We start from the raw sequence: 60,948 nt of genomic DNA, 5'->3' as shown, positions 1-60,948 counted from the left end.
TGAAATGAATCATCACCCAGACTCATAAGTTAAGATCTGAAAAGCACTCTGAGATTTGAAAGGATCTTGCCCAAGACATAAGTGAAACCCATTCAAAGTGGATCCGAATCCGTTTCCTCTCCTATCACTCACATGGCACAGGCACACTTCCTATATTTTTTCCTAAAATCGTGCTTATAAAATTTACTGCATTAATCGTGTATTACCTGTTCTCTTACAAACTTCCTAAACATGTGCAAACAATATATTTGCCCTCTTTTCTTCCCAGTCCTGTCCCTCCTAAAGAGTAGTCACAAATATTAAAACCAATAGCGTAGGGGCTGGGGCGGGCGGGAGTGGTGTTGGAGAAGGCAAAGAATTAATCACTCCCAAAATATGTCCTAAAATTGGGATTTGCTAGGGACCATCTCAGAAAGGCATTTCGCAGCTGGCTATTGCCTGAGAGAACATCCACCTCAGATTAATGAAATTAATAAGACAAAATCTGCTGTACTTACGTGGCTACTCTTTCATGCAACAGCCATCAGCAAAATGGCTTTCTACGATGGTCTCTACCAAATACGGCACCAACATGTAGGGGTGGCAACAGTTCGGTTTCGGTGCGGTTTGACCCCCAAACCAAACCAAATCGAAACCAAACTGAAATTTGAATTTTTGGTTCGGTTTCGGTTTGGTTCGGCCAATTTCGCCACCCCTTACTCATAATCATTGGAAATCGGGGGCAACGGTTTGGTTTCGGTTCGGTTTGAAATTTGAATCGGTTTGGTAGAACCAAATCGAAACCAAACCGAAATTTGAATCGGTTTGGTAAACCGAATTTTCGGTTCGGTTTCGGGGGTTGCATTGCCACCCCTACCAACATGGCAAGAACTCATTGAATCTATCGTTTCGGCGCCAACATGGGCCAGGATTTTTTCGCCCCCTAAGGATAATGCGCCCCACCGTTTGTGGGCAGACTAACGCTTTCTGAGTCAAAATCACGTTAAGAGTGGGGCGCATTATCCTGCAAGGGAGCGAAAAAATCATCGTCCCACCAAAAATCTCATTTCCCAGATAGGCGCGGGTCCACCCCATTTCAACGCAAGCCCGCGTGCCACGAAAAAAGGCAAAAGTGAAAAAACTGCGCCAAATTACAGAAAGACCAAAAAGTGTAAAAACAAAACACCATTCTCTCTCAAACCCTTCTTTTTCTCTCTTTCCTTTTCTCTTCCTCCAAAAAATAGTAGGCTACAGCCCTCAACCACTGCATGGAACCTCTACCACCTCCGAGCGCCCAACTCGTCTACGACGACTCAGTCGACTCATCCCCCCAATACCGCAACACCGAGTCATGGGACGAACAGCTCGGACTCAGCAGCGCTGCTCCTGCTAAATTACGCCTTATGTGTAGTTACGGAGGCCACATATTCCCCCGCCCCACCGATAAATCCCTCTGTTATCTCGGTGGCGAAACCCGAATCGTAGTCGTAGATCGAAACTTCTCCCTCTCTTCTCTCTCCTCAAAACTCTCTCAAACCCTCTTAAATAATCAACCCTTCTCTCTCAAATACCAACTCCCAAATGAAGATCTAGACTCTTTAATCTCAGTCACCACTGATGAAGATCTCGAAAACATGATTGAAGAATATGATAGGATTTCTTCATCTTCAGTGAAACCCTCTAGACTTCGTCTCTTTCTTTTCCCATCAAATGTTAATTCTTCTGCTTCTTCTATTGGATCTCTTTTGGAGGATTCTAAATCTGAGAGCTGGTTTGTTAACGCGCTTAATGGTGCTGGAATTCGTGGACTTTCTGGATCTGGGAATGGGAATTCGTCTTCTAATACCATCAATTGTTTGCTTGGATTAGAGGAAGAAACCCTAGAAACCCTGCCCGATTCTGGGTCTCAGAAGCCCCGAGTTGAGGTTCACTCGGTTCCTGACTCGCCGATTGTTGGGAACACTTCGTCTTTTGGATCGACCTCTTCGGCTTCTTTCTTATCCAATCTACCTCCGATTAGGGTTCATGCTGATGAGGCTAGGGTTGGGTTTGAAGACCATTTTTCGTTGATGAGTGTCACGGCCAAGCTGGAAAACCCTAACCCTAACCCTAACCCTATCCCTGCTGTTGTAGTTGAAAACCCTAACCCTAATCTTAATAGGGTTTTGTCGGAAAATGAGAGATCTGAGCATTCATTGCCTGGAGCTATTCGGAAACCGCCACAACCACCGCCACAATCGAAAGTCGATGTACCAGCGACTGATTCAGTTGCCAGGTACCCAAAATGTCATTCAATTTTTCTTTTTTCTTTTTTAGATTCTGTTTGTGTTTATGTTGAGAATTGTGAAATAACTGATTAGTTCAAAAGCTTGAGCTATTAGAGATGGGGTGTTTTTTAATTATTTAGACTCTAACACTGCCCCTCACGGACTGTTTGGATACAAGGAGTTGGTAATTCAGGATTGTAAAATCCTTATGATCCTGGATTTTATAAGCTAAAACTCGGATTGTACATTTTCAGGATTGTAAGATCAAGGTTTAACACTTTAACTTATAAAATCCAGATTTTAGCATAAAAATCTTGGTTTTTCCTTGTAAAATCCAGGATTTGTAGATTTTGCTAATCCTGGATCATCAGGGTTGGCTGTAATCGTGGATTTTTAATATCAATGAGTTGTTGGGTTTTAAACTCAGGACCTGCTGTGGGGCAATAGCTGAGGTACCACGTGAAACAACCAATTACTCCAAAAGCTTAATCTGTTAGAGATGATGTTGTTTAATTATTTAGACTTCAACAAGAATTTCACGGAAGACTAATCAAATTTGGTTCGAATTCTTACAGAGATAATCTTTCTACTGTGGTTTCTCGTCAAAAACCCGTGTTTTATCAAGACCTAGTTCCCATTCCTACTGGAAACAGGACTTCGCCCACTGCTGCTACTGTCAATCTTGTTTCGGATCCTAAAAGGGACACCTCTGATCCGAATTACCGAATCCCAGTACAAGTTCAGGACCAGAGTTACATGGTAGCCCTACAATCAGATCATCAGCAGTTCCTTCCCTCAAACCCACATTACATTCCCCAACAAGCCACTGGACCAGTCCCGATTTCTTACTACCAGATGCATCCAATGCAGCATCCACAACAATACCAGCAACAGCCATTACTCGATCAGCAGTATCCAATGTATTTCATCCCTGTTAGACAAAACCCACAATACAATATCTCCCTTCAATCGAATTTGAGTGATGCTTCTTCTATCCCCACTGTAAAACCAACCCCTATCGCGAATCCTCCACCTTACAAAGACCCTTCACCAATCTATCCCGCAAGGTCAGCAGCTCCTGCTCCCCCAAAACCCGAATTGGCGGCAAATATGTACAGAACAGCTGCTGTTACTGCTGGTCAGCCACTGGCAAATCCGCAGCTCATACAATATTCCGAGCAGAATCAGCAATACATGGGCTATCACCCACTGCCCCATCCATCTCAATCTGCGGCCGCATCTGGGAATTTTGCCTATGAATTCATGGATCCCTTGCACGCACAACAGATATACTATACTCAGCCAATGTCGTCCACCATGGCTCCTCAATATCAAACCATAAGCTCAGCAGCAGCGATGGCCTCGGAGAATTTGATGCAGCCCCCACTTGATAATAAACAGAACAGAACCTAACAACCACTGTGAGTTGTTGGGTTTTGGCATGTTCGTTCTTAGCAAACAATTTTGGGGGAGTTTATTTGATATTACTTTACATTGTCTTGCTTGTGGTCATTTATGTATTGGTTTGTCTGTCTCTGTGATAGAAATGTGATAGAAATAAGCAACTGGGTCTTCTTCTTCCTTGTCATTGTCACTGTTCTCATGAGAAGAAGGGACTGTCTGAGATCATAGTTATACTTCTGATAGAAAATGTTGTGTGGCTTATTTGTTATATTGAATAAATATACAGCAATATTTGAACCCAATGTTTAGGTTTTTGTGCATCTTCTCTGAGAATGTAAGAGTGCCTGAAAATTCCCAATGTTTTGGGTGTTACTTCATCTTATGGGAATGCAAGAGAGCCTCAAAAATCATTGCAAGTTAATATTAAGCCGTGAAATTTTTTCTAAAGTTTCACTTACTCCACATTTACTTACATGGACCTTGATATTGTTTATTGGTTTGCTTTTCTTTGATAGAAATGAGGAATCCTCCTGCCTCCATTTGAATCAGATTTTCTGTCTTTGTTGTCTGTTTAAATGTATGAGAGAGCTTTTCAGGAAGTTGTAGAAATGGGTTGATGATGCTAAAGTGAAACCACCACATGGGAGATTGGTCATTAGATTCTCGTTTCTTTCTTACCCTTGTCTGAGTCAGCATCGTGTAATACATGGCCCATGTGTTGCTACATGTAAAGACAGCTGCTGACATGAGTCTTCTGGTCCTAACCCGGAGGATTTTCTTTTTACCCTTTTCTACCTTTTCATTTATGTACTTGTCTAGTTTAGTAGAAAAGGGAAGGTGATGAGATTTACAGAGTTTCCAGGCATTTCTCATATCAAGAGCTTCTTCCAGTGTCATTTCCTATGTTATTTTGTGATTAAGGCTTTAATGTTCTTGATCATATCCTAGGATAACAGGTTTATTGCTGGAAAATGGGTTTTCTAGGCAAAGAAATCAATTTCTCTTCTCATTTCCTTGATTATTTTTCTAGGAAAGATATCGGTTGATTAGTTATTCATAGCACCCTACAAACAGGTTGTTGGGGAAGGTGGGTCTTGTTTCGTATGCAAGTGACCCCCCTCTGATATCCCAATGAGAGGGGTCACTTGCATACGAAAAAATCATGTCTAAAAAAAAACTGTGTTTTGTTGTCGAAAAAATGGAAAACGGGCTCATTTGTTTGTTTCCACAAGGCCGGGAGCCATTGCAGCCCACAAAGGAAAAGGTTTTGGGTGAAAACAGGTCAGGGTCATCAACCTCCAAAGAGGATTACTGAAACTTTTCACCACAACTTATCAAATTATTGATGGTACTCGATAATAATTCATTTGCCATGAAACCTGTTGCTCATCTCCAAATCCATCTGCCATCATAGCCCATTTGCCATGAAACCCCTGCTCATCTCCAAATCCATTTGCCATGAAACCCCTTCTCATCTTCATTTTCCATGAAACACCCTGCTCATATCCAAAACCATCCATTTGCCATGAAACCCCTTTCATCTCCATCCTTCTATGTGGATGACAATGTCATCACTGGAAGTAATATGGAAGGTATTCAAAGACTAAAGATTTTCCTTCAGAAAGAATTCTACACCAAGGATCTTGGCCGCCGTAGATACTTCCTTGGAGTTGAGGTAGGCTATTCACGAGGTTGATTGTCCTTGTCTCAGAGGAAATATGTGCTGGATATACTAGAAGAGACACAGTCTTTGGGAGTAAAGCCGACTGAGATTCCTATGGATCCTAATGTGAAGCTTTATCTTGATCAAGGGGATTTGTTAGAAGATCCAGGCAGGTACAAGAGGCTAGTTGGTAAACTTATCTACTTGACAGTGACTCATCCAGAGATTTCCTTCATAGTTGGGGTTGTGAGCTCTCCACGTACCTCTTGGATAGTAGCTACCCAAATTGTTATATACTTGAAGAGGGCTCCTAGCTAGTAAAGGTTATTCTTTAAGCGACATAACCACATGAATATTGAAGGGTTCACTGATACGGACTGGGCTGGATCTTCTGCAGATAGACGATCGACTACATGATATTGCACCTTTGTTCGAGAGAACCTGGTGTTATAGTGAAGCAAGAAGCAGGATGTGGTAGGTAGCTCAAGTGCAGAGGCTGAGTATCGAGTTGTGGCACATACCTGTGGGGAGTTAACCTGGTTGAGGTCGTTTATGTTTGAAATTGGTATTCTCTCTTCATCTCCATCCTTACTATTTTGTGCTAACAAAGCTGTTGGCCACATTGCCCAAAGCCTGTTTTCCAGGAACGGACTAAATACACTGAGCTGGACATTTTTCATCTGAAGATACAAAGTGGGGGGATATGTACGGTTTTTACTAGATTAGCAAATCAGGTAGTTGATGTGTTTACCAAACCTCTTGGAAAGGCAAAGTTGATATATATACACTCCAGCTTAAGAGGGAGTGTTAAGAAGTGGTGTAATTAGTGTACTCAATTAGATGTATTCTTGACATTTCACATGTAACCCCAGTAATGCATATTTAATACAATTTATGAGGTGGAGAGTGATCTTCTCCTCTGTCTCTCTTCCACTTCCTTTCTTTTCTCTACTCTTCTCTTTCTCTACTACTTCTCTTCATTTTTTTAAATTAGAGGGGTCTTCAATTTATGATAATATCTCTTTAAATTAACCAAGATCATATCATTTCCGTCTAAATCATGGAAAGAGAAAAATTTCCCACAAAGATTGTTCCGTCAAAAATGTTTTTCTTGTAATCCAAACAATCCTACCAAGATTTTTACAAAAAAAAATGAATTGGAATCAACCCGAACACGGTCAGATAGAGGGGGCAAATGCGAAGGGTATCTCCTCTAAGCACTATTTTGGACATTTAAAATAATATATTTTTAATGTAAAATGATAATTCCACACTCCTTTCTAATATTTTATACCCTTTTGTTTGTCTTTTCCTAAAAAGTGACAGCATTCTCTCTCTTTTCTTTGGTTTCTCTCCTTGGAAATATCATTTCTCATTTTTAATATAAATTAACAATTAAAAAATTAAGTAAAGGTTGGCTGTTATCATAAAACACCTTCCTAGTTAAAATTTTCAGACACTTCCCTCTTTTGATTGAATTTAAATCTAATAAACTTCTGTTTCGAGCGAGCAGTGAATCTGTTTATCTACAAATTCTTAAACTTTCCTTCTTTAAACCTAATAAATTTCTGGTTCGAACGTAGCGATGTGTTAGAATGTATTGGATCATATTTGGAAAGATCTGACCATTGGATCATTGCAGTGGTATAAGTTAGGAAGTTACTTTAGTTATGTATTTTGAAATTCAAATGTAAGTAGTTATACGCAGTTAAGCAGTTGTTTATCATGTTTTCCGTGTAAACCCTTCTATAAATAGAATGAAAATCCAGCCTAGATATTATTGGGTTTTCCTCCCCTTATTTTCTTGTAATTTCATGTTCTTATACAATGTACCTATTTATTTACATACCATGGAGAATCAGCCTGCAGTCTTCCACTTTAATTAGGCAGCAAATCTTGGGTCCTGACAAGAAAAGAGAATAGGACAAAGATTTCATAAAATCTATCGCTCTAAGCAAAGCCATTTTTCGTTTATAAACACCACCCACGCACTTCACCCATCTCACAACAAAAATCTGCTGAGCAAAAGAGTTCACAAGAGTCGCCATGGACAATGGAGTACTGTTCCTCACCTTTCTTCTCGCTCACTTCGTCGCAGGTATGCTCGCTTTCTCAGTGGTCCCTGCTCGCCGTTCTGTTATTTCCGTTGTAATAGTAGTATACAGATGAGCAGGACCAATGATTTGGTATGCAAACAAATCCGACGGCTCCTAGTCAAAGGATGCGGCCGATCCGATGGTCCTTAAGCATTTTGATTGTGTCCTATATAAGAGGAATGCTCGAGTTAATTATAATACAATGAGGCACACGTTATTGTCTAATCAGAATTGTCTGTCTGATAAGCGCTATGTTGGGTCTTCCAAGGCCCAAAGATCAAGCTGATCGGACAATCCTAAGATCCGATAATATGCATTTCTAGTCGTTAGAGCTGAGACAAGTGTGGGAGTCCAGCATAATGTTTATCAGATGGACGGTCAGAATCATATCTGACCCGGCTGATTGATGATGTACGTTGGGCCAGCAAAAGGGAAATGATACCGCACGTGAGAATGGTTCACTGCTCGAGGCTAAATTCACCCCCTTTAACGTTTTTCTTTGCCTTTAAAACTTAACGAATGAGATTTTATCCAGAGAGGGAGGGGGGAGGGATATCATTTCCCTATATTTATTCCCCATTTTGAGAATAGGACTCCTTAAATTATTAAACATTTTTTCTGATTGGCCATTGATATCTTTTCTAATTGGCTATTGAAGCCAAATCATAAATTCTCCCCCTCTTCTTCCATGGGCCATCGCCTTGTAGTGTAAAAAGATTACTCACAAATGCACTAGGTGTTACCGGGGAAGAAAGGGTCGAATGTGTCACTTCCCTTTGGAATTGGTGTTTTTTTTTTTTTTTTTTGAAATGGTTGTGCTGTAATAATATAGGAGAAACATGAATGCGACGGTCATGGGCATACATAAAGCAGTCATGGACGGAGAAAATTAAAAACCTCGGGAGATGCTCCGGACACTCCTTCACGAGCTACGATTTGCATCTCGATTTGCCGAGGAGGAAGCGAATCCTGGGATCCTCTACCCATTCAAGGATCTCTCATCAATAAACTCTGAAAATCTCTAGGGATGGGTGAGCCCATGGGCGGAGGCACATATAGCTTGAGGGGGCCATGCCGCCCAATGACCAGTATAGACAAGTATAAATTAATCCGCACCCACCCCCCCCCCCCCCCAAACTGTAAATTCCTTGCTCTGCCCCTGGGTGGTGGACCTACTGTCCAACAATATTCTGATTACATTATTAGAATCACCTTCCACAATGAGGTAATCCTTCTTGCAAGCTGCCAATATTCTTATACCATGAAGAGTCGCCTTCTCGAATTGGCTGCCATTTATAAAACAACTGATTAGTTATATTTTTCCTGAAGTCATATTTAGCTACCGTGAAATTTTTTTTCCATATAATGCGGTGGGAAATGGGTAAAGAAGGTGGGAGAAGGACAGCCTAGAGAGGGCTGGGCATGAGTGGGCAAAGGCTAAAAAACAGGGGAAAATAAATCATTTTTTTTGAAAAGGGCAACAGAATATATATATATATATATGTAAAAACAGAACCGAGGTGGTCCTGAAGGAACAAAGATAATACAAAGATAGCAGTACATTAATTCAAGAAGGTAGATAGTCAAAGCACTCAAACGCGGCCCGAAAGACTCCTTTCTTGGCAAGGGTGTCTGCTTCCGCATTGGCTGATCTCCTGACATGGCGAAAAACTATTGAGGAGCCCTTAGCTCTGTCATCTATTTCCTCTAAGAGAGGCAAAAATCGCCAAGGGGGAGAAGCGTTACCCGAAAGCCAGCGAATAACATTTAAGGAATCCCCTTCGACGATAATTTTGTCGCACTCTAGACGAGTCATCGAGAGAAGCCCGCTATGAACGGCTCGGACCTCTGCCTCGTTTGAGTCTGCCCACTCCGATAGGCCCCTAGTAGGCCCAGAGGACTTCCCCTTTGTGGTTTCTACATAAACCCCCTACTCCTGCCATTCCTGGATTGCCGATAGACGATCCGTCAAAGTTAAGTTTCAAGGACCCCGGAGGAGGAGGAATCCAGGAGGGGAGGATTTTCACTTTGGTAGCCGATTCCAAGCATATGATTGACCATCCTTCCCAGAGGTCGAAAGCTGAAACAAAACGAAACAGGGGAAGGCTTCGAGCCCAGGATATGACCGCAGCTATCAACTGAATATAAATCCAATAGGGAGATCTAGCCTTCCCTTCAAAGATACGAGCATTCCTCTCTTTCCACAAGAACCACCATGAGGCCAGGAGACACATCTTCCACAACGTTCTGTCTTTCCTTTTCCAAGGAGTCCAGGCCCAACTCTGAATGAATTCAGCCATAGAGTTGGAGGGGACCCAACTGATTCCAAAACGAGAAAAAATAAGACCCTAAATATGGCGAGCGACCTTACAGTGTATGAAAAGGTGGTCAATGGATTCCCCAGGGGATAAACATAGAGGACAGTGATCTACCAACCACATTCCTCGTTTTCTCAAAACATCCATAGTTTGAATGCGGCCCCAGCTAACCGACCACCCAAAGAAAGCAACTCTCGGAGGGCAAGATTGTCTCCAAACCGAGGAGGACACATGCTCCACTAAAGAAGGGATCAGATGGTTATAAAAAGATTTGACTGAAAATATCCCCGAAGGATTCCAAATCCAAATCCGACGATCTACGCCCGAAGACTTGATGAAGCAAGAATCCAATAAGGAGAGGAGGGCACTGTAAGAGTTTAACTCCCTAACAAAGAAGTCTCTGCGAAACTTAGGAGACCAAGCCACCTTCTCATGTTCCCTTGCAAAACATTCCGATACCCAGGCCTCTTTCTGAGATGAAACGATGAATAAGTCAGGAAACATCACTTGAAGATGATCGTCCGAACACCAAGGATCCTGCCAGAACCGAATCCGATCCCCCCTATATACTCTGAATCGGACGCCAGGAGCAAATAACGACTTCAACTTCAAGATGTCCCTCCAAACCGTGAGACCTTTTTAGTAGGGGAAAATAAATCATATTTTGAGTATTTTTTTTTGTACGTTTTCTTCGAGACATGATAAATTTGCCCCGTTTTCTTCTTTGGGCCATCTGCTTGTAGCGTAAAAGGGTGGTCATAAATACACTAAGAGGGGGCGATAAAGAAAGAGAGGACGGTTGGGGGTGAATATATCACTCCCCCCCTCTCTCTGTTCTTCAGCCTTCCCTCGCTACAGTGTGAACTAAAACTTATTCCATGGAAAAAAAAATCTCGTTTTCCAAACATGGATTTACTCTCTAGCTAGACAGATAATAACAGTTCACTTTAACTTCTCCTGCGTGTGTGACTTAGGTGCGTACTCTACAACATTCACGTTCACGAACAAGTGCAACTACACAGTATGGGCAGGCACATTGTCGGGATCAGGCTCTCCTCCATTGTCACAAACAGGATTTCAACTTAATCAAGGAGTCTCAACATCATTAGCCGCCCCCGTTGGATGGTCGGGTCGGTTTTGGGGTCGAACCCATTGCTCCTCGGACTCCGCCGGAAAGTTCAAATGTGCCACCGGTGACTGTGGCAAGGGCAGTATCCCTTGCTCCGGTGCCGGAGCCATACCCCCAGCCACACTAGTAGAATTCACTCTAGGAAAAAACGGCGGTCAGGATTTTTATGACACAAGCCTTGTTGATGGTTACAACTTGCCCTTCTCAGTTGGTCCACAAGGTGGGACCGGGAATTGTAGGACTAGTGGATGCCCTTCAGATTTGAACGCCGTCTGCCCGCCGGAATTGCAACTCACTGGATCAAATGGGTCCATTATTGGATGCAAGAGTGCTTGTGAGGCATTTGGCGATCCAAAATACTGTTGCACGGGGGATTATGGAAGTCCCACGACTTGTAAGCCTACAAATTACTCGAAAATCTTCAAGAAAGCTTGTCCTCTGGCCTATAGCTATGCTTATGACGATGCGTCGAGCACTTTTACGTGCACTGGTGCTAACTATGCCCTTACTTTTTGCCCCTAAGATAGACATAAAGACATCAAAGGTTTGTTATTAGGGAATGACCTTCTTATAAATTGTTAGAATTTTTGAACAAAAAATAATAATAAAAGATTTGAAAAGTCAAAGATGCTTTTTTTTTTGTTTAAAAAATTTGGAGGGAAGATTCAAATTATGTTTCCCTCTCTTGTTTTAAAGTAAAAGACTTTTGCATGTGTGGGGACTTGAACCCAAGATCTTGGTGATTGTGCTTGTGGTGTGTTTTCAAAACCAAAGGCAAATTAATAGTCCCACATCGCTTTGGAAGAAAATTCTTCTCATCCATATAAGATGGAGAGTTGGAGAAAGGCTTGAGCCTTCAAGCGGCTTTAGAATTTGTTGGGTCTTGGGCTTTTAGAAGAGCACAAGCCCATATGTAAATCACACACTGTAGACACCCCATTTTGACCGGACCCAAGTTCGCTATGCTTGGGCGAAATCCCGTTCAATCATTTCCGCCATGTTTCGCACTTTTCCGTTAAGTGTTGAGAGAGATTATTCCCAAGAATCCGAACAAGAGAGAATTTGGATCCGATTGATGGGCCCGTCTTGAGCATTTGTTTAGATTTGGATCAAACAGGGTGGCCCGCACATTGTTTTAGTGAAAAATGAGTTTTGAACCTACTTCGATCCAACACCTAAAGATGATCATCAAGAGAACGGTCAAGATCTCAGAGAAGTCGTTTTAACAACCAATTTTGTTTCGATCATCAGGTTGAGTTACTCGGATCAGCCCATTGAAATGATTTAGGAGGACACAACCTACTTAGGTAGGGGACCCATCAATTGGATGGTCTGGATCGTCATAGAGGAATGATTTAAGGGGGCACAACCAATTTACATTGCGACCCACCATTTGAACGGTCAAGATCATCAATTGTCGCCCATCAAATGGACGGTTCGGATCATCAAATGGGAGTGATTTAAAAATGGGGTAACATATTCACATTTTGATCTATTGGATGGTTTGGATCAGCCCATAGGATTGATTAGTGGAGCACAAATTAAATCACATCGCAGCCCACTATTTGAACGGTCAAGATCATCAATTGTCACCCATCAAATGGACGGTTCGGATCATCAAATAGGAGTGATTTAAAAATGGGGTAACATATTCACATTTTGATCTATTGGATGGCTTGGATCAGCCCATAGGATTGATTAGCGGAGCACAAATTAAATCACATTGTCGCCCATCAAATGAACGGTTCCGATCATACTTTGGAGTGGGGCATATGATTTTATGCACAATTGGGAATTTGGTCACATATGGGACCCATTTGGGTTATCTTTTACCTACTCAAAAGAACTTTAAAAAAACATGCATGGGGCCACACACATGTCAAAATTCAATGTCCACAATGGTGGCCACCTACCATGGAATATGTCCACAATGGTGGCCACCTACCATGGAATAAGTCCACAATGGTGGCCACCACCCTCCCATTCCTTTGCTATAAATGGTTCAATGAGGGTGAGTAAGAGAGAGAAAGAACTCATTTCTCTTCTATCATGTGTTCTAACAAAGTTGCTATGTGGGGTTGAAAAGAAAAAAGAAAGAAAAAGAAACAAGAAAAGAAGAAAAAGAAACAAAAAAGAAGGAAAAAGAGAAAGAAAGCGGAAGCGATCGCACGGAGGCGGGATTTTCGAGTTTTTCGGCTCTCGGATTCGGCGAGGATTTCGATCACAGGTAGGTACACCGTTCTCGGAAATTTTTTTAGAATTATTTGGTATATTTTCGGATTTTTGCATGATTTTTAACAAAGAAAACTAAACGATATACTAAACAGATTCCAAAAATAATGAAATTTCGTGGGAAAATAATATGATAATGATACATTCTACCATGAATTTGTGAGAATTTTTGGATTTTGTTTGGTATATAATTTTATGCTTTCTTTGAAAATCAGCAGATTTTGGGGGAATTTGTACTGACATTAGATCACAAAGAAAATTCTTAAAATTTTAACAGTAGTCTTATATCTCATATTTCTTGCTTCTATAAAAGTTTCAATTACTTTGGATCTTGTTTTACATGGGATGTAGTGTTAATTCATAATCTGGTCTAACAATTGAAAAATCCGAAACTGATAGTAAATAGTTTTCTAAATTCATGAAAATCTCACAGCATGCTACTTTCACTTATATCTTACTAATGTAGAAATTTCATGGAATTTAGATTTCTATTTCTAGTAGTTTCTGTGTTATTTTTTCAATCTGGTCAATTAATTGTTAAATCAAAATTAAATATGAGCTTAATGTAAAAAACTATTAAAATCTTCCAGCAAGCTACATCTCATCATATCTTGCTGCTGTATAAGTTTCAACTCATTTCGAATTCGTTTGCAACAATTTCACTTGTAAAATCACTCATATGCTTAAAATTGATAAAATCCATTGAAAATCCGAAATTAATTGAAAATCACCTGAAAATCTCTAAAGAACCTTAAATCTCTGTCATATATTAATCCTTAATACATTGAAACAGAAATCTTGGGATCTTTAGATTTCCCTGGAAAAATGGCCAATGCATCCATAATCGTATCTCAATTGCAACCGATCTTTGACAAATTTGAATACTTAAGCTATAGCACGTTGTTGGCTCCGAGGTTCACTGTCCACGGAAATCCTGAGATATGCCAGGCAATAAGATGCTATAACCTAAGTATTAAATTGCGCAAGGAAAGAGCGCACGATTCCCTTCGTTGGATGCTATCCTGGGCCGAAACTGGTGAACCCTAGAACCATTGGTAATCCTTGAATGTCCAAAAACTGAAAATCCTTGAAATCTAAAATTCATTAACCTCGAGAATTTAAATCGATTTGTCTTATGTCTCTCGGAACCATTGGATTATGGTTTCCGTCTTAAGAACCATTAGAGCCCACTTTAGGAACACTGGTGTCGTGTAGTGTCCTAAGTTTTAGGGAGTCCTAGAGTTAGGAGTCCAGCCTCATCACGGACGCTTGCTATGTATAGCAACCGTGCCATAGGTCTAGTTACACTAGTCACCCGATCTTTCCGTAGGACAAGCCTAGTAAACTAGGATGTAGGCTAACCTGCATTAGTCTAAGGGACAACTTGCATTTAGATAAGAATCATATAGCATCTTAGATGGAATCCTAAAATAATAAAATCCTCAACTTGAATTAAATAACTTCTCTTAAAACTGTTGAAACAGTCAATCCCGTCTAGGTCGGTGTCTTAGTTGAGTTAGGCATATGTAGCTTAGCTTAGGTGCACCGAACTACGTCGACTCTGATCCCAGTGAGGCTTGGGTACGTAGGCAGCTTGGATGTTTGATGGCATACCACCCGCGAGTCGGCACCACAACAAATTGTGGTGTTTTGGATATTAATTTTCTTATAAATGCTTAATCAAATCATTTAGGGCTTTCCATGAAATTAGAATTCTAGGAGAACTTTCACTTAGATTGAACCCAGACAAATTAATAAATCAAGATACACATTTAGGATTCCCATTGAAATTAGATTTTAGGATGCATGTCACTTAGTTCGCACATTAACATAGGGTTGAATGAGCCATTTAAAATAATTTTAAAAGAGTTAACTTTTAGAATTGAAGACCGATTATCGGGCAGGAATGGTGCATATGGTGGATAAATCCCCATACCTTCCATTCTTGTAACCAGGTAGCGAGTCTAGATTTCTGGTTAATTATGGGTCCTAGATCCCACATCTAGGTGGCGACTCTGTCAGTCTCTTTTGTGTGGAATTCGGATTATCTTAGTGATCCCAAGTTCACATAAAAGACGAATTAAAATCAATAATGAAAGGCACACGCCAATCGCGTGGGTACGAGAGACCAAGAGAAGAGAGCGTGGCGGCTCGCGCCACCACCCCTCTCGCGGGATCGGGTCCCACAGACTGGCGACTCTGCTGGGGACAACCTAACTTCATTACAATTCCAGAGGATAACTCATTTGAATCTATTTCAACTGGCTCATGAAAACTCTATCTCTTTTATGCTTGTTAGATTAGTTTGTATGCTTTATTTTCTCATCACATTTACTCAAACTTAATCTAACAAAACCTGAAGGCATCATAGATTGCGCGAACTTATTGCACACACTTACATCACTTTCATCTAAACCCCTGCATCTCACATGCACACACGTCCTATTTTAGGAACCCGGAGTGTTATCTAGCATGGTTGACTGGGATTTCATCACCTGGTGCCTCTGTGCTAGAGAAGCATTCCACCCTTAGCCTAGTACCTCTATGGTACGTAAACGGATCTCTTGTTCACGTACTGATACACCGGACACTGGTACAGTATATCGAACATGGATTCGCGCTAAGGGAACTCTTGGCCTTACCCCTAGATTAACCCACACATGCATGTAGTATACGAACACATGTGCATCACGTGTGTGAGCCTAGTTTAGGATATCTTACCCAATTGTGTGTGTGAGCCTAGTTTAGGATATCCTACCCATTTGTGTCTAGATTAGGCTGTAGTCCATCTTCCAATGGCTACGATCGGTCCTAGGTACACAAACAAAGTCATGAGTCGAGATCCTCTCTCCACTCCGCTAGATTAGGGTTAGGGTTGATGCCTTCAGGTAACACTGATAAAATGTGCGAAGATTAAAAAACTTTTCCTTTGGGGTTAGGATGTAAATCATATTCATTTCCAAAGATCTCATAGGATTAGTCATTCATGATCCATCCGTTGAAAGCAATCTTATGCTATCTCATCTCATATTGATCGTACAGTTGTTGATATCCATCATTCAGATTTTAGATCTGGTCTTTGACCCTACTTTTGTCATTCTTATGGCAATGGTCTATTATCTGAGCCATTGATTTTTCATTGATCCATGTTTACCTATCATATATCTTTTACCCTTGGATCATATCGAAATCATTAATGGGAAAGTTTGATCTTACCTGTATTCTTTGAGTGCTTGATCATTGCTGAGATCGAAATTTATTTTGATTAGGGATGTTTATCGTTCCTGACTCTTTCATTCCCAAAAAGAAGAGCAGTTATACTCAAATGAGACTTCAAGGTGTGGATTGAGAATTCATTGAAACCCTGTTGATGTAGGTCATAATATCACTGTCTATTTTGCTTTAACCTTCATAGACAGTATCTCTTTGATTTTCAGAATAAAATACCCTGTGGTGTGTTTCAAGATTACTCATATCTCTATTTGTTCAGAATCTTTATCCCATGACTATTGATCTAGTGTGTGCTTCCAAGTCAAGAGTCTATGTTTAGCGAAAGACCATTTTTTCTAAAGACTGACTATTTCTAATCATACTTGATCCAGGCAGTCTATTGTTTTACCCACATTGTCAACATAAGCCTTTTGTTGCCCCATTTAACCTAGACCTTGTGGAGTTGCCTTTTCTGGGATTTCTACTCCCGGATTGAACTTTATAGTTATCATTATCATGAGGAAAGGTGTATCACCTATAAGCTTTCAGTACCAGTTCACTACCTTGGAATAAGTGTCCTGTGTTTTTAGATTTGTCTTTCATTGAGCGTACATCAACTTTCTTCTTTCTAAGTTGAAAAAGTTCAGTTATGTTGATGTTAAAAAAAGAAAAGAAAATGTGTCATGTCAATCAGTCTTTCTCGTTCAGAGTCGGTGTTTAGCTTTTTGATTAAATTCAATGTAGAGCCTACTGAGGCGCGTTCAAAGTCATCTATGTACTTCAAAGTATTTCAATTCAATAAAGCATTTGAGTCTGTATCTTCAATTTTTTATGATTCACTCTTGGATTAAATGTTTAAAACAACTACAAGACCCCCTTCTCGGATGAGAATGCAGACGAAATTCCCCTCGAGATTTGAAAGATGGTCAAACGAGAGGAAGAGCGTCGAGCATAGCCACTTGAAGAAGAAATCGAAGCCATTGATAGTGGTATCGAAATTCGAAACTCGGGAGAAATGGATTGGAAAAACTTTATCTCCTAAGGAGCGCAAAGAATTGATAAACCTGTTTAGAGGGGTTTGAGGTAGTCTTGCTTGATCCTATAAGGATAAACCAGGGGAATGCCCTGTCGTTGAACAAAGCAAGACTTCATCTGCTTTAGACATCCAGTTGAAGAGTAAAATTTTAAAGAGATAAGCATCAGACATCCTGTGGAGCTGATGAAATACTGAGAGAAGATTTTCGGACAAGGAGTTGTGGAATCTTGAGCATAAATCCAAGATCTTTGAGATGAGAGTGGAGCACAGTGGTTGAAGTTTTGCCAGAAAACCGCCAGACTCCTCGATAAAAAAAAAAAAATTCTAAGTCTTTGAACCTCAGCATTCAAGAGCTTGTACATCATATACATCAGGAGGCCATCATTGGACATTTGAGCCTTAATAGCCAAAATCCTAAAATCCTTTTGAGAACCCTTTGGGCCAACAATTTAAAGCCAATGTTTCTTTTCAAACACATTATAAATCCGGGGCATTTATGCACCCGAACTACGTCGGACCTGATCCCCATTTCTTCAGGGGTACGTAGGCAACTTGATTAATTCAGGTTCGGTCAAACCTTGGGATAAAATCCCTTTTCAAAATTTTGAAGCTAAATGCTAAACCATTCTTTGAAAAATCCTTAAGCGAACTACGCGGACCTGATCCTCCATTTTTGGGGTACGTAGGTAGTCTGGCTAGACCAGATTCGGTCTAAATCCTTAGAAACTTAGGTATTCAACCCTTTTGAACCCGAGCCCACCTAGAAAGTCCTTCTGGTGAAACAAGTAAAGGTTCGAGGCGAATGAAAAGAAAAACAGAAAGAAAAGAATGAGAGTCTGAAGACCCGCTAGGTTGAAAACCCGAAAGGGCGGCCTAGAGAAAGGTGAAAGTCGTTTTTCTTGCTAAGTCAACAAGCAAAATGATTGACTTATCAGAAGGTAAGGGTAGTGGTATGCTGGATTGAAAACTTGAAGAGACAATCTAGTCAGAGGCAAATACTTCCCATGAAAAGTTGAGTTGAATAGAAGCAGAAGGAGTTCCTCAGTTACGTAGAATTCCTAAGTTTGAGTACAAGCAAAAATTGAGATAAGTAGTCTTTTAGACTGAAAGCTTGGAAAGCAAAAGTTGAGATAAGTGGTCTTTTAGACTGAAAACTTGGAAGACATTAATTTTGACTTCTTCCGAAAAGACAAATCAAGGAGACCGAGAAGCAACCTCTATAGGGCAGGATCCTGGAATCCGAATAGTGTCAGCAAGGCTTACTTTGACACCTTTTTAAACTAGGGGCATTAAAACCGAGCAACCCAAAGGGGGTAGTAACCATGACGGAAATCCCGATGGAGGAAATTAGAGCATCTTGACTTGGTTTTTGAGACTACTCTAAGAGTGGCTGACCTTACCATTTAAAAAATGATACATTTGATTTAAGGGTGAATCAAAATTTAGTCAAGTCTCTTGAATATTGTAAGTCTTCTTTTGAAAGAGTCCTTAGGAGTCTGTTCCTTGTTTCTCATTGTTTTCTTTTAGAATCCAAAGTGTTTGGCACTGGAGAGAATGGATGTACACCTTCCGAAATGTAAAGAAAAATCTAGAGTAGATCCTGGTTTAAGAATCAAGGAAGGGGCAAGAAACATTTGGTCCAAACCTACCAGAGACATCAAGCCTCAAGTAATGTTCAGCAATGAAAGGAAGAATCTTAGATCTAGCCTTTGTGAAGTTGGTTTTACCACTATACCAAAGAAAGAACCCATGCAAACTCAAATTTTTCCTACTTACCTTGGTTTTGCTTTCTTAAGACCTTGTCATGGAAGCACATCATACTAGGGGCATCTTTTATGACTTGCGTCATAAAAGATATTACACAATGATAACTGGGATATCTATTCTTAGCAAATAGAAACCAGAGAAGCTTGAACATACTCTTTGAGTTGAATTCCTTGATCAAGTTGTTTCTTTTGGAGTCAAAGTTTCATAAACTTCAATTTCCAGCGGGGTATATAATCTACTCCTACATCCTTCAAACCTCATTAGAATGCTTTTCATCTGTTAAAGAGAGTCAGCACCTAAAAATCTCATCAATCTACTTGAGTTTTGCTTTCAGCAAAGATCATGCACTCCAATTTATTCTCAGCAGGAGATAGCTATGCTATCAATGAACTCGATATAAGATCGATAAATATTTTCGTGTTGATTTGAGACTCTTTGAGTATAAAGGTTTTTTGTGTGCGTTTGAGACTCTTTGAGTAGTTGAGACCCTTTGAGTGTTACAAACTCTTCGGGTAGTTGAGACTCTTTGAGTATAAATGTTTTGTGTTGATTTGAGACTCTTTGAGTAGTTGAGACCCTTCGAGTGCTGCAGACTCTTCGGGTAGTTGAGGCTCTTTGAGTATAAATGTTTTTTGTGTTGATTTGAGACTCTTTGAGTAGTCGAGACCCTTCGAGTGTTACAGACTCTTCGGGTAGTTGAGACTCTTTGAGTATAAATGTTTTTGCGTTAATTTGAGACTCTTTGAGTAGTTGAGACCCTTCGAGTGTTACAGACTCTTCGGGTAGTTGAGACTCTTTGAGTATAAATGTTTTTGTGATGTATTTGAGACTCTTTGAGTAGTTGAGACCCTTTGAGTGTTACAGACTCTTCGGGTAGTTGAGGCTCTTTGAGTATAAAGGTTTCTCTATGTAGTTGAGACTCTTTCGAGTATAAAGGTTTTTGCATGTGTTTGAGACTCTTTGAGTAGTTGAGACCCTTTGAGTGTTACAGACTCTTCGGGTGGTTGAGACTCTTTGAGTATAAATAGATTTTGGTGTATTTGAAACTCTTTGAGTAGTTGAGACCCTTTGAGTGTTACAGACTCTTCGGGTAGTTGAGGCTCTTTGAGTATAAATGTTTCTCTATGTAGTTGAGACTCTTTCGAGTATAAATGGTTTTTGTGTATTTGAGACTCTTTGAGTAGTTGAGACCCTTCGAGTGTTACAGACTCTTCGGGTAATTGAGACTCTTTGAGTATAAATGTTTTTGTGTGCGTTTGAGACTCTTTGAGTAGTTGAGATCCTTTGAGTGTTACAGAGTCTTCGGGTGGTTGAGACTCTTTCGAGTATAAAGATTTTTGCATGTGTTTGAGACTCTTTGAGTAGTTGAGACCCTTTGAATGTTACAGACTCTTCGGGTAGTTGAGGCTCTTTGAGTATAAATATTTTTTGTGTTGATTTGAGACTCTTTGAGTAGTTGAGACCCTTTGAGTGTTACAGACTCTTCGGGTAGTTGAGACTCTTTGAGTATAAATGTTTCGCCATGATTTGAGACTCTTTGAGTAGTTGAGACCCTTCGAGTGTTACAGACTCTTCGGGTAGTTGAGACTTTTTGAGTATAAATGATCTTTGTTGATTTGAGACTCTTTGAGTAGTTGAGATCCTTTGAGTGTTAGTTGAGACTCTTTGAGTATAAATGTTTTTGTGATGTATTTGAGACTCTTTGAGTAGTTGAGATCATTTGAGTGTTATAGACTCTTCGGGTAGTTGAGACTTTTTGAGTATAAATGATCTTTGTTGATTTAAGACTCTTTGAGTAGTTGAGATCCTTTGAGTATTACAGACTCTTCGGGTAGTTGAGACCTTTTTTTAGTATAAATGTTTTGCGTTAATTTGAGACTCTTTGAGTAGTTAAGGCCCTTTGAGTGTTACAGACTCTTCGGGTAGTTGAGACTTTTTGAGTATAAATGTTTTGCGTTAATTTGAGACTCTTTGAGTAGTTAAGCCCCTTTGAGTGTTACAGACTCTTCGGGTAGTTGAGGCTCTTTGAGTATAAAGATTTCTATGAAGCTCTCTGAGTGTTTGATTTGAGACTCTATGAGTGTTACATACTCTTTGAGTAATTTGATTTGATATTCTTTGAAGGGTTGATTTACGTCTGCATCGATAGTGGTCTGCTTTCTTTGACGTAATTTCATTGGGTTCGTTTTCTTAAAAGCTTTATTTTAACAAAGTATGTTTGTGTTTGCTTTAATAGAGTCTTTGCGTATTGATTTAAATAGTTGAGTTGTGAGTATTAGAGATAGGCCATCTCATTGAGATGTCGTGATTGCCGAGTTAAGGGTCGGTGAGAGGTCATCTCCCTTTTGCTTCTAGTCTTTCAGTCTCGTAGTGCTATTTTGTTGTTTTACCCTGATGAACATCATTTTAAAAACAAAAAAAAAAAAAAAAAAAAAAAAAAAACTTGTTTTACTTTGTTTTCGGGCCGGCCAAAATGTGTCGTCTGTTCAGCTTTGCCATTCGTGTGTTACACACGCTTTGCCAAAGAGGGGCATCTGTAGACACCCCATTTTGACCGGACCCAAGTTCGCTATGCTTGGGCGAAATCCCGTTCAATCATTTCCGCCATGTTTCGCACTTTTCCGTTAAGTGTTGAGAGAGATTATTCCCAAGAATCCGAACAAGAGAGAATTTGGATCCGATTGATGGGCCCGTCTTGAGCATTTGTTTAGATTTGGATCAAACAGGGTGGCCCGCACATTGTTTTAGTGAAAAATGAGTTTTGAACCTACTTCGATCCAACACCTAAAGATGATCATCAAGAGAACGGTCAAGATCTCAGAGAAGTCGTTTTAACAACCAATTTTGTTTCGATCATCAGGTTGAGTTACTCGGATCAGCCCATTGAAATGATTTAGGAGGACACAACCTACTTAGGTAGGGGACCCATCAATTGGATGGTCTGGATCGTCATAGAGGAATGATTTAAGGGGGCACAACCAATTTACATTGCGACCCACCATTTGAACGGTCAAGATCATCAATTGTCGCCCATCAAATGGACGGTTCGGATCATCAAATGGGAGTGATTTAAAAATGGGGTAACATATTCACATTTTGATCTATTGGATGGTTTGGATCAGCCCATAGGATTGATTAGTGGAGCACAAATTAAATCACATCGCAGCCCACTATTTGAACGGTCAAGATCATCAATTGTCACCCATCAAATGGACGGTTCGGATCATCAAATAGGAGTGATTTAAAAATGGGGTAACATATTCACATTTTGATCTATTGGATGGCTTGGATCAGCCCATAGGATTGATTAGCGGAGCACAAATTAAATCACATTGTCGCCCATCAAATGAACGGTTCCGATCATACTTTGGAGTGGGGCATATGATTTTATGCACAATTGGGAATTTGGTCACATATGGGACCCATTTGGGTTATCTTTTACCTACTCAAAAGAACTTTAAAAAAACATGCATGGGGCCACACACATGTCAAAATTCAATGTCCACAATGGTGGCCACCTACCATGGAATATGTCCACAATGGTGGCCACCTACCATGGAATAAGTCCACAATGGTGGCCACCACCCTCCCATTCCTTTGCTATAAATGGTTCAATGAGGGTGAGTAAGAGAGAGAAAGAACTCATTTCTCTTCTATCATGTGTTCTAACAAAGTTGCTATGTGGGGTTGAAAAGAAAAAAGAAAGAAAAAGAAACAAGAAAAGAAGAAAAAGAAACAAAAAAGAAGGAAAAAGAGAAAGAAAGCGGAAGCGATCGCACGGAGGCGGGATTTTCGAGTTTTTCGGCTCTTGGATTCGGCGAGGATTTCGATCACAGGTAGGTACACCGTTCTCGGAATTTTTTTTAGAATTATTTGGTATATTTTCGGATTTTTGCATGATTTTTAACAAAGAAAACTAAACGATATACTAAACAGATTCCAAAAATAATGAAATTTCGTGGGAAAATAATATGATAATGATACATTCTACCATGAATTTGTGAGAATTTTTGGATTTTGTTTGGTATATAATTTTATGCTTTCTTTGAAAATCAGCAGATTTTGGGGGAATTTGTACTGACATTAGATCACAAAGAAAATTCTTAAAATTTTAACAGTAGTCTTATATCTCATATTTCTTGCTTCTATAAAAGTTTCAATTACTTTGGATCTTGTTTTACATGGGATGTAGTGTTAATTCATAATCTGGTCTAACAATTGAAAAATCCGAAACTGATAGTAAATAGTTTTCTAAATTCATGAAAATCTCACAGCATGCTACTTTCACTTATATCTTACTAATGTAGAAATTTCATGGAATTTAGATTTCTATTTCTAGTAGTTTCTGTGTTATTTTTTCAATCTGGTCAATTAATTGTTAAATCAAAATTAAATATGAGCTTAATGTAAAAAACTATTAAAATCTTCCAGCAAGCTACATCTCATCATATCTTGCTGCTGTATAAGTTTCAACTCATTTCGAATTCGTTTGCAACAATTTCACTTGTAAAATCACTCATATGCTTAAAATTGATAAAATCCATTGAAAATCCGAAATTAATTGAAAATCACCTGAAAATCTCTAAAGAACCTTAAATCTCTGTCATATATTAATCCTTAATACATTGAAACAGAAATCTTGGGATCTTTAGATTTCCCTGGAAAAATGGCCAATGCATCCATAATCGTATCTCAATTGCAACCGATCTTTGACAAATTTGAATACTTAAGCTATAGCACGTTGTTGGCTCCGAGGTTCACTGTCCACGGAAATCCTGAGATATGCCAGGCAATAAGATGCTATAACCTAAGTATTAAATTGCGCAAGGAAAGAGCGCACGATTCCCTTCGTTGGATGCTATCCTGGGCCGAAACTGGTGAACCCTAGAACCATTGGTAATCCTTGAATGTCCAAAAACTGAAAATCCTTGAAATCTAAAATTCATTAACCTCGAGAATTTAAATCGATTTGTCTTATGTCTCTCGGAACCATTGGATTATGGTTTCCGTCTTAAGAACCATTAGAGCCCACTTTAGGAACACTGGTGTCGTGTAGTGTCCTAAGTTTTAGGGAGTCCTAGAGTTAGGAGTCCAGCCTCATCACGGACGCTTGCTATGTATAGCAACCGTGCCATAGGTCTAGTTACACTAGTCACCCGATCTTTCCGTAGGACAAGCCTAGTAAACTAGGATGTAGGCTAACCTGCATTAGTCTAAGGGACAACTTGCATTTAGATAAGAATCATATAGCATCTTAGATGGAATCCTAAAATAATAAAATCCTCAACTTGAATTAAATAACTTCTCTTAAAACTGTTGAAACAGTCAATCCCGTCTAGGTCGGTGTCTTAGTTGAGTTAGGCATATGTAGCTTAGCTTAGGTGCACCGAACTACGTCGACTCTGATCCCAGTGAGGCTTGGGTACGTAGGCAGCTTGGATGTTTGATGGCATACCACCCGCGAGTCGGCACCACAACAAATTGTGGTGTTTTGGATATTAATTTTCTTATAAATGCTTAATCAAATCATTTAGGGCTTTCCATGAAATTAGAATTCTAGGAGAACTTTCACTTAGATTGAACCCAGATAAATTAATAAATCAAGATACACATTTAGGATTCCCATTGAAATTAGATTTTAGGATGCATGTCACTTAGTTCGCACATTAACATAGGGTTGAATGAGCCATTTAAAATAATTTTAAAAGAGTTAACTTTTAGAATTGAAGACCGATTATCGGGCAGGAATGGTGCATATGGTGGATAAATCCCCATACCTTCCATTCTTGTAACCAGGTAGCGAGTCTAGATTTCTGGTTAATTATGGGTCCTAGATCCCACATCTAGGTGGCGACTCTGTCAGTCTCTTTTGTGTGGAATTCGGATTATCTTAGTGATCCCAAGTTCACATAAAAGACGAATTAAAATCAATAATGAAAGGCACACGCCAATCGCGTGGGTACGAGAGACCAAGAGAAGAGAGCGTGGCGGCTCGCGCCACCACCCCTCTCGCGGGATCGGGTCCCACACACACACACGCGCGCGCCTCGCCTCGCCGGGCCGTGGCCGTGGTCCGGGTTTGGGTATTAAATAAAAAAGGTTATTTTTATTGCCCAAAAACGGTTTTTCTTTTTACCCCATGTTTTTATAAAGATACACCCCTTAATTGCAAAACCGTTTCAAATCTCAACAGTCACAAATATGACTGTTGGAGAGAAACGTTTTTGTCTTTTAATGGTGATTAATTATCCTCCAAGAGTCATATTCTCATCTATAAAAAGAAGAGAACATCATCATTGGAGAATATAGTTTTTACAGAAAACATCAAAGTTTCTGCTTGTCTTCTTCCTTTCCTCCGTTCTGATCTGAGCACAGTTCTACGGTGATTCTGGGTGGACCAGTCAGCGAGTGCACGTGGACTGGAGCCAACTTTGGCTGTTTTATCTTGGAGCATCGGTTCGCGGATCCCGGTTTGCACCGTTAGGGGGCGGATACGATTCTTAAGGAGAGTGACCAGTGGCACGACTCAGCCTTCTTCTTCTCGATCTGTTTTACAGAAACATTTTCTACAAAAGCTAAGTACTGATTTATTTACATTTCTAATTTCTGGATTCAATCAAGCCATATATCAGACCCTACTGGACAACATCTAATTTGTCAAACAATCTTAAGAATCGTATTTTTCAAATCTGATCATATGGCTTCTGAGAATCCGAACCCAACTTCTGTTGATACCATCTCTGTTGAGAATTCCAATCCAACGGTTGTTCGCACCTCTGTTGTGAACATAATTCTCAACACCATTCCAGATTTTTCCAAGATTGAATGCCTTACTGGATTGAACTATAAAAGATGGAAACAACAGATGTTGTTTGCTCTACAACAAATTGGTGCCGCTTTTGTTCTTACACAATCAAAACCATCTGAAGATTCTGCTGATTTTGAAAACTGGAATAATGCTGATTATATTTGCAAGAACCATCTCTTGAATGGTTTGTCAAATGACCTTTATAACGTATACTATTCATTTGAACATGCTGCTGATCTTTGGAATGCATTGGTAACTAAATATGATTTAGAGGATGCTGGAAATAGGAAATATGTGATAGGGAATTTTTAGACTTTGCTATGGAAGATGGGAAACCTATATCTGCTCAAATAGATGAGTATCAGTTCCTAATTGGAGAATTGGCTAAGGAAGGTATGAAGTTACCTGACACATTCGTGGCTGGTTCTCTTATTGAGAAACTGCCTTTGTATTGGAAAGATTTTAAAATCGGAATGAAACACAAGACAAAAGAATGGACCTTAGACCAAGTAGTTGTTCGGATTAAAATCGAAGAGAAAAACAGACTAAAAGATAAGCAACAAAATGCCAAAGAGTATACCTCTAAGGCAAACATTGTTGAGACTAAGAATGATGGGTCTAAGAATCTGAAACCGAAGAAGGAAAAGAACTTCAAGAAATTTGGACCCAAAAAGAAAGGAGTCTGTTTTGAATGTGGAAAACCCGGACACTACAAGAAGGACTGCTGACACCGAAAGACTGGTTCGTCCAGTGCCAAGGTTAATTTAACCGAGGCAGATGTGATTGCAGCGGTTGTGATTGAGGTAAATCTGGTGGAAAATCCAAAGGAGTGGGTTCTGGATACTGGTGCTACCAAGCACATTTGTGGAAACCGAAACTCCTTCTACAACTACACCTTAGTTAAGGGGATCAAGTTTTCATGGGGAACTCACAGACCTCAAAAGTCGTTGGTAAGGGCAAGGTCTTGCTGAAGTTAACTTCAGGGAAAATACTTACACTTTAGAAGGTGCTGCATGTGCCGGATATACGGCGTAACTTGGTGTCTGGTGCGCTCTTGAACAAGAATGGACTAAAGCTCACTTTTGAAGCAGACAAGGCAATCATTAGCAAAAATAATGTGTTTGTAGGGAAGGGCTACAATGCAAATGGTTTATTTGTTCTTAATGTACTTGAAATCCTGAATGAAAAAGTATCATCTTTTTCTGCTTACATTATTGAGTCCTTTGATATTTGGCATGGTAGATTAGGACATAGAAGTGCACCTTACATTAAAAGACTTTGTAATTTAGGTTTAATAAATGAAAAAAATGAACCTAGTAAAGAAAAATGTGAAATATGTGTTGAAGCAAAATTCACAAAGAAACCTCACTTTAGTGTTGAAAGAAAATCTGACTTATTAGAGTTAATTCATAGTGATCTAGCTGATTTTAGAAATCTTGAATCTAGAGGAGGTAAAAGGTACTATGTGACCTTTATAGATGATTACTCTAGATACACTAAAGCATATCTTCTTAAAACTAAAGATGAGGCTGAACAAGCCTTTATTAAATATAAAAATGAAGTGGAAAATTAGTTAGATAGAAGAATTAAAAGACTTAGAACAGATAGAGGTACAGAATACTCTATAACTAAGTTCTGTGATGATAATGGTATTATCCATGAAACCACAGCCCTGTACCAACCTGAATCAAATGGTATAGCAGAACGAATGAACAGAACATTAAAGGACATGTTTAATGCTATGTTGATAAGTTCTGGTTTACCCTTGAACTTGTGGGGGGAAGCACTTCTTTCAGCTTGTTATATATATAATAGGATACCTCCAAAGAAAAAGGGTCAAATACCATATGATCTGTGGCATAACAAAATGCTTAGTTTATCTCATTTGAGAGTTTGGGGTTGTTTGGCTAAGGTTGGAATACCAGAACCTAAGAAAAGAAAACTAGGACCTAAAACATTTGATTGTGTATTCATAGGATATGCTCAAAATAGTACTGCCTATAAATTTCTAGTTTTGAAATCAGTTGAAAATATCCTTGAATATAACACTATAATTGAATCTAGGGATGTTGAGTTCTTTGAACATCACTTCCCTATGAAGAAAGAAATTCCTAAAGAACCTAGTAATGATTCAAGAAATCAACCTGAAACTGAAAAGGAATTGGATTCTGAGTTTCAAGAACTCAGAAGAAGTAAAAGACAAAGAAAAGAAACAAATCTAGGAGATGGGATGTTCACCTATCCTGTAACTTACTCTGAAGCTGTAACATCTCCAGATGCTGTATTTTGAAAAGAAGCTATTAAAAGTGAATTAGATTCCATAATAGAAAATCATACTTGGGAACTAGTGGACCTTCCACCTGGAACAAAAGCACTAGATAGCAAGTGGATATTTAAAAAGAAGCTAAGACCTGATGGGACAATTGACAAGTTTAAAGCAAGACTAGTAGCTAAAGGCTTTAGACAGAAAAATGAGATAGATTATTTTGATACCTATTCTCCTGTTGCTAGGTTGTCCACCATTAGGATATTATTAGCTATAGCTTGTATTCATAAATTGGTAATACATCAAATGGATGTAAAAACAGCTTTCCTAAATGGAGATTTAGAAGAAGAAATTTACATTAAACAACCTGAAGGATTCATTGTGTCTGGTCATGAAAACAAAGTTTGTAAACTAATTAAGTCACTGTATGGTTTGAAACAAGCACCTAAACAGTGGAATGACAAATTTGATAGTGTCTTAATTACAAATGGGTATAAGATAAATGAATTTGACAAACGTGTTTATAGTAAGTTTAATGAGGATAAAGGTGTAATACTTTGTGTATATGTAGATGATATACTAATTATTGGTACTAATTTGGACATAGTGTCAAACTTTGAAACCAAAGATATGGGTGAAGCTGATGTAATCTTAGGGATGAAGATCATCAGAAAATAAAATGAAATAATATTGTCTCAGTCTCATTATGTAGAGAGCATTCTAAGGAAATTTGGACAATATGATAGTTCACCTGCAAAGACACCTTTAGATTGTCAGATACACCTAAAGAAAAACAAAGGTGAGATGGTATCCCAAAAGGAATACTCAAGGATTATAGGTTCAGTGTCATATTTGATGAACTGTACTAGACCTGACATTGCTCTAGCAGTTGGAAAACTTAGTCAACACACTCATAGACCAGGACATGAACACTGGCAGGCTTTGACTAGGTTGTTAAGGTACCTAAAGGGTACAATAAACTCTGGACTGCATTTTAAGGGGTATCCTGCTGTCTTAGAAGGCTATAGTGATGCGAATTGGATCTCTGATTCAAGAGATTCAGTGTCTACCAGTGGATATGTATTCACCCTTGGTGGTGGTGCGATTTCTTGGAAATCGGTTAAACAAACTTGTAGTACAAGTTCCACTATGGAAGCGGAATTTATAGCCTTAGCCCTAGCAGGAGTTGAAGCCGAATGGCTCAGGAATTTTATGACAGATGTGCCTTTATGGCCAAGGCCGGTTCCCTCAGTGTCTTTACACTGTGATAGTCAAGCTGCTTTAGCCAAGGCCAAAAGTAAGACCTATAATGGCAAAAGAAGGCATATACGCCTGAGGCATAATTTGGTAAAGCAATACTTGAGTGAGGGAACAATAGCACTCGACTTTCTAAGGTCGGAGAAGAATCTGGCAGATCCTCTGACAAAGCCACAAATAAACAAGGTGGTTTATGAGACATCGCAAGGAATGGGGTTAAAGCTCGTGGCATGAACCATTAGTGATGGACACCCAACCAATGTGAAAGGAGATCCCTGGAATTTGGTTCAATAGGTACTAACAAGTCACCGGATGGTTTGTTAACACTATCACCCCCTACTCCTAGATGCAAAATGATGAAAGATAGTGTTCACTGCAAATGAGAGAGGATGAGTTATAGACTCTTAATCAGATCATAACCTGTATTGGGTGGTATGTTACTTGCAGTGCATACTTGATGACTGACCTAAGTGAATGTGGAGGTAAGGCCGCTTCCTATGAGAATTTAACGAGAAATTCTCTAGAACATTCATGAGAACCAAGAGGGGAACAAGGCCAAAATGTTCCAAAACTGTGAATGAATCACCAAGGAATCGAATGTAGAGTGTGGATAACAGGTTAGTCAGTTACACCTACGAGGAAAGGTTGAAGGAGTCTAACTCTACCCGTACTCGGTAACGTAATCTGTTTATCCTAAATATCGGTTGAAGTCCAAAAGACACCGGTATGAATCCACTCTATTTTCTAATGTGCTCAGATACTTCAGTTTTCAATTTTCAACTGTATTTTGAATCTTGTGGGGGATTGTTAGAATTTTTGAACAAAAAATAATAATAAAAGATTTGAAAAGTCAAAGATGCTTTTTCTTTTTGTTTAAAAAATTTGGAGGGAAGATTCAAATTATGTTTCCCTCTCTTGTTTTAAAGCAAAAGACTTTTGCATGTGTGGGGACTTGAACCCAAGATCTTGGTGAGTGTGCTTGTGGTGAGTTTTCAAAACCAAAGGCAAATTAATAGTCCCACATCGCTTTGGAAGAAAATTCTTCTCATCCATATAAGATGGAGAGTTTGAGAAAGGCTTGAGCCTTCAAGGGGCTTTAGAATTTGTTGGGTCTTGGGCTTTTAGAAGAGCACAAGCCCATATGTAAATCACACACACACGCGCGCGCCTCGCCTCGCCACGTCGGGCCGTGGCTGTGGTCCGGGTTTGGGTTTGGGTATTAAATAAAAAGGTTATTTTTATTGCCCAAAAACAGTTTTTCTTTTTACCCCATGTTTTTATAAAGATACACCCCTTAATTGTAAAACCGTTTCAAATCTCAACAGTCACAAATATGACTGTTGGAGAGAAACGTTTTTGTCTTTTAATGGTGATTAATTATCCTCCAAGAGTCATATTCTCATCTATAAAAAGAAGAGAACAGCACCATTGGAGAATATAGTTTTTACAGAAAACATCAAAGTTTCTGCTTGTCTTCTTTCTTTCCTCCGTTCTGATCTGAGCACAGTTCTACGATGATTCTGGGTGGACCAGTCAGCGAGTGCACGTGGACTGGAGCCAACTTTGGCTGTTTTATCTTGGAGCATCGGTTCGCGGATCCCGGTTTGCACCGTTAGGGGGCGGATACGATTCTTAAAGAGAGTGACCAGTGGCACGACTCAGCCTTCTTCTTCTCGATCTGTTTTACAGAAACGTTTTCTACAAAAGCTAAGTACTGATTTATTTACATTTCTAATTTCTGGATTCAATCAAGCCATATATCAGACCCTACTGGACAACATCTAATTTGTCAAACATAAATCTTTATACTTCTTCATGTTCATCTGAGATGTTTTAGGGGGCCTAGACATAAGGTTTTATCTTCTCATTGGGTGTGATTTATTGGCAAAAAATGAAAGGGTTTACAGTGGTTGACCTACTCTTGCTTTCCTTTGGCTTCCATTTGGGTGTATGTGATTGGGAAGTAAAAGGAAAGGAATATAGATTCCCATTTTATTACTTTCCTTTTCCTCTTGAATAGCCATGTATCTAGTATGCCCTTATGGCCTTATTCTTAAAGTGGGTGAGACTTCTGTCCCCACACACTTATATATCATCATCCTTTGCCAATCTATCTGCTAACATGTTGCCTGGGCTCCAGCCAATGGATCTCTCTCTATTTGGGTTGATAGTCTATACAACATTATTCTTCTTATTTCGTGGAGTTCTCTAAAATAAATAAACGAGAAAGTCAAATGAGAGAAATTCACAAGGTTTAACTAATACTAATTAGTGTTACGAAAGAGAAAGTCAAATGAAGTGGTTACTGATGTTGGCACTCCATGTTTTGATAATTGCACAAACTGGGCTCGTCTTTTCTTTATTAATTCGATTCTAAGATCTTTTAGGAACTGTAATAGCCTTTGAAAGCTGTTTAAATAATAAAAGACAAGAAGAGTTTGTGCAATCGTTAAAACATGGTAGTGCCAACATCAGTGGCTTTTTTTATATGCTCGATGTGAGTTTTTATATAGTGTAAGCTCATACAGTCTAGTACTTTAAAGTACTGTATGGCCCATACCATAAGATGATCCAAACTGTCCATTTGATGAGCCTCAGCCTAAATACGTTGTGCCCAAAAGATCATTTCCTTATAATGACCCTACCACTCGAATTTGTAGAGGAACTATATATTATAGAAACCTCCATAGATCAGAAGGACGGGATCATCCTATATAACTGATTTTTGGTGCCCAACCTATTTACGGCCCATCAAATGGATGGTTTGGATCCATCCTATGGTGTGAGCCGTACAATACCTTTTCAAAAAAAATACGGGACTACACAGCCCCGCGGTTCGCATATAAAACCTCGGGTTGCTAGCAAAATGGGAATATCGTGCTGAAGAAAAGCAAGTGATCGTGAGTGGGTACTTAACCCGTCTTGATTTTCGAGAAGGGATCCCGTTTTAGAAGTGTTTAAAGTCAAATGGTTGTGCTGAACTGCTGATTTCATTTCCCTTTCTCTGTTCATATTGCATAAGAAGGGAAATGATATCAGCACAAAAATATTTTAATAATGGCATAAACTCAGATTTTCTTTTCATTTTTAATTGGACCGAGCGTAATAAAAGACGATATGAGTTAGTGGAATTATCAAAATATGATTGTGCTAATACCAGAAATTGTACGATGAATTGAGCGTAAGTTCACTGTTTTTGAGGCTGGGCTGATGACTACGTGTTCTTACGCCCACTCGTCATATAATTTCTCATATGAACATACATGGAAATGATTTTTTCGCCCCCCGTAGGATTATGCGCCCCCTCACCCCCAACCCTTGTAACGTGAGGATCTTTTCCTATAAAGGAGAGAGTGGGAGGGAGAGGGAGAGACAAAAGTGAGAAAAGAAGAGAAGCAGGAGTTGGTAACGATGCCTCAAGCGGACGTTAGATCGGCTCTGCAATTTGCAGCAACCATGTGTTACCTAAACCCAATTCATTTGACCCCAAGAAAAAGGGAACGAACAATCAGGACATCATGGTCCTCCTGGTCTCCGGCACGTGTGAGGCCATTGAGAGCCTTCTCATCCTCATACGAGGCAGTCGAGAAGAAGCCTCCGATCTGCACTGCCGACGAGCTCCACTATGTCCCCGTCCATGGCACCGACTGGCGCCTCGCTCTTTGGCGCTACACCCCTTCCCCCAATGTATCTTCTGTTTGTTTGTTTTTTTTGTTGAGATTATTTTGTTTTTTAGTTATGTTTTTTTTTTTGAATTTGTAGACGCCTTTGAGGAATCACCCTCTGATTCTTTTGTCTGGGGTTGGGACGAACGCGATTGGTTTCGATCTTTCTCCTGGGGTGAGTTTCTTTTTCTTCATTATATCAATTTTCTTGTAATTTTGAACTTTTTTCTTTGATTTGCTTCTTATGATATTTCTAAATTTTCGCTGCTTTGATTTTTGTCAGTATGCCCCTGTATTGTTTCCTAAATCTGAAAATGAAAAGTAGTCTAATGTGCAATCCTATTCTTGTTCTTTTGTAAAAGGAATGAGGGTTTTCTGCTAAAAGAAGCTGTATGTTTACTTTAAAAATATCCTTTCATGAATCAAGTGTTGTATTCCTTGGCTTTGTTGTTTTGCCTTGAGGAGTTGAAGCGGATCTAGATAAAGCGAAAGCTATAATTGATTGATTTATTCTTATTAATATCCATAAGGTGTGGAGTTCTCATGGATTGACGGGTTTTCTATGGAAGATTTATTGGGAATTTCAGCACTAATATGGCTCCAATCACCAATTGCATGAAAAAAGGGATAAAAGGGTGAATTCTCATAGTCCAATGCAGCAACCAAAGCTTTTGAAGAGATAAATAAAAGAACGCTGGAAACTCCAGTCTTACAATTCTTAGACTTCCCTATGGTCTTTGAAGTTGCAATGCATCTAATGTGAGTATTGGAGTTCTTAGCCAGGTGGTCACCCAGTTGCCTATTATAGTGAGAAGCTCAATGAAGCATAACAGTGGGGTATTCAATCTATGACAAGGAATTCTATGCTGTAGTGCAGCCATGCAGGCACTTCGTCTTTTGGTGCGATGATGTTTTTATCTACTTCATAAGGAGATTTTGCTCTATTCGGATCACAAGGAACTTACAAATTTGCACTCAAAAAAGAAGCTGAGCCTTAAAGGCCTAAACATGTGAAATAGAGTGGATACCTACAATACTATACTTTTATTCTCAAACAGAGTTGGTGTAGAGAACCAAGCAGTCGATGCACTGAGTTGTAAAGTATATATTCTTCTCTCTTTGATAATGTGTTTCATTAGATTTGAGCAGCTGCAGCGTGACTACGACAGTGACCCTAAAGCCCTGAACATGCGAAATAGAGTGCACACGTGCAAGACTACACTTTTGTTCTCAAACACAGAGTTGGTGTAGAGAACTAAGCAGTCGATGCATTGAGTTGTAAAGTATATATTCTTCTCTCTTTGTTAGATTTGAGCAGCAAGATGATTATCCCACTTTTTCTGTACTTGATGGGCATCCTTTTAAGAATACTTGTCTATGTTTACCCAACAATTCAAGTAGAGATCAATAGTGCTAGACTTGTCAGTTGGCCAAAGGAAGCATAATACGAGCTTGTATGCACCTCTATTAGTTCCACATGAACCTTGGCATGACTAGGCGTTTAGTTTGTGCTAGGCTTGCTTGAGACTCTTAAGGAGTCGTGATTTCATACGTGTGGTAGTAGACTGTTTCGCTAAGATGGTTCGCATTCTACCCTACAGCAATAACTCAGATGTGGTCCATATAGCCGGGATTTTATTCAAGGCATTGTGCATTTTCATTGTTTTCTAAAGATGCTAGTTTCTGACTGTTACATGAAGTTTATGAATTACTTTTGGAAGACGTTATGGAAGGCGTTGAAAACCAAATTAGAGTAATCTAGTTCATTCCATCCTCAAACTGATAACAGACTGAAATGGTGAACCGTAGCTTGGGGGATTTGCTGCGTTGCTTGGTTGGCGCTCATATTACTAGTTTTGATAATTGTTACGCATGAATGAATTTGCGTATAACAGTTCTGTCAATTATTCCCTTGGCAGGTGTCGATTTGAGACAGTTAGTGAAAGTAACTAGTTGATTTAATTCCCCTCCTAAAGCTAGACCTAGTGCCGAAGTGGAGGGCTTTGCTGAGCATATGAGAGTTGCTTAATGAAGTTAGAAAGATGATAGCCCTAAGCAATGCATCTTATGAGGCTAGAGCATACTTACACCACAGGTATGCTGAGTTTCAATGAGGGGATATGGTGATGTTTTACATTAGGTCGGAACAAATTTCTTAAGGATGTTTTCAATAAAGCATACTTTTGAACTGCTGGTCCTTGCAAGATTCTAAAGAAGATTAGTGCTAATACTTATGTCTTGGAGTTGCCTAGTGACATGGGTATTAATCATGTTTTCACTTTGGAGGACTTACTTCCTTATTGGATGGATGCGACTATAGTGAATGGTGAGCAAGTTCATCTACCACCGGTTCTTAAGCTTAAAAAAGACAGAATATGTTCTTGGTGATCAGATTTTGTCTACTAGAAGAGGTGGTTTATCAAAAGTATCTTGTTCAATGGAGAGGGCAACCATTATCCAATCGTACTTGGATTACTGTCAAAGAACTCCAATGTATTAATCCTGATCTCCATGACCACCGCTATCATTCCATTTACTTGATAGGGTGAAGTCTTTTCAAGCTGTGGAGAAATAATAAGGATCAGATTAAAACGTACAAATAAAATTAGAAGAAAGGGCAGAATAGTAATCTCAAACATTTGTTCGCAATTTCAATAATGAGATGGGGACCACTTGGTCGTTGGGTCATGATGACTGTTACTTTTATTTCCTAGTTACATTTTTTTGAGTCCTTTAGTTCAGAAGTTGCTTGATGATAAGTCTTTTAGATCTCTTAGGTTAGGGTTTTTTTTTGTTGAACTGTTTTAAGCTGATTAAACATTTATACCTAGAAGTCATGGAGAAGTTTATATATATGTAAGTACTAGGGCCTTGATAATCCGACTTTATGAATGAAAAATTATTTCTCTGAAAGTATTTGCAAATCATGCGTGTGAAGCCTTCGTATCCAAGGTGTGATGCCTCTATCCTTGATGCAATGCCTAGGGTTTTGCTATTGGGATGCTCATGGTTTTAAATTTCTGTTTCGGCTAAAATTTCGGACTTATCCAAAACCGAAATTTCACCTGAAATCCCGAAATTTCGGGCGAAATTTGGTATTACGCACGAAATCCCAGATTTTTTGGGATGAAGTTTCGATCGAAATTCCTGAGATTTCGATCGAAATTCTTTAAGGGAATAAAAAAATAATATTCTATTATAAATTTCTACGAAATTCCCGAAATTTTTGAAATTTCGGGAATTACGTTTCGGTTTCGTTCCCCACCGAAATCCGAAATTTCAGTCCGAAATTTAAAACCATGAGGATGGTAGCATACTTATCTTCTATTGTAATCTGGTTGCAGCTGCTTTTATCTGCTAGTTCTATTTAGTTGTGAGTGTTTCTAACCGTAGATCGTATTCGATCTCTCCATTATTCTTCTACACACTTCGAATCATTTGATCTTCTCATCCTCCTGTCTTTCATTCATCTTGTTCATTAGATATTCATCTCCAAACCTTACCACCAGCTTAGAACTGACCTGTCATCTGCCCTATTGCATTCTAATCCTATAAGTAGCCTTGTTTCATCCTGTTTGCACACTAGACATATTACATTTGTTATAACTATATCTGAGCCTTTTCTTACATATTATAGTGCATCAATGTTTTTATCATAAACCTTGTCATAGGAATACCTGAGATTTTCATTTGTAGTTCTTTGCCCTTTGCTTATGCATCATAATAACACATTACCAATGATCTGCTAAGCAACGTTATAAAAGCTTGGATGTGGTGCGATTCCATGCTCTGTTCTGAAATGTATCAAAAAATCAAGTATACTAAAAATTGTTAAGATGTTACTAATTTGTCACTAATCTACTATAAATTACACACTAAAATTATTAAATTGTTACTAATTTGTCACTAATCTACCATAAATTACATAATAGATACATCAATCTGTTTACATGTCCATGGATCTATGATATAATCATAGATCTAGCTCAAAGCTTTCAATCTATGTGCATATTTATCTAGAAAACATACCATAATTTTCATCCTAAAATGAGTTGATGAAGAGCCTAACTTGTCAATTCACGTACCAATTTGTTCTCTATATAGTTTTTTTTTTCCATTTGATTTTCAGCACTAAATTCCATTGAATCCATGATGTAGGTTTGAAGAAAAATAGATCGGAAGTATTTTCCTCCCTATTGATTTTTTCACTAAGATACTGCATGATGGCTTTGTGATGCTTCAAGCAAAACATTGATGTTTTGGCTGAAATTCCAAGACAATCTGAAACAACTGTGCAATAACTCTGAAATAACTGTGCAACAACTCTGAAATAACTGTGCAAAACTCATTCAATTGTGGTGCATATGTGTTTTATATTGGTATAAGCCACAACCAAGTCATTTCCAACTAAACATCTTGATCTTGGCCTAGTTTTTAATTCATGTACGGAAAAGATAAAAATTATCATGCAAGTTTTGTGTGTTTGTAAGTTGAAAATTTAAGCTTAGAGCCTTAGACTTTTGCAATCCTGATACATTGTTTGTACTGATTCCAACATACGTTTAAACCTTCGGTTCTTGTACAATGATAGTGTCTCAAATAATTTTTACTTGTCACTCGCTTATGGCACTTTAGTCTTATGCATCTTAGCAGACTTGTTTATGAAAAAGTATTACCAGAGTTGGTTGCTCATTATTTTCAGTTTGTGTGGACTATCAACAGGTTAGACACATACTCGTCCTTTTGAATGTATAAATATTTGCACATGTTCATTTTTTATCTGGGATGTTTGGAGTTTAGTTTAAGTGACTTCTGCACTATTCGATAAGCTGGTGTCTTTATTACCACGATTTAAACATTCAAATAGATTTTCATCAACCCTGGGCTCCACATCATACATTATTCGATTTCAATGATTGCTGCCATGACTGCCATCCATTTCTTGTAATATTTAATGACCCGATAGTCTTTGCTTCACCATTAAAAAAAAAAGATATTGTTTTTGCTTCAACTTTGTCTTTTAATCCTCAAGTCCATGATATGAGACAATTTTCACAACCACAGAAGTGTGTGAAAATATATGCAAATTGAATATCTATTCTGTTTGTATTTCAGTTTTTTTTCTTGTTAGCCTTTTGCAGTTTATAACAAACACTCTTCTATTTTACTAAAACATGTGAACTTTTTGCAGTCTTCATTTGCACGTTACATGTCTAGCCAAGGATTTGATACGTGGATTGTTGAATTTCGGGGTGCTGGGTTGAGCACACGAGCTGGAGACTCCAATGCAATTGGGCACTCTGCCAATGATTTTCTTGCATCTGAGCTGGCAAATTCTATGGATATGGATGTCAATACTGATGTTTTTTCTGCAGAACAACTGTCAATTATGATAAACGGCGCTCTGCCAGAGTCTGAAACTGTTCAAGATGCAGGGTTGATCACCCAAAGAGTGGGGTCCAATGCGGTTGGGTCTGAGCTGACAAAGTCCATTGATAAGGATCTGGGTAATGGTGTTTCTTCCGAGCAACAATCAGTTATGAGAACTGGTGTTTTGCCCGAGTCAGAAATCTCTACTGTCAAAGGAAACAAGAGGGAGACAGTGACAGTAAGTGATGACTCAAAACTAGTGACAAATTTGACAGAAACTTTATTGCGTTTAACCGAAAGGCTATCGGGCTTTCTCAATGAAGGTCAATCGAGGGTTATGTCCGCAAGATTTGTTGATCAAATATCGAAACTTTTAGAAGATGCTCAATTATCTGAACGATTTAGTGAGATCAGGGGAAAACTTTCACGTGTACTAGAAGGAAAGCCAAGCTCTTCAATTGCCAGCCAAGTCAGAGATTTGAGTCAAAGGATTGTAAATATTATTGAAGAAGGTCAACGCTCTGTGTCGCCACAGTTATTCGACCTGCAAGAGCGTTTATCTACAACTATAGAGGATTTCCAGAAACAACTTGACCTTATTGTGAAGTATGATTGGGACTTTGATAACTACCTGGAAGAGGATGTTCCTGCTGCGGTGAGGTGACATTTCCTTATGCTAAAAGATCCATTTAAGTTTCTATTCATTCTCTCTCTATCTCTCTCTCTCTCCAATTTGTTTTTCCCATTTTTTTATTACTTTTCGTTAGTTACATTCATGGTTTTAAATTTCGGATTTTGGTTGAGACCAAAACCGAAATTCTGAAATTTTGAGAAATTGATTTTTTAAAATAATTATTCCAAAATTTTGGCTGAAATTTGGTAAATAGTTAAATAATAATTTTTTCATTACTGGATTTTGGCTGAAAGTTTGGGATTGCCAAAATTTAAACTGAAACCGAAATTTAAAACCATGGTTACACTATTTGGCTGTACCTGTAAATGATCAAATCCTTTGATCTTCAACAAATTCTAATGACATCAACTGTGCTAATCGTAGATGGAATATGTAAGGGCTCAATGCAAGCCAAAGGATGGCAAGGTGCTTGCAATTGGTCACTCCATGGGGGGAATTTTGTTATATTCTATGCTATCACGTCATGGTAAGATGCAACATGTTTTTCCATGAATGAGGGTTCTCTTTATCGATTATGAATCTCTTTTACAGGGTTATCTTTATCAATAATGATTCTTTTTTATATTTTTGATGCAGAGATTTTTGAAGTCTGTATTATTTTATATTTTTCTGCATTTTATGGGAACCTTGATAGTAGCTTCGTATAGTTCTTATGTTTGGTCTCATCAGTTTCTATTTAACATGTTGCTGTTGGTTGCCACTATTATTCTTCATTCTCCTTTTTGTTTCATGTACTTTGATTCCATTTGGCTTTAGAGATAGAAATGGATGCTTGGCCATATAATTTTCTATTTATTATGTTTGTTGGTTTTAGTATTATAAAATTTGGGAAAAGCCTTTATCCATTCCCATAACTTATATGCCCCAGAAACTAAGCATATAAGGAAGAGCACATCATACTCCACAAAACAACACGAACAACTAGTAGAAAATTAAGTTATATGTAGTCTTGATAGATTCATTGTTGTAATAGTAGCAGCTAGTGATGTGGCTGAAAATGTTTTGAGATTTTAATGGTTAAAATGGATTGTCCCAAAGTCGAAGTTTTCTTATTTTCTGAAAGATTGCTCTACCTATGTTAGATATGGGCTACTTAAATTTTCCCATTTAAAATTTTGGCTATTGAGTTTTCAGGGCGGAAGTCCCCGCTCTCCAACTCCTGATTTAATGTTCCTAGAGCACATTTGGGTGTTTCCGTCTTTTATTGAACCCTATATTTGCCTGTTTTGATCATAAAATGTTTTTTCCATCTCATATATCCTCTGATTGTACTCATTGTCAAATTACAAGATTGTTTTCTTGACTTTCCTTTATCTGTGATAATTTGTGTAATTATATTCAATTTGATATTATTGGTATGCCCACTGTCAAATAGCACCTTAAATTTTAAAAGCTATTAGCAAGGTCAGGGTTGCTCAAAAAAAGAAGACGAGAGAATTAAATTGTATATATGTTCTTTTCTAGGCCTAAGTTAGAGTTATGGAGAACTACTTTGGAATCCAAAGGTTTTAGACTGAGTAGGACTAAGACAGAGTATACGGAGTGCAACTTTAGTAATGTAAGGAGACGGGGGAGGATGTAGTAAATATGACTGGACAGGAGGTACCTAAGAGGGATATCTTTCGCTATCTTGGTTCAATCCTACATAAGGAAGGAGAGATTGAAGAGGATGTTAACCACAGAATAAGAGCAGGTTGGTTGAAGTGGGAAGCATGCTTAAGGAGTTTTGTGCGACCGTAAAATACCTACCAAGTTGAAGGGAAAGTTTTATAAGACAGCTGTGAGGCCAGCCATGCTGTACGGCTCAGAATGTTGAGCCACCAAGAAGTAGCATGTGCATAAGATGAGTGTAGCGGAGATGCGAATGCTTAGATGAATGTGCGGCCACACAAGGTTAGATAGAATTAGAAATGAAGACATCCATAAAAAGGTGGGGGTGGCACCAATTGAAGAGAAGATGAGAGAGCACTGCTTAAGATGGTTTGGGCATATCCAACATAGGTCTTTGGATGCTCTAGTGAGAAGAAGTGACTCGTTCCAAGTTGATGGAGGAAAAAGATTAAAAGATTCAGGGGCAGACTGAAAACAACTTGGGTAGAAACAGTGAGGAAAGACTTGATGGCTAGGAACATAACAGAGCTAATGACCTTGGATAGGAGAGAATGGAAGAAAATGATCATTGTAGACGAACCCAACTAGCGTCAGGATTAGATTTAGTAAATTTGAGCTGGGTAGATTCTTTCACCTTCATGAAATTTTTCTAAAGGATTCATTAGCCAACCCCAACTAGTTTGGGACAAAGGCTTAGTTGAGTGGAGTTGAGTTGAGTTGGGACAAAGGCTTAGTTGAGTTGAGTTGTTCTTTTCTAGGCATTATTATGTAAACTTGCATTACATGGCCCTCATGGATGTGCAGTTTTATGGTTCACACTTGTTTTGACAGATCTTAAGATTAAATTGAGCTTACTTTTAAAAGAAAAAGTGTAACCATTCCAGTCTCATTGCAGTCTTCATTATCATGCACTCATAAGTTTTTTTTTCTTTTTTATTTTTTCTTCAAGGTTATGAAGGAAGAAACCCTGGATTGGCAGCAGTTGTTACACTAGCATCATCTCTTGACTACACTTCTTCAAAATCATCCCTTAAATTGTTACTGCCCCTTGTAAGTGAAATAGACATCCATTTCCTGGCGTAGTTCTTTAATTTTTTTTCTTTCATTTGCCACGATTTTTGTTAAGTAGCTAATACAAGTTAACCTTATCATACAGGCTGATCCAGCACAGGCTCTCAATGTCCCCGTTGTTCCGCTCGGGGCATTAATGGCAGCTTGTTATCCTCTTTCATGTCGTCCTCCTTATGTTTTGTCTTGGCTTAATCCTATTGTATCCGCTCAGGACATGATGCATCCTGAGTTGTTTGCAAAGCTTGTTTTGAACAATTTCTGTAAGTGCATACTTGTACCCATTGACTTTTTTGGCATATTTTTTTGCTTCAATAACTGTGCCAGCTCAGATGTTTTACTTATGGATCTAGATGCACTGCAGAGATGAAATGAAAAATGTGTTATCACAGGAAATTTCAGACGTGGTTATGGTTTTTAATTGATTTAAGATCCACAAACACTAAGAAGCAATGGCAGAGCCTCGTGCACTGGGCCGCCGCTTTTTAAACACTAAGCTGCATTAAAGTTTTTTCCATTATCAACACTACAGAAGAAATGTTTTTAGTTGATACCAGTCTTCTTCTTTGTTAAGAATCTCTTTTTCCAGGCTATGGATGAAGTCGGGCCTTGGTTCAGCTTATTCTCATTTCTGGTAGGGGGTCCCCATAGAAAGTTACTTCTACCTCTCATGAAGCACTTTAATTCTGTAGAATCTCTATGTGATAATCATTTTATTGTGTGTGATGAATGGGATTCTTGCATGAGGAATATTATTCCGGGAGAGGCTTAAGTTAGATCATCGAAGAGTTATTGTTCATAATTGTTTGTTGATAATCAGTTGTCTTGCTCTCATTCACCTTTACTGTATGCTATCATTTGTGATTTCTGTTGGACAAACAGTGAACAAAAACACGTAAATCTTTTTGGGAAACAGCATATATAGAACATCATTTGTTCATGGATGTAAAATTGGATTCCCGGAGGATCTCAATCACACGAGACTGCTGCATCTTGACAGGGGTAAGAATTTCCCTCAGCAGTTTAACAAAGTCACATTTGATATAACTTTGGCACAGACTGTATTAGTGGGAATTGTCATGGAGGAAGTATCTTCTAGCATTTTTTTATTTTTTATTTTATTGTTTACTTTTTATTTTTATATTCTGGTCACTCCAGATGGTTTGGGGATGATCATATGTGTAGTTCTATTATTTTTCTTGTCTATACTGCATTTTTTTTTACCAGGACTTACTGTAACTGAATCTGAATGCATTTATATCTATTTTAGTCTTCTCTCAATACTTTGGAGTTGCACACTTTTATACTGGTTGTGTGATCATAATTAAAATGATTTGAATTCCCACAGTAGTTCTCTCTTTCCTGAACATAGTATACACTATCCCCCTTGTCTGTGCTTTATTTCATTTTCCATAGCCTCTAAGTGAAATTAGTACACCAGATAGTCTAAAATAACGTTTACTGGATATTAATATGGTTGTACTTTCAAATTCGCAGGTACAATCCCTACTAAGCTTCTCTTGCAACTTACCACAGCATTCCGAGATGGAGGTTTACGTGACAGACGTGGCTCATTTTGTTACAAGCATCATCTCCACAAAATTAATGTCCCTGTCTTAGCACTTGCAGGGGATCAGGATCTGATATGCCCACCTGAGGCTGTATATGGTAAGCTCCTCAACTAAACTAGAAACATGATTTGCATCCAATTCACTTACACCTTGGATGATTGAATGGGCAGAAACTGTCAAAATAATTCCACAACATCTGGTCACATACAAAATCTTCGGACAACCAAATGGTCTACATTATGGTCACTACGATTTAGTTGGAGGACATCTGGTATGTTCTTTCAGATGTGATAATAAGTCGTAATTATATCAATATTAAACCATTTCTGCATCTGTAGCATATACTAAATGTGTTTTTTTCTTTTGTCATTTGTTTTCTTTCCATGTAAAATTTTTATTGTAAAACTTTCTCCATGGAAACATTTTAGTGGAATTTTGTCTACAGCAAATTACCACGCATATTTTGATAAGGTGAGGCCCTTCATTTTACAACCATGCACAGCATGGGTGGGGCCCACCATTTTACACCTCATGTTTTGATATGGTAGGGCCCACCATATGTACCCAACGCATGCACATGGTGGGTTCCACCATTTTACACCATGAGTGTGCCCACCATCTCTACCTAAATCCATGCATCAGGTGGTGCCCACCATTTTACACCTCATGTTTTGATGGGTGGGCCCATTATTTTATACAGGCATATAGGCCAAGAATGCTAGTATGTTGTATATAAAAGTAAGACTGAAGGCATATGATTGGTTGTTTTCTTACTTTTGCAGGCAGTTGATGAAGTTTATCCGTGTATAATCGAGTTCCTTAGTCGTCATGATGTGTAATAGAGCTCTGTCAATAAAGTTGTATTGATTTGGCTTTAAACAAAGTGCCCATGATAAAGAGGTGATGTTCATTCTTTTTTCAGTTGGATCATCATGGTGTGAAACACAGCTCTGTGAACGAGGCTGCCTTTGGGTTTTAACAAAGTGCCTCAAAAAACAGATAGTGCTGTTCATAGTCTTTTATTTTTCAGTTGGAGATACAAAGGAGAAAAGAAGGTTTAGAGTTGTAAGTCGAACTTTGTCCTCTTTGTTTAATGCATTAATGTACTATAATTAATAAGGTTGTGACTATCAGGACTGAACACACTGATTCAGGTTCTTATAAATGTAATGTATAAGCTATCTGAGTCCTGACCTTTCTGTAAATCGAGTTTTTATTGGTTAATGAAATCATTTCTTTGTTTATTTAACAAGATGTGTTATTCCGCATCCTATACAACGCGAGGAATGATATTATTATGATAAACTGAAGGGTGCTCCTGCAAAACCCTAGCCGCAAAGGTGTCCCATTGATTGGATCCGCATCATTCAACTGCCTTTACTATGGCATTGAACGGAGAAATCATTTCGTCGGTGAACCCTTTACTCGCCCCCACTTGAACATATTTTATCTTCTTTTCTTTTCCTTTCCTTTTTGCCACGTCAATTCGTTGAGTTTCCGACTTATGAACACAACCAAATTGAGCCCAAGTGAAGCCACCGGTTAAAAACTCGGGCTCAGAGGAGTTTTATATGGACTCAAGGCAAACATGGATTTCATTTAGGACTTAGCCAAGGCAAAACCGAGTCTACTCAGTGCTAGTCATTAATTTACTTGGAATTTTTTTTAACAGTGAGTTCGATAGTATCGTACTGTATCTGGCCTGTGGGTCTTGTCAGCCATAGCAAAGTCCACCCCATTACATCTAATCAAATTCTTATGGGACGATCCTAGCCCTTTAGATCATGGCTGATGAAAAGGATATCTCCAAGCCTGATCATCTAAGTAGTCAATTCTCCTTTACTTGGCCATGACAAAGAGGAATCTAAGCACGTTAAAAAGTCGTAACACCGAAAAGAGCAACATGATAAAAAGGTTAGAAAAGTAGTGGAGAAGAAAACGAAAAGGAGACACAACATGTGAAGAATAAACTGATACTAAAACTACTAAAAAGGAGAAAGGAAGGAATAATGAAAGATGGATAGGAAGCCCTCTTCTTCATCCCCACCCGGTTTGGATGGGCAGTGCTGCAACAATGTGGTCGGGTGCATATGTAGTGTTTGTGTGCTATGTATCTGCTGCCCACTAGCCATCCTTTGGCGTTGCATCAAACTTCCCTGCAAGATGGGGTGTTGGGCCGCGCGACACCTCACTGCCTGCGCCCGATGCAGATCTCGTAACGGAATTGTCGATGCATCTACGTCGTTCTCTGACATTGATTTTGGCGATGTTCCGACTAGAGGACTCGGTGGCCCAACGAGATCTTTTGATCGGAAACCAGCAAAGAGACAGGTGACTCATAGTTTTGAGAAGGAATCATGATGGTGTTGGTGTTGTTTTCGAGCCATTTTTGAACGGTGAAGCAATGGCACGAGCTATGGTCATGGTGAAGAATCTAGTTTTAGTGATTATAACATGTTGTAACCATTGTTTAGAAACTCGAATCGATCGAATAGAAAGTGGGTTGAGTTGAGTCAACTCGAATGAGGGATTGCTGACTCGATAAAAACTCGAGGACATTTTCTTATTAATATATAATATTTCAGAATACAGAGTTGTGTTTCTTACATTTAAGACATAATTATTGTTGCAGGCAGTTGTGATTTGGTTCATTTTTTTTTTTTAATAATAAATAGAATGTTGATGATTTGAACTTTTGGTTTCTTTCACTTTTTCTAGGCAGGCTCATTATCAAGTCAACTTGTTTTACTAGAGTCTAATCAACTCAGACAAGTTTTAATAGTGATCTCGTAAAGGCAGCGGAAGTATTTTACAAGGCCTAAAATATAGGCTACATGTCAAATTTGAGGTTGACATTTCATAACTATACTTAGCTTCCATAAGCTACCACTAACTTAGTAACGAATGTACAATCAATATAAGCCAAAGGATTCAACCTTGGCAATCTTTTAAGTCATGTTTTGATGATTCCAAACATAAGTTGATTATGTATGTAATTTAGTAGTACAAATGATCTTGTGTTTAACTTGAAGATTTCTTTAGAAGGTCAAAGTCAAGGAGCATGGATCAAGGCATTAAAGCAAGCTGAAAACCAATCAAGCCAAATAGGGAAGATGGACATCTATAAAGAATAAGACTTGAACACTTGAAGAGGAATTACTTTGAAGATACAAAGTCTATGGAGGCACTAAAAAAATACTGAAATAAGTTAAATATAGAAGGGAAATCAAGTGGACCAAAAGCCCATGGCCAAAACGAAGGATAAATTGGAAAAATCCAAAACTGGCAGGGCTTCGGTCGATTAAAGGCCAATCGGGCATAAAATTAAAAATCGAGTACCTTGTGTTAGGACGACCAAAGCTTGGTCGGTCGGCTGAAGGTCGGTTCGATCGACCGAATGACAATTTTCAGATTTTTATATAGCCGTAATGACTAGTTCTTAGGTCGACCGAAGGTCAACTGAACTAGCCGTTTGGGCATGATAACAGCTAGTTTTGGCCTCCACTCCCTATATGAAGGGGTTTTACACCCTTAATCACTTGAACAACACTCTTAAGCCCCCCTTGAACACATTTTTGAGTGAGATTAACCCTTATGCCTCTAGTTGGATATAGTTTGAGGGATTTTAATAGGTTTTTCACTTGTAAACCTTGCGAGTGATTTGTACCGAGCTTATTGTTATATTTGTCTTTGAGAATGCCATTTTTCATCTTTGTACTACCGTAGAGGGCACCTTGTCAACCCTTGAAGTGAGCTTGGTGTAAAGCTTGGACGAGTCTACAAGGCACAGTTTCAACCTCGGGATAGAGCTTTGGGGATAAAAGCTTGTAAACTGTTTGGACTTCAACCTCGGGATAGAGCTTTGGGGATAAAAGCTTGTAAACTGTTTGGACTTCAACTGGAAGAAGTCTGGGTTAGTGGAAACCACGGAGGGGATTTTTGCCGAACCACCATAAAAATTATCGGTGCACTTCCCTTACTTTCTCTTCTATCCTTTTGTAACTCGAATTTTTATTCTTCCAAGTGCTTGGTTTTTTATTTGTTCTTTGCTTTAATTAACTATTTTTAAAGAAAAACAAAAGTTTTTGAAAACCCAATTCACCCCTGGCCCGCTTGGGTTGCCGCCTGGGCTAACAATTGGTATCAGAGCTAAATGCTCTTCATAAAGGATTTTCTAAAAATCTAAAAAGAGACGCAGATGGAATATGAGGAAGTCACTCAACATCTAGACCACCTTCTTTTGATGGATCTGATTATGATTCTTGGATGATCTATATGAAGACTCATCTTATGTCACTAGATATTGAGCATTGGCAAGTCATTAAAAAAGGAATCATCTTGCATTCAAAATCCCAAAAAATGGGATGAAAATGAAAAAAAATATTTTTCTTTAAACTCTAAGGTAATGATTGCCGTATGTTGCTCTTTGTCCCGTAACTTTTTTTAAAAAAAATATCTTCTTGGAAATATGTAAAGGAAATTTGAATTTTAGCTAAAAATATTTACAATAAAAATGTTTATCTTATGGCATTGGATATTAAAAATGATGCTTCTAGTGAACAAAATGAGATTTCTTATGATGAATTATTAGTTGTTTCACATAAATTATGATGAAAAACAAAAATATTAAAAAAACAATTTCCAATTTGACAAAAAAGGTTGAAAATTTGAAAAATGAATTTGATTTAATTCCAAAAATAAAATTTTGATTCAAGTAAATGTGGTATTGAAAAACAAAAAATTAGAATTGATTCAAAAATTTAATTCATTGGAAGGATAAAAAGAAAAACTAGCCATAGTTTCATTTTATTCATTGGAAGAAGAAAAAGAAAAACTAGCCATAGTTTCATTATTGCCACCGGCTTTGGGATTGTGATAACTCGAACCACTTTAAGCGATGTAATAATGAAGTGTACATTCTCTTGCCATCGTTTGAAGTTCTTTTTGTCAAAACATTTAAGTTTGACAAAGTTTTGGGTCATTTGACGGATTGAGTATGATACCACTGAAGCAACAAATTATCATCTTAAGATTGTTGGGGGGAAATGGTGGTGAAAAATCTGTTGGAGATGTAGAAGATTGCTTAAAGGCATGTTACAATTCATCGCTTGTGCAACGGGGACCCGCGAGTTCGCGCCCAAGATACAGTAAAGCCAGGTTTGCCTATTGATGATTGTTGGCTCTTTGCACAAGCAGAAACAATCATATGGTACGCGATGGGTCGCGATCTGATGATCCAGATTGCACCCGCTCAGATCTGATCGTTACCATATCGATCCGACACGCCTCATCGCTCCCTACCGAGGACATCTGGCTGACCGACTGAGAGCCGCGTCTGCGCTCGCGACGTGGAGAGCGTGCCCTTCAGCCCGCACTGTGTGCTGACAATGCATGTCCTACAGTCCACCCTTTGCAAAATCTCACTTCACAAACAAAGCACGTAGGAAAGGAGAAAGGGAGTATATTCACCCCTCTCCACCTCTTTGAGTTTCCAATGTGGGACTAAAAACCCATTCTTCCCACACCTCCTCATTGTCCTTTTTCAAAAAATTCCCCTTTTTCAACACAAAAGCCTTTATTATTTAAAAACCATTTTCCAAGATATTTTATTATGAAAATATCCAACAAAATAAGGACATCTATATTTGTTGAGAAAAGGGTTGTTGCGCTCGAGTGGAGCTAGGTTTAGCTGCGCTCGAGCACAGAAACATGAGGGTGAGGCTATTGGGGGGTGATCCTAACCATTCATTTGATAGGCTCCATCATGGATGGGGGCCTACCAAAAATCAACTCCATTGGATCACCAATGGTGTCCCATTGGTGATCCAATGGAGTTGATTTTTGGTAGGCCCCCGTATGAATGGTTAGGATCACCCCCCAATGGCCCCATGCCCTTGTTTCTGTGCTCGCAGCTACTCTATCCTCATATTTGTTTCCTGCAACAGCAACATTATCCTTTATTCTTGTCATCATTATTCTTTAGACTGCCTATGCTTGCAAGATATAGTTATGGATTTCTCGGGTTCAACTTGTTCATCTACATTTGCAATCTTCTGTTTCGATAATGACACTCCTCTATTATTCCATCGGCTTTACAGCAGATTTCTCATCCTCCTTTTTACTTTTTTACTTTTTAATTGGGAAATGATATCTATTCGGCCCTTTTTTTATTCTATGAGCCACCACTTTCTAGTTATAAATATAATTACACTACAGGGCTGGTCCCGGGAAGAAAAAGGGGTCAATATATCACTGTCCTTTTTAATTTTATTATTTGGTGGGACAATTGGAGTACGTGCCACACTCGCTTGTGAAAAGACTGGAAGACTAGATAGAGATTAAAAATGATACGATAAATTTACACCCCCTTAGGATAATTCGCAAGGGCGCGAATTATCCTACAGGAGGTGCGAATTTATCGTTCAATAAACAAAAGAGTAAAAAATGAAGAAAAACAAATACCACGCGTTTCTTCTCCTTTTTGGCCACTTTATTCTGACAAACGGCTACTTTTTCCTGGTCACGTGTCAATTTATCGTCAATTTCTCAGATGCATGTCCCCAAATCTGTCGGTTATTGATATAATGATATTTGCACAGCAATGTTCTGATAATTGCAATAACTCAGCTTGTCTTTTATTATTTAAACAACTGTCAGAGGTTATTACAGTTCCCAAAATGGTCTTGGAAGCAAATTAAAACAGAAAAGACAAGCTAAGTTTGTGTATTTATTAAAACATGGTAGTGCCATTATCAATAGCCCAAATCCATTGTCATGGATGTTATTAGGGTCCACCCCAGGCTGGAATATGATTAAATGGACGTTGGAGATGCCTACAAAGTGTGGCCCACTTCCTGTCAGCATCTTTATCGTTCGATCTGCTTTATTTTCTCCCATGTCGAAATATTCGTCCTGAGGGAAAAATAGGCTACTGATATTGGCACTACCATGCTTTAATAATTGTACTAAATCATCTTGTCTTTTTTATTTTAAACAGCTGTCAGTCAGAGGTGATACAGTTCCCAAAAACCTCTCAGAAAGCCCATTGAAGTAGAAAAGGCAAAGATTATTTTGTGCAATTATTAAAACCTTGTAGTGCCAATATCACCAGCCAAACAATACTCCTTCATAATCCGTCCATCTTCGGTGTACCTTCATCATAAAAAAAAACTTTCCTTTCCTCACTCTCACTCTATGTCTTTGCTCTGCTCCAAAGGGTTTTATGCATAATACAGAAAAATTTCTAGAAAAAGGTGAGCCTAACGCTCTTTAAACATCTCATCTTGTTCTGGGTTTTGTGATTTTTCCTTCTTATTGAAGTTTTGCTCCAACGGCCATTTACCCCACTAGACTTCAGGGATGGTTTTAGCTCTTTTTTGGGTGTTTTTTCTTCTCTACAACCCATATGCTTTTGTGTGTTGTTTGAATGAAGAAGGTTCTGCTCTTCTATCATTCAAACAATCAATTAAACATGACCCAGAAGGATCTCTGAGCAACTGGAACTCTTCTGATGAAAACCCATGTTCATGGAATGGAATTACATGCAGTAATTTACAAGTAGTTTCTATAAGCATACCCAAAAAAAGACTTGTGGGTTTTCTCCCTTCATCTATTGGTTCCCTTTCTTTCCTTAGACATATCAACCTAAGGAACAATAAGCTCTATGGAAGCTTACCACTTGGGCTTTTTGATGCTCAGTATCTTCTAAGTTTAGTCCTTTTGGGGAATTCCTTCTATGGGTCTGTTCCTACTGAGATTGGGAAACTCAGTTTCCTCCAAAACTTAGATTTATCACAAAATTCATTCATTGGTTCAATACCCATTTCTCTACTTCAATGTAATAGACTAAGAACCCTTGATCTTAGTCACAACAACTTCACAAATTCCCTGCCTGATGGATTTGGTACTAGTTTGATTGCACTGGAAAAACTCGATCTTTCATACAATCGATTGAATGGCTCTCTTCCTAGCAATTTTGGTAACCTTTCAAGCCTTAAAGGAACAGTTGATCTGTCACATAATCTCTTCTCCGGTCCAATCCCGTCGAGCCTTGGAAACCTTCCAGAGATGGTATATATTGATCTTACATTCAACAATTTTAGCGGCCCAATACCTCAAAATGGGGCTTTAATGAATAGAGGACCAACAGCATTTATTGGGAATCCATTGCTATGTGGTTCTCCATTGAAGAACCCTTGTGCTAATTCAAGTGATTCATCCTCATTTCCTTACATGCCAAAAAGCTACTCACCCCCACCATTGGATACAAATAACACAGAGAGGACTAATAAGCATAGAAGCTTAAGTAGAAGCGCAGTGATTGCGATTGTGGTTAGTGACATTGTTGGAATATGTCTCATTGGGGTGGTGGTCTCTTATTGTTATTTGAGGAGGGTTTCTTATAAGGATAAAAATGAGGGGGAGAATTTTGAGAAGGGGCAAAGGGGGAGGAAGGAGTGTTTGTGTTTTAGGAAAGATGAGTCAGAAACTTTATCTGAAAACATTGAACAGTTTGAACTAGTGCCGTTGGATACGCAGGTTAAATTTGATTTGGATGAGCTTCTAAAAGCATCTGCTTTTGTATTGGGTAAGAGTGGGATTGGAATTGTGTATAAAGTTGTGCTTGAAGATGGGCTCATTTTGGCCGTGAGAAGATTGGGTGAAGGGGGTTTACAGAGGTATAAAGAGTTTCAGACTGAGGTGGAGGCAATTGGAAAGGTCAGGCATCCGAATATCGTTACTCTTAGAGCGTATTATTGGTCTCCTGAAGAGAAGCTGCTAATCTATGATTACATACCCAATGGTAACTTGGCTGCTGCAATTCATGGTAAAGTATCCAACCTCTAATTTGTTCGTTATAAGCGATGATCGGAATCACATGATGTATGCTTTTGCCCTGTTGGTTTTCGATTTTGAGAACCGATTGGGAGCACAAAACTGATTATTGGACTCAAATTTATGTTTAATAATCAGTTTTGTACTCACAATAGGTCCTCAAAACAGAGCTACTTTCTTTTAATATAGAGATGTATTTATTGATTTAGAGCCACGAGTCATAATATCTTAGTCTAGATGAAAGCTATTTTATTTTAATCTAGAGACATATTCATTGATTTAGAGCCTAAAGTAATAATATCTTAGGCCATTTTCGTTTAAGATTATGACGACCTTTGCCAGTGCTAAACTGATTATTGGACTCCAAATTACATTAAGGCCCCTGTTTGTTTAAGATAATGTCAACCGATTGTGAGTGCCAAACCGATTATTGGACTAAAAAATATGTTTAAATTTGAGTCCATTAATCGGTTTAGCACGCACAATCGGTTTTCATAATCTTAAACGAACAGGGCCTAAATTTGAGTCCAACAATCAGTTTGGCACTCACAATCGGTTGTCATAATCTTAAAAGAATAGGGCCTTAGGCTAGATCTTATTTTATTTCAATTATTGAATCTCCTGCTAGAAATTTGAAACTAAAGCTTTATGGGTAGATACTGTGATTTTCTTAGGACCATATTCAATCCAAGTTAGTTTGTTCTCATCATTCAAATTTTTGCACTTGTGGGTCTGATTTCAGGGAATGCTGGAATGTCATCTTTTTCACCGCTTCCATGGAATGTTCGACTAAAAATCATGAAAGGAATGGCAAAAGGCTTGGCTTATTTGCATGAATTCAGCCCAAAAAAGTATATCCATGGGGATCTAAAACCTAGTAATGTACTCGTAGGACTAGACATGGAGCCATACATATCTGATTTCGGACTTGGACGTCTTGCTAACATAGCAGGAGGATCACCAGCATTGCAGTCCAATCGGATGCCTTCCGAAAAACTACAGAAACAAGCTTCAGAAGTCACAGTTGATCTGCCCATGAATCCGGGATCTTGTTATCAAGCTCCTGAAGCCCTGAAACTTTTAAAACCATCACAAAAATGGGATGTCTACTCATATGGGGTGATTTTACTAGAAATGATCACTGGAAGATCACCAATGGTTCTATTGGATACTTTAGAAATGGATTTGGTTAGATGGGTTCAGTTTTGTATCGAGGAAAAAAAGCCGCTTTCAGATGTTTTAGACCCTTCTTTATCTCAGGAACCAGAGGGGGAAGAGGAAATGGTTGCTGTGCTTAAAATTGCTTTGGCTTGTGTTCAGGCCAATGCCGAAAGACGACCTTCAATGAGACATGTTTCAGATGCTTTCAACAGGTTAACTGCTGTTGGCTGAAAAACACCCACCCAAATCCTAAACCTTGACATGATGGATTAAGTGACTACCTCTCTCGACTACTCAAGTGTCAATTTTCGCAGAGAAATCCCTTAATGCCAATCATTTTTGAGTTTCATCTTAACGCCAACAATCCAACCATTTAAGCCAGTAGAAGGGCATCCTCCATAACTGCATTTGAAATCACACGGGACGATATGGTACGAAAGCATACTTGAATTTTTCTTACAATTGACACAATTGAGAGAGAAGAGGTAGATTTCTCTTGCAGTGCTATTTCATTTCTTTGCAATGTATGGTTGGTTCCCCATGCTCATTAGGTTGTTGTTTTTTAGCTTAGCTTATTTGGTAGTGCAACTTTTTTCATGCTTGACTGTGGCAAATGTGTAGACATATTAGGTATGAACTGTAAGCCATTTTTCTATTCATATCTCTTGAGCTTATGTTGTGGGAATTCTGATTGCCAATCTAGTCAAATGAACTGATTTGTCTGTTACTTGTTTGTTTGATTGCTTGGAGTTGTTTTTATTTTATTTTATTTTTGGGAGTATATTTGTTTGTTGGAATTCAACTGTATTTTTTTAAGAGGGTTTCTTTTGAGCTTGTGATTTTGGATATGAGGAAGACGACAAGGGTCAAACTGTGTAAAATTAACTTGTTCACAAGCCTATCTTTGTCTGCTATATCTTGCTGACCACTATAATTTTCCTATCATCTCAATGTGATCATGTGCTGTAGCTCCACTTTATCCAGGATCTTAACTGTCAAACACTTTTTTTACGGGGATGGTACGAAAATTAGTCCTTATTTGCAATTTTTTATTTGAATGGCAGCAGATAAATTTATTAAGAAAGATAACTAGGGGGCAAAGCTCCGGAGACCGAGATGGTCAAAATGCAATTCAAATCCAAGATAAATCTGTAACATTAGATACTAAGGCTGAAGAAAATAAAAAAGCTCCCAATGGAGCATATCTACCCCAAATTAGGAAAGTTGATTAGCTTTTCTAATTGACAACATTGCTTGATATAATTGCATTTTACTATAATGCTACCCTACCACCCTTCCATCTCCAGTCTAAGAAATCCTCGTGAAAATCAGCCTTCCAACTCACCCTACCAGTGACGCGATTAAAAAATATTTAACATTAAGCTCTTTCTTTATCATCATGGCACCAAGGTCGTCGAATAAATCTACCAAAGGCATCTCATTGCACCATGGATCACTTTAAAAAAGAACTACATCTCGCTCTGTGTTCTGATTCGAATTGTTTAAAAAAAAAATAAGAAACTTTAACTACATGATATCCCTCCACACCGTTATCCTTTGGTCCTTATTTGCGAATAGAATTATTTTAATTTAATTATATCTATAGGTGAGGCATTAAGGGCTGTTTGGAAGTCAGACCATATCATTTTTAACTATACTATAACTATATCATTAATAGAACACCATTAAAACAATTATTCGTAAATAATCATACTTAAATTCAAAACCATATGCAGATAAAGAGTTTATGCAAATAAGTTTCTGATGTATCCAAAGAGGCACTTCAGTTTCAAGCTTCTTTCAGAGCCCAATGCTGTCTGCTGCTATACAGTTTCAAATATCAGCTAATTAAGTAATTGAAATACTACTTATAATCAGTGAATTGTTCTGCTCTGAGACACCCATACTAAAAATCTGCCTCGGGTTAATCATATCACCATAAATCTAAGATTGGATGGTGATGGGTAGCGGGGTAGTAGACTCTACCTGGTTTGACATTTTTTTTTTTTTTTGAGAAGGTAACGAATTTTATTCCATAAATTGACAATTACAGGGGACAAGACGTCCCCGAATGGAGTTTATAAAGACCCCGCACCCCATTGCAATTGAAATACAAAAGTATGGGTTACTTGGTTCGACATTTTTACACGGTCGGATCAAGTGAGGCCCATATCCTATTGTCAACCCATCAAGGTTAGATGGTGATGACAGCTTGGGTTTGACCTAGATTTCGACCGTGATGTTTACCACCAGATCCCTCCCCTTAATTAAAAGACTGTTTTGGCCTAATTGGCTTGCTTGCTTTGTGACCAGAGTAATTGTTTAGAGAGTTGTAGTGAAATCTCCTATAATGGGAAAAGTAGAAATTTACACCTAGGGAAACTGGTCGAGATAGATGACAAGACCTTTTTTTCCACTTTCTTACTGGAAGGTGGGTGACCTTCTCTTCTGACCTTCACCTCTTGTCCGTCCCAGAAATAGTCCATTCATTTCTACAAGCATTGGGATCCAAAGCTAAGCCGTCCCCACCTCTCTCCTAATTGAGGATGGGTAGCCTCACCCCATATGCACCCAACCCTCCTGTTTTTTACTCTTCCTTCGGTTTGGCTCCACAAACGCGCCATCTAGGAGCTCTACACATATTCAAAAGGCCCTACTTCAATTAAAGCACAAGACCACGCAATTCCTACATGTGAGTTTTGCTGAATCAGCTTTTGTGGTGTCCTTGATAAAGATCTCTTTGGATTCTTGTCATATTCTGTGAATTTGCCCGTTTTGATTCCATATCAAAGTAATTTTCTCCCAGAATTTGTCTACCTCGAGGGCAGAAGCAACTTGTCTTTTCTTGTTAACTCTATATCAATGTATATTTTCTGTTTACAAGTCACCCAAACTGTAGGTGCTGCCTTGGGGACAGGCTTGGTTTTGTCCTTTTGTTTGTCCACAGACTTGGGACATCTTTCTCTCCAATTATCTTATACCTGCACTCTTTTTTTTTAATACTGCTAGTCTGGTACATCTTCTTTTGGGAAATGCTATTCGCACTCCCATTTTTTATAATGTCACTCCCTCATGCTTTTCTACTCAGCTGCTAGCAAGGTGCCAAGGCTCCCATATAACGGTCACATCGGAACCTCTCAGATACTGTGATATTTTTTGACAGGTAACAAAGCAATTTATTAATAGCTACCATAGAGAGTTTGGCTCTTATGGAAGCTTTAACACTTTATAGACTAGTTGTGACATTAGCACTTTTATTTGAGAATCCTTAAACAAAAGTAACTAGACTTGAACTTGTCTTTACTGCCCACTTTAAATGATAAGAGTGTTGAACAGTTTACTTGGATCTCTTGAAGAAAAAGAATGCATCAAATAGTAGGAAAAACGCCTAAAAATGGGAAAGAAAAATATGAAAATAACCAAAAAAATAGCATGAACAAACCCTAAAAACTTAAAAGTTCAAAGAACCCATACCAAATATGTTGGATCGATGATCTGAGCACATAATGTCAGATGAATGTATAGCTATCGTGGATGGAGGCCTCGTCTTGAGAAATTGACATAAACTTCACTCTGATTTAGTTGGATCAAAATTTATGGCGAAAAGGCCACTTTTCTTCTAGCAATGTATCGCACAATTTCCAATATCCATAAACAATACAAACACTTCCCTAAAACAACATACACAGTACACTACCCTTGTAATAGATTGGCACTACCTTAGGAATGGAACTAAGTGTGTCATCCTATGAAGAAAGCATGTTGTGCATGTCCTCCGATCGTTATAAAGAATGTACCCTTTAAATATACATGCACTACTGGAAGAACCCGAGCTATCCTAGAAGGACACAAACACTATCTTGGAAGACGACTCAAACTAAAGATTTGGGTGACAACCCTAGATGAGGTAATGATTGCAGGTTAATTTTTATCGTCCCGCAGTCAATCACATAGTAGCGGACTAAACTCAAACGATAAGCAGAGTAACCTAAAAATAGACAAACACTACTCTGGAATGAGAAACACATGATGTAGTCCCAAAACCTATAGGTTCCTCGATACGCAGCAGCGAATGCAAAATTGATAAAACAACAAGAAAATGGGGCCCTTCGATCACCATTGTAGGAAATATGATTACTTAGATCTCAGTCGAAGGGGGTGAGATTTACTTCGATCCTGTCGAAGTCGAGTTTCTTTGAGTGAAATTGGAAAATACTCAAAAGTTCTCAAAGAACTCAAAAGCCTAAATGCCAATTTTCATTCAATAATTCTAAGAAGTCCATTACAATGCTTTTATAATATCTATTTATAAGAAAAGAAACCCTAAAGCTAACTTAAGACCTAAGCAACTAATCTTTGCTATATATCTAAACTAACTTAAATAAAAGTTAAAAAATATCTAAAATAATCCTAAAATAAAAATCCCGTAATAAACTTGTACCATCCCGCAAATTAGCCATAACTTCCTCAAACCGCATCCAAATCGTATGATCTTGGGCTCGTTACATAGGTTATCGAAAAACCTTTCTAATGATACTAAAATCAAGTCAAATAGACACGATTTGATGCTTAAAAAGTAGGGTACAAAAAATATGACGAAAATAAAATTTGAAGAAAACTTTTCATCGAGTTTTGAAGTGTTGAAGATTGTTAATCATGAAAAAATTCTCAAGCATCAAATTGTAATGCATAATACCAAAGACGAAAATATAATCTGTCTCTATCTTGAATCAGCTTGAATTCAATGTATGATCTAATGAAAGTGGATCGATACTGACTGATGAAGAAATCAACCTAATATTTCTTCATTTACCCATTACTTCATTCTCCAGGCTGTCATATTTAATTTCTCTATGTTCTTCGTTCATTGATCACTTTGTCATCATAAAAAATCAATGATTCATCATCGAAACTTTTAGGAAATATTAAATATCTATCATTTGAATACTCATCATATATTGGTGGTGACTCCCAAATTATGATTTCTTACTTTAAGTGATAATAAAATAATTTCAAGTTTGATATTACTTCCCAATCTTGGCATTCGACAACTCTCCTTTGAAGTGATCGAAGATACTCTATAGCCATCGTGAATCCAAGTCAACGTTGCTACCGAACTTCTTCTTCAACCCAAGAAAAGAATACGCTCTAATACCAACTGATATTATCCAATAACCTAGAAATTCCTTGATGCTTAGTAACAGAGGCAAAATAGATAAAATAATAAAAAAAGGGGGCCCTTCGATCGCTTCAATCACTATGGATGAGGGTGAGATTGACTTTGACCCCGTCGAAGTCGAGTTTCTCAGAGCGAAACTAGAAAATACTCAAAAGTTTTCAAAAAACTCAAAAAGCCTATAGGCTTTTTCCGGTTCTCCTGCCTCCTCGATTTTAAGGCTTTTTCCATCTTGATCATCGGGCTTTCTCCCGGGTCTTTCCATTGCAATATAATTCTTTGCCATTCAAAAAAGGGTTTTTCCATTTTTTAAATATAATTTTCTTCTTTTCTTCCCGGTTTTCATATGTTTTCTATTATTATTATTATTTTTATTCTTTCTCTTTCTCTTTTCTGCCCTATTACTTGGTTCTTTCTATTTTCTTTTCTTTTTCTTGTTCTTCCTCGAAAAAAAAAACCCCCTAATTTTCTACCCTTAAAAAACGTGTGTTGGTAAGCTTGGCAACTTAGTAGTTTTGTAAAAGTTGCTTAGAAACTTTGATTGTTTGCCATATTCTAATTAGAGCATGACTTATTTATACTTTTCTACTTGATGGTTTACCATATTCTAATTAGATCATGTCTTTATTTATACTTTTCCTGTTAACTAACTACTAAAAGCTGATACAATTCCCAAAAGACTATCATCACTCTTCCGACTATGAGGACGAAAGTGAGAACTGTCATTATGAGAACAAAGACACTGCCCATACAGATATCAAGGGCCAGTTAGAAAGATTTAGTGAATTGAAGAGCCTCATCAAAGGCCAGTTAGAAAGACAAAGTGGTACAAACATCATTTCTACTGGTGTAATGGTTGCGCATCATCATATCTCCCCTACTCCCCTACTGAGTGAAGTTTTACCAAAAGCCCCATTCTTTGAAGCTTACCTCATATAATTTCTCTATAAAATAATTAAAAAAAAAAAAAAAAATTTCTCTATAAAATATTCATTCAATTTTACCAAATTAACACCCAAACATAGATGTAGTGCATCACATCATCTGATTTGCAGTCTAATGAAATCAAATGGTATGATACACCTCATGTGAGACCATACTATGGAGACCCAAATTATATAGAAATCTTTTCCTATCCATCTTGATTAATTGAATGGCGCTCGTCATTGTACATCAAATTGGCCCCATGGGGATCTGGATAATGCAAACTTACCGATGTTCTTTCCAGGGAGGGGGTGGGGAAGAAGAATATGGATTACTTGAACCTTTTGATGCATAAGATGGAGAGCTGTGAGCAGGGCCCCAAGAGAGCTCCTCCCCATTGAGACCTTGTTAACGATAAAATGATTCTATCAATTGGTAGAACCCTAAACTAGGTTGGTGAATCAAGGGGCTAGGATTATCCGATCAAGATCAACAATTCCTATCACATTCAGGGGAGACACTTGTGGGGTCTTAAAATGACCGTTGTGAAAGAGAGATAGCCACCGTATTTTTAGCATTTCGGCCATACATATAAACAAGGTTTAAAATTTCGGTTTCGGTACCGGTTTCGGACCCTGAAATTTCGAAATTTCAACCGAAATCTGGTACAAAACGCGAAACCAATATTTTATTCAATATTAAATTTCGGACTAAATTTCGGTGAAATATTAAATTAATCTTAAAAAAAACAGATTTTTTGGGTCAAATTTCGGAAAAACCGAAATTTCGACCGAAATTCCAAAATTTCGGCCGAAATAAATGACTGTTTTGGTTTTTATCGATTTCGGTAAATCCAAAATTTTGGATTTCGGTCGAAATTTAAAACCATGCATATAAAGGCCTATTGTCACGCCAATGTGGCTGAGATGTCACTAAGCTTTTAGAATATCCACACTCGTGATTCTTTTTTGTGAGATATGTCCCAGCATTTTCGTTTGTTTGTCTTTTCCGGGAAAAGGGATTTTAGTTTCAGGAAAAAACAAACAGATGGAGATCAGAGTGCAATAATTTCTAGAAAAATACAAACAAAGGGCAGTGAAAATGATGGCGAAAATATCATTTTTCTTTTTCTTTTTCTTTTTCTTAAGGAGCCTAATGTTTTGTGATGACTTCCCCCACAGCTTAAATAGCCTAACGTGGAACGAGTGTTTGGACTATGGGTGCATTTGGATTGCCAGAATCAGACACTACAATTGGTATGGATCGGTGCAACACTCCCTTGATACCTGCAAAAAACTTGGGTGACTAGATCAAGTGGAAGATGTATACAAGGGAAGATGAGTGAGAGGGTTTAGGGTTCGGTAATCTAGAAGACACATTGATGTTCTCTCAGGAAGATGGGATTTGTCAATTATTTTCCTTGAAAAAGATTTTTCTTGAT

General features: G+C 38.4%; 4 protein-coding genes across 4 annotated transcripts; all 4 read left to right on the top strand.

Moving 5' to 3' along the window:
* The first annotated feature begins 1,159 nt into the window (after positions 1–1,159).
* On the top strand, positions 1,160–4,112 carry LOC143853998 (uncharacterized). The gene is made up of 2 exons (XM_077363696.1): positions 1,160–2,254; positions 2,822–4,112. The coding sequence occupies exons 1-2, from the start codon at positions 1,248–1,250 to the stop codon at positions 3,657–3,659; spliced, it is 1,845 nt and encodes a 614-aa protein (XP_077219811.1). The 5' UTR covers positions 1,160–1,247; the 3' UTR covers positions 3,660–4,112.
* Positions 4,113–7,359: 3,247 nt separating this feature from the next.
* Positions 7,360–11,378, top strand: LOC143853999 (thaumatin-like protein 1b). The gene is made up of 2 exons (XM_077363697.1): positions 7,360–7,411; positions 10,702–11,378. The coding sequence occupies exons 1-2, from the start codon at positions 7,360–7,362 to the stop codon at positions 11,376–11,378; spliced, it is 729 nt and encodes a 242-aa protein (XP_077219812.1).
* A 21,308-nt stretch (positions 11,379–32,686) lies between these two features.
* LOC143853997 (alpha/beta hydrolase family protein) lies at positions 32,687–44,663 on the top strand. The gene is made up of 9 exons (XM_077363695.1): positions 32,687–33,119; positions 33,195–33,272; positions 38,289–39,122; positions 39,525–39,627; positions 41,722–41,822; positions 41,929–42,103; positions 43,338–43,508; positions 43,582–43,682; positions 44,194–44,663. The coding sequence occupies exons 1-9, from the start codon at positions 32,844–32,846 to the stop codon at positions 44,248–44,250; spliced, it is 1,896 nt and encodes a 631-aa protein (XP_077219810.1). The 5' UTR covers positions 32,687–32,843; the 3' UTR covers positions 44,251–44,663.
* A 5,892-nt stretch (positions 44,664–50,555) lies between these two features.
* On the top strand, positions 50,556–54,134 carry LOC143853996 (receptor protein kinase-like protein ZAR1). The gene is made up of 2 exons (XM_077363694.1): positions 50,556–52,238; positions 52,989–54,134. The coding sequence occupies exons 1-2, from the start codon at positions 50,771–50,773 to the stop codon at positions 53,636–53,638; spliced, it is 2,118 nt and encodes a 705-aa protein (XP_077219809.1). The 5' UTR covers positions 50,556–50,770; the 3' UTR covers positions 53,639–54,134.
* Positions 54,135–60,948: the final 6,814 nt, after the last annotated feature.

Source organism: Tasmannia lanceolata, unplaced genomic scaffold, assembly GCF_043159265.1.
Source record: "Tasmannia lanceolata isolate RefF3 unplaced genomic scaffold, GAP_Taslan_0.1 ptg000020l, whole genome shotgun sequence".
Taxonomy (NCBI): Eukaryota; Viridiplantae; Streptophyta; class Magnoliopsida; order Canellales; family Winteraceae; genus Tasmannia; species Tasmannia lanceolata.
Note: the sequence above shows the minus strand (reverse complement) of the source record. Positions and strands in the feature narration are given on the sequence as shown.

Coding starts and splice junctions, on each gene's coding strand:
- LOC143853998 (XM_077363696.1), top strand. CDS start 1,248: ATGGAACCTCTACCACCTCCGAGCGCCCAACTCGTCTACGACGACTCA. Junction 2,255..2,821: donor GCGACTGATTCAGTTGCCAG/GTACCCAAAATG, acceptor GAATTCTTACAG/AGATAATCTTTCTACTGTGG.
- LOC143853999 (XM_077363697.1), top strand. CDS start 7,360: ATGGACAATGGAGTACTGTTCCTCACCTTTCTTCTCGCTCACTTCGTC. Junction 7,412..10,701: donor TCTCGCTCACTTCGTCGCAG/GTATGCTCGCTT, acceptor TGTGTGACTTAG/GTGCGTACTCTACAACATTC.
- LOC143853997 (XM_077363695.1), top strand. CDS start 32,844: ATGCCTCAAGCGGACGTTAGATCGGCTCTGCAATTTGCAGCAACCATG. Junction 43,509..43,581: donor CCCACCTGAGGCTGTATATG/GTAAGCTCCTCA, acceptor TTGAATGGGCAG/AAACTGTCAAAATAATTCCA. Junction 43,683..44,193: donor ATTTAGTTGGAGGACATCTG/GTATGTTCTTTC, acceptor TTACTTTTGCAG/GCAGTTGATGAAGTTTATCC.
- LOC143853996 (XM_077363694.1), top strand. CDS start 50,771: ATGGTTTTAGCTCTTTTTTGGGTGTTTTTTCTTCTCTACAACCCATAT. Junction 52,239..52,988: donor CTTGGCTGCTGCAATTCATG/GTAAAGTATCCA, acceptor GTCTGATTTCAG/GGAATGCTGGAATGTCATCT.